The 70,723-nt window shown below is 43.3% G+C and overlaps 4 protein-coding genes across 6 annotated transcripts; 2 read left to right on the top strand and 2 right to left on the bottom strand.

Annotated features, from left to right (window-relative positions):
- Nucleotides 1–788: 788 nt before the first annotated feature.
- LOC142893258 (ras-related protein Rab-37-like) lies at nt 789–10,996 on the bottom strand. Of its 2 annotated transcripts, XR_012927681.1 has the most exons (10): nt 10,793–10,996; nt 5,447–5,557; nt 3,869–3,910; nt 3,613–3,679; nt 3,421–3,473; nt 3,185–3,250; nt 2,385–2,441; nt 2,220–2,296; nt 1,474–1,911; nt 789–1,290 (listed from the first exon to the last, which is right to left on the bottom strand). XR_012927681.1 is itself a non-coding variant. In XM_076033656.1 (9 exons), exons 1-9 carry the CDS (start codon nt 10,943–10,945, stop codon nt 1,806–1,808), a joined length of 732 nt encoding a protein of 243 aa, XP_075889771.1. In that variant the 5' UTR covers nt 10,946–10,996; the 3' UTR covers nt 789–1,805. The 2 variants fall into 2 exon arrangements, 1 of the variants encoding a protein (XP_075889771.1); XM_076033656.1 differs by having other exon boundaries at nt 789–1,911.
- A 1,119-nt stretch (nt 10,997–12,115) lies between these two features.
- On the top strand, nt 12,116–16,943 carry LOC142893259 (uncharacterized). The gene is made up of 5 exons (XM_076033658.1): nt 12,116–12,269; nt 12,816–12,919; nt 14,121–14,216; nt 14,303–14,467; nt 15,888–16,943. Exons 1-5 carry the CDS (start codon nt 12,215–12,217, stop codon nt 16,101–16,103), a joined length of 636 nt encoding a protein of 211 aa, XP_075889773.1. The 5' UTR covers nt 12,116–12,214; the 3' UTR covers nt 16,104–16,943.
- Nucleotides 16,944–19,564: 2,621 nt separating this feature from the next.
- mrpl27 (mitochondrial ribosomal protein L27) lies at nt 19,565–22,949 on the bottom strand. The gene is made up of 5 exons (XM_076033661.1): nt 22,860–22,949; nt 20,934–21,044; nt 20,398–20,526; nt 20,161–20,228; nt 19,565–20,072 (listed from the first exon to the last, which is right to left on the bottom strand). The coding sequence occupies exons 2-5, from the start codon at nt 20,971–20,973 to the stop codon at nt 19,866–19,868; spliced, it is 444 nt and encodes a 147-aa protein (XP_075889776.1). The 5' UTR covers nt 20,974–21,044; nt 22,860–22,949; the 3' UTR covers nt 19,565–19,865.
- eme1 (essential meiotic structure-specific endonuclease 1) lies at nt 21,212–28,931 on the top strand. 2 transcript variants are annotated; one of them, XM_076033659.1, is made up of 9 exons: nt 21,212–21,331; nt 21,844–22,530; nt 23,428–23,555; nt 24,259–24,348; nt 25,578–25,699; nt 26,845–26,983; nt 27,836–27,951; nt 28,050–28,239; nt 28,566–28,931. In XM_076033659.1, the coding sequence occupies exons 2-9, from the start codon at nt 21,870–21,872 to the stop codon at nt 28,740–28,742; spliced, it is 1,623 nt and encodes a 540-aa protein (XP_075889774.1). In that variant the 5' UTR covers nt 21,212–21,331; nt 21,844–21,869; the 3' UTR covers nt 28,743–28,931. The 2 variants fall into 2 exon arrangements, with proteins under 2 accessions (XP_075889774.1, XP_075889775.1); XM_076033660.1 differs by having other exon boundaries at nt 21,284–21,396.
- The last annotated feature ends 41,792 nt before the right edge of the window (nt 28,932–70,723 follow it).

Raw genomic sequence — 70,723 nt, forward strand, 5'->3', positions numbered from 1 at the left:
AAAGTTACTTTTAAAAGTTTAAATGACAATATTTTATGCAGATAAAAAACACTTCTCACACATCTTTTTTTTCCCCCTCACACAAATGTAACAAATTTCCAAATAAAGAATAGAACTTCCACTGTAGATCACCATTTAGCTCCAACTCTGCCTTTCAACTTCTCCTTTCTTCTTCTCTGTCTCTGTTTATGTCGACACAAAATTCAGGTGGCTGATCTGTCTGGCCATGCATCCATGACACAGTGTGTGGCCTTAACAGATCCACTACTTGATGGAACATATAGTATTAAGAATAAGGACTGCCCCCAAAACCATGCCTCCTACATAATGACTGAACAGCTCGGTTTCAATTAACCCACAACGTTTGTCTCATAACACAGGGGGTTAAAAAAGCCTCTCAACCAAGGCTGTACAGCAAAGCTTATACAAGACGGAATGAGTTGTAATTTTGATGGGACGTGTACAGCATTTGTTCCTCCTCATGTAAAACCATTCTTCATACTTTTTTGCAGTTGTCGCAACTTTAACGGCAAAGACAAGGAGTACGAATAGGGATCATAATATGGTGTCAGCAAACTTGACACTGGTTGAATTTCTACGCAATTCAGATGTGTTGAAAAACTATTTTGTGCATCAGCAGAAATCGTAGTGCAATGCAATTTTTGCAGAGACTCTCGGCTGTTGCAAAATACTTCAGATTTTTCTTTTTTGACAATCAGCCTTATCAGCAAGATGTACATTTAAAGACAAGAGTTCAACTGATAGAGCCTAAATGCAAACAAAGACTGTTTACCTTCAAGCTTTTCCAGTTGAACTGTTAGTCATGCATTGACTTTAGATCAGATTTTTGGACCAATATCAGTATACAAATAAAACAAAACAAAAGCACTTCTGTAAAACAATTAAAAAAAAAAAGAAAAAAAGAAGTGTAGCAGAGTAGCTAATGTTTGACTGCATCCCAACGGTTAGTTTAATAGATACACTCAACAGGTGTGTCTCCAAATAGCATACTTCCATTAGTATGTCTCAATGCAGAAGTTGTGGGTGCACTCAGCCGTTATGCACTTCAGAAGATCTAGTTCCTAAAATTGTTCGAAAGAAAAGATGACAATTTGTCCTCCATAAACCTAATGGGCTCCACAATGTTAATAACTGATTGAAATGTGCCCTCAACACTCGATAGCTTGCAGATGCTAATGTCAGCTAGCAAATCATCATATCAAAGTTCATGCCTTGGCCAGGTCCCTACGAATGGTGTTTTTGGATGTTTCTAGGGAACCAGCATTCCACCTTCAAGGTCTTTTGGACCACTTTGAGCGTGTGGATCATACTTGTGGAACACACAATTTCACACTTCTCTGTGCAAATGCAATTTGAGGCCAATATAATATGCATTTTAGTATAGAAGTATGCAATTCAGGACACACCAAACGACTGGCACTACACTTGTTTTCGTGGCAGTCTCACTATCACAAACAATTCTTCCTAGAACAAATTTAGAATAAATATATTCCCCTCTTTTCTTTACATTTTGCAAACAACTTTTTTTTAAATAAAATGTTCAGTTCCTCACTATGATGCAGTTTGTTCACTTACACAAACAGAAGTTTTTTTCTGAGTTTGTAGTCGAGTCCAACCTCCGCTCCTCCAACTCCATTGATCTACTTTTGGCTCTTCGTTGTGAATGAGCGACAGCGTCATATCCTGGATGCTGCAGGAACTTGACAGCGCGTCCTCCCACTCAGCTCAACTCCTGGTGAGTCTCTTGACAGTCCGTGGTGGGCGGACAAATCGGGGGAGGGGTTTTAGAAATAGCTGCAGCAGCCCGACTTCTCTTTCTGGGCCTCAATGTATTCATGAATCTTGAACGTGGGCTCATTGGGATGCTGGACGGCGCGATGCTTCAGGTCCCTGGAGGACAGAGCAGTTGTGGCACGGTTAACACAAAAAAGACACATGGATTTATTTAGTTTTCAAACAGGCCTGGCTGCAAAATAAATGGTTTTAATCTCAGCAGTGTTGAACTGTGTAACCGTAACTGTAATAGACAGATGCTGCATGAAACGTCCTGAGTATCGTACAAAAACAGGAAGGTCCCATTGGTTGAGATACTGTCGTGTCAGAGATGATTCAACAGGTTGAAGTAATTCCAAAACACCATTTGCATAGCGCATGAATAAAACGATAGCACCCCTAGTAGCAAACTGCTGGGGCCTCACTTTGCCACGGCGGTGAAGGCCAGCTCCACGTTGACTCCCGTCTTGGCGCTCGTCTCCATGAAGGGAACAGCGTACTCCTGAGGGGAGAGGGGTGAATTGCGGCGAGTGGCTGAGGGAAAAGAACACGGTGGCTGGATGCCGTGCGGCAGCGAAGCCATCACTCACCCTCGCCAGCCGCTCTCCCTCGTCTCTCCTGATCACTCTGTCGCTGCCCATGTCCGCCTGCGGCGCACACACGGGGAATAGCAGGACCCACGTTTAGACAAATACTTTAAACAAGCAGTGGGTAGTAACGGCAATAATAAACTAGAAAAGTGAATGATGAAAAATCTTAATTCACAATCAGCAATTTCCAGTGGAAATATGATGTTCAGTCTTTACTGGATACAGAATACTAATTCCTTGGTGTGGCATTGCTTTAAAGCACTCAAGTAAATTACGATGAAGTATTTGGAGGAGTATCTTTCTCCAAATCCAAATGACAGCCAATCGCACATTTTGATATTAGATGGGGTTTTTCCACGCTGATTCTGCTAAATGGCAAATTGCCTCTGGCATCAATATCAATACCTTAGTGAAAGCATTTTATTCAGAATTTTGAGTTGTATTCTTCTTTCATCTTCTTGTATGAAACATTCTGGTGCAAGGACGCACCAGAATGTTTCATGCACACACAAGAAGGCTTCTGCATCTGCAGTAGTGCAGGGCAATAGTCCGTCCACCTCTCTCCCAGCCTCATCGTAAAACCGCTTACAAGTCATAAAAATGCATGTGTCCCGTGCGCTGAAAATCTGTTGGATTTGAATATGATATGAGATGCCTTGCTGATTTTTATTCACCAGATCAAAACTGTGGCTTCTTATCAGCAATCACAGAATCCACATTTCAACCTCTTACTCAAGATCGCGTCTCTTTTGACTGCTCACACACACATTAAAAAAAGAAAAAAAAAATGTTCCCCTCACCTTGTTGCCCAGCAACATGATGACTACATCACTCTGAGCATACTCATGGATCTCTGTTAGCCATGCCTGAAACAACAGAAGCAGGCATTCAAATAAATTAACAGCCAGTCCAGCCAAACAGGAAGGAAGTGTGATTATATTTGACTTAGCCCCAAAATTCTATTTGTTCAACAATTCCCCCGTCCGTCCTGCCGAACCTCATTCTTCCCCAGGCCTGGGATGAGTCCCAGACTTACCCTAATGTTGTCAAACGAGGATTTGCTGGTGATGTCATAAAGGAGAAGCAAAGCTGAGGGGACAAAACACACACACACACACACACACACACAGAGGTCCTGTTAGCGTCACGAAACTGCCGCTGTGCATTTTTAGAGCAGCAGCGCTGAGGATCGTCTTAAGGAAGTGTCACATTGTGCAACGCGTCTTACCGTGTGCGTCTCTATAATAGGCGTGTGTCACACTTCGAAACCTCTCCTGCCCTGCCGTGTCCCAAATCTGTGACGGAAAAGGGAGGAAAAAAAAAAAAAAGGAGATGCACATGGTGACTCGGCCCGGTTCCACTTGGCCAGCTCTAATTTCCAGCGACAACACTGGCGGCCAAGAGGATGCAAGCCGGCGCACTAAAAATAGTTTGCCATTGTGTAAGCACATCAAGTTTTCACTGGAACAGATTTACTGACTAACCTGTAGCTTGACCTTGACGTCGTCCACAGTCACCACTTTATTCTGGGGGAAACAAACAAACAAAAAAAATAAACAACACAGCCCACACCCACATTCAATGTTAATGAACGAGTGAACGCACAAGTTTTCCATACCTGCACTGGGAAAAACTTCATACATGTTTCCTTTGTCCGACTACAAACACAGATCCCTGCCTCCTCCACCATATACAAAACTATATGTGGTTCAACAACAGCAACATAGTCAATATTTTATTGATTTCTCAATTATTAAATCAGCATATTTGTTGTATTGTTTTTTTTTTTTTTTTTAAGTCAGACCAACACATTTTTGGTACTTGGGGATAATCAGGATTGACCAGCGCCTGCACTTACAGTATATGGCAGAACAACAATAACGCACTTATTTAGCACTTTTCTAGCACCTTCACAGTTCCCCGATGCGCCTTACAAAGGCCTCTCATTCACCCATTCACACATATTTCTAGGTTTTCACCTCGTCTTCATGCTTTGCGAGCCATTTCTACAATTTGGTCCGTCTTAGGCTAACCAGGGTTCCTCTTTTTTTCTTCTTTGATCCACATCAGAGTTCAGTCCACCCCTGGGTTTGATGAACAGGGCTGGTTTGAATGCAGCTACTGTGTGGGCAATGACTCGTCTCCGGAGGTGACGCTCACAGTCCTCTTTCATGATGTATTTGAATTCTATCAAAGCCTTTAATATCTCACTCAAAACACTCTAAATCTTTCTACCAAAACCTCAATATTTAACAGGAGTAATCCCACAGTGGTGCAGTGCTTCGAACTGTCGCCTCAGAGGGTCTTTCTGTGTGGAGTTTGCTGGTTCCTCCTCCCACAGTCAAACATGCATGTGAGGTGAATTGGGAACTCTAGATTGTCTGTTGGCGTGTGTGTGTCTGTGTGTGTGTGTGTGTGTGTGTGAGTGTGAATGGTTGTGTGTCTTTCTGCGATGAACTGGCGACTTGTCCAGGGTGCGACCCTGCTTTTGCCTGAAGACATGTGGGAGAGACTGAAGCACTCAGGCAGGAGAAGCGGTCATAGAAAATGACTGGATGGATGGACGGACGGACGGACAGACGGATGGATGGACGGATGGATGGACGGATGGATGGATGGATGGATGGATGGATGGACGGATGGATGGACGGATGGATGGACGGACGGACAGACGGATGGATGGATGGACGGATGGACGGACAGATGGATGGATGGACGGACAGATGGATGGATGGACGGACAGATGGATGGATGGACCCTCTGATATGATAAAGCCAACATGTGGATTCACTGGATTAGCATTTTCCAGTCATCTTGTCCCACAGCACATTTCGTTGGTGGAGTTTGTTGGTTGAGTCAGAGCTCATCTGTGCCAACACTTTCCAATGTGTTTTGCCCTGTGGGTTGTAACAGTAACAGATGGACTCTGTGTTCTGAAAGAGCTGCTGATGTTCATATTTGATACGCCCTCATGACTGCGAGAGGGAGCTACAGTTAAGGGAAAAAACACACACACACACACACACACACACACACACACACACACACACACACATACACACCGTAAATCCAATGCCCACTGTCGCAGAGAAGGATCCGGGGATGAATTTTCCCTGATCAAACTGCACCAGCAGAGACGTCTTGCCCACTCCGCTGTCCCCGACCAGGATCGTCTGCAAAAGAAGAGAGAAATCACTCAGGTTAAACAAAAAAAAAGTACAGTTTTAGAATCAATCCCAAGTAAAAAAAAATCACATCTTTTCTAGTGAGTCACGATCTGCGTCAGAGTGGACAATTCTGTCTCCAAGCAGCGGGAGCTCTGTTAAAGGCGGTGACTCACGACTTGGAGGAGTTGACCTCCAAGACAATGAAAGGAACCCCGGCGAGCATTCTTTACGCGTTTCCAGTTCGTCATCAGCCAATTTTTTCAGCCTCAACGGGCCTGCCTTTCATTTGGATCGTCAGTCAGAGGAGTCACGCTGCGACTCTTGACGTCCCTCACGCACACAGTGGCCTCCAACTGTGGCTGTGACTGTCTGCAGCTTATCCAAGGAGCAGGAGTCTCGAGTTTGAAATGCCTGGAAGCTGAGCTCCTTTTTCGGATTTTGAAATAAATCCCTTCATTTTTCATCCTGAGAAGAATTTATATCAAGTTCAAAAATAGTTGGGCAAGGTACCCATGTTTATCCTGATGTTTAATTAAATGCCTTCATCTAACAAAAATAATGACAAAAACCTATCTGTGAAACCGGTTCACTTGCCTTCGGTTGCTTTGACGAATCGTGTAGTTTGTGATCTCTTGTCTCCTGCAGTGGTGAAATGTGTGACCTCCAGTCTTTACCATCATATTAAAATGTAGGAGGGTTAGTAAGTAGTCCTCAACTTCAGTGTCTCATTCTAAGCCTGCTGGGAACTCAGCATTCTTGTAAAGTAAACTTCGAACCATCCTGTTATAAACATGCAACTCAGCCGCACTTAAATTAAGAAAATAAATTGTCCCACCGTAATATTTTTCAAGGTTAATAAGCGAGTAATAAGCGAGTAATAAGAGTTCATGTGACTTGTGAGTGTATGTTTGTTGCTGCTAGAAGGGGTGAGGCATCAATATGGTCCCCTCAGTTCAATTTCAGTTTATGAAAAGACGTATTAAAGTCTGACCCCATTCTGTCACCGTCTTTGCGTCTCTTCGCTCCCAGTGTCATCATCAGCATGTTCACTCTTCGATGCTGTTGTTGAAATATGAAACCTTTATTAACTGCCGAGCGAACTGTCGAGGCAATAACCAACTGTAGTGCGTCTGCATCACGAACAGGATCAGAATGAATTCAGTTAACGTTTATTTCCATCCCCCCCCCCCCCCCCGACTGAAGATACATGCAAAAAGATCATTATGCCATGGAGGGTTGCTCATGTTTCCCCTTACCTCCGTCTAATTCTCTGTGATAAAGTCTAAGGAGTGGAGGAAGGCAGGAGGAGGCATGGATTAGCGCTCCGCTGCAGCGGCTTTTCCCACACTTTCAGCTTTTACATCCCTCTTTGATCCCTGCATTGAGAGGGATTTGGAAATAAATTAATAAATTCTCCACCACACTTTGCTTGTGGGTAACGAATGGATTCGGCATTCGCCATCTAATGAAACGCTTTTGTATCAGTGGTGCTCAAGCAGCAGGAAAGATGTCTCCTGTCTCCTCTGCTGGGCTGGTACGTCAGGCCAGCAATTTCAGGGATTATGTGCAAACTGACAGAGATAGTCTCATGGGAGGCGGCCACTAGCAGACGAGCAGCCCCGTGATGACAATACACTTTGAACTGGAAACCCATTTATACACACTGGCCAGTGAAAACAGTGGTTTTACAAACCGACGCCAAACAATAAGCAGTTATAGAGCATCTATGGTGCAGCTGCAAAATAAACATATAGGAAGATTATTTATATGTGAATAAAATGCATAGTGGCATTTTCCCAAGTTACCTTTGGTACACAGCACCCCTATTACATGCACATATGTACATACACCGTGTTGACAGTCAGATCTTTACCACCTTCAGTAGTCTGGCACAACTAAAATCCAATGTGACTTTCAACACAAATACAAAGCCTTGACTTGGAAAAGCAAGTTGACTTCTTTTTGTGAAAAGCTGAGAGAGAACACTGGCTAGCAATGCATTTACAGCTTAAGTGTTACGCTATTGCACACTGGGGAACACATGTAAAATGCACACAATTAAATAGTGGACAGACAATAATAGCAGAAGAAAGCACGGAGCCGAACATTGAGAGACCCAACACCTGGGGCACGGCACAAACAAGCAGCACTATTATTAGACAACGCGAGCCTCATCTGAACTAAAAGCATCTGCTTCCCGATTCCTGGACGTGCAACAGAATGCCTGCGAGCACATATGTGAGGACTAATCCAGTGGAGCGAAGCGGCCATGCAGTCACGGAATTACACGTGCACGAGTTACAAGTGACGACGGCGTGCGTCGCCGCTGTAGCGGAGGGGGAGGGGACGAGGATGGGATGCTGTTTCCGAGACAACCAAAGTAAACTGTTTCCCTAATGAAGACTCGCCAGAGGCAGCAAGCAATCAGCTGTCTGGGAATTAGATGGAGACGCTGTTGGGATGCTGGTGAAAGAGAAGAACTTGAGCTCACGGTTCCCCAGAGGTTCTGGGCAATGAGAGTAAATTTCCAAGGAGGAGAGAGGATTTAGTGGAGCAGAGGAAATGTATTGACATGCCAGTGAGATGATCTTGCCTGCTTGCATGAGCCTCAGATAATATCTATGTATCAATAATATACATGATATACATTATTATATTATATTACATTTATATATGAAATAGATTCCTCCCTGAGACACAGGCTGGGCTGTATTTAGTCAGTGATGAACAGGAGTGGATCACCAGAGCAGGGAGGTTGATAAAACATTTGTTCAAGGTTGGTCAGGCCAGCTTTGACAGTTTTTCCTGGCTCCAAATAAAATCCTTATCATGGAGCTTCTCATAAAGTGGGATTCAAACATTTCCAGAGGGCAGTGAGTAAGAAGGCCAAGGAAAGAGCATTACAAATTCCTCTTTACATGGACTCTTCAGGAGTGACTCATGTGGTCAGAGATGCACAACACAATGAAATGAAGATATTCTCCGTGGCCTCAACCTATTAGCCTGCGACGGACACATGGCCTGTCAGTGTCAGTGTTCTCTGTCTGCGCCTGCCCTAAAACCCAGAATAAAGCAAACCTCATATTACTATGATAATAACAGAGTGATGCAGAATAACTGCAGGAGAAGGACAGCACAAAAGATGTTTGGAAACAACAGAAGCCTTCGCTCTTCAGTTTCAGTTTAAGAGCATTAGACGGAGCTATTTCACTGCGTAAGCAGGATCTCCCAGGGGTAACTAGAAGAGGGGAACACCGCTAACGACGGCGATGGTCTGACTGGAGATAAGAGGTAAACAAAAAGAAAGGCAAAAAAAAATGAACGAGCGACCTTGTTTTTCTCTTTGCTAGAACAGTCGCTCAATTATATAAGGTGAGTAATTTTGCTCGCTGCAGCTGCTCCCTGGAAAAACCAAACAAAACAAACCCAAACAGAGCTCAGACACCTGTTCCCTGCGAGGTGATTACAAGCACCTGGATAAAGTGCATAATGACCACATTAGCGGCTAACACTGCGGGGGAAAGTCCAAGCTCTCACTGACCATTAGACTCTGGAGAACTAAATCACCTTTCTGATGAGTCATTTGGAGTGTAGTGACACAAATGAACACTGTGAGTGGAGCCTTGACGCAAAATGAAGGAAAAACACAACATACAGTGAAACAATCAGCCAGTTCATAACAGAACTAACAGCCAAAAAGAAGGGGGAAAAAAACAACGTTGACCAGCTGAGCCGTCCTGGAAACGGCCCGGTACACTGTTCCTGCCAGAGAGCATCACCAAAGATGACATTTCCCTGGAGCCCATTAAAAGTGCCCTTTTCCTCTCTGGTCCAGCCACAGTGAGGTCAAATGTCAACTCTCCTGACTGGAAGGCACTTAGTGGGTCACGGTTGTTCAGATTTGAGACTCTTGTTGGCCTCCAAACCTTAATATGCAAGATGCTGCAGCTATCAGATGAATGTAACAATGTGACCCAAGAAGCCCTCTTATACCAACTGGCCCCATTGTCATCTGGTCATCATGTCGGGAAATCCTTTTAGGACATCCTGGTCCTAAATTCTAACCTTTGACCTTTACCATTATAGTTCTCCCTTGGTCTCATCTTTCATCTCACTCACCGAACAAAGGTTACATTCCCCAGAGGACTATTCAAGGCAGATTCGACATCAGGGAGGGTTGCCTCTAGCCTCCAACATCAAATGTTCAAACAATTTCAGGTATAAAGACACAGGCACCATACTGACTGTCTTCTTTCTTCATTTTTTTTTTTTTTTTTTTTTTTTCCTGATTCATGTCCATTGTCTGTGTGGAGTGATGCTTGTTTTGTTCTGATGACAGTGCTGGAAAGCAATTGCACTTTGGAATTAAAAAAAAAGAAGAAGTTATTTTGTGTTTGACATTGTATAAAATTATATAATGACAAAACACCAAAAAGTTGCCCTTTGAACATTTTGTTATAGATCTAAAGTACTTTTTTATTCTTTCAGGATTTATTCTTGGATATTTTGATACTTGTTTTCAAGCCCACGTGCCTGGTCAAATAAGCGGATTTTGAGTCTGATGTTGAATAGGTTACATTACAAAACAAAACAAAAAGAATCACACTTCTACAGCGTACAAAAGCACTAAAATTAATGCATTCATTGAAAGCGCTGTTTTACAGCGACAATGGTTTTCAATAAAAAAAAAAAATTAAAAAAAAGGCCGATGTTGTGCCACCACTTCAAACACACTCTTCCCTTACTCATCAACATCACAGGGGAAGTTTGAATTAAAAGTAAAAAGTGTGTTAGCCTGTTGTGATCATGCAAAGGACATGTGCACACAGACTGGGCCGTTTCAGTGAGTCCAGAGTGTGACAGCAAAAAACATGTGATCCACCTCTGGAACAGGAAGCTGACAGGAGAAAAGGGGGTCGTGAAACAAGTGTGATTTATTTATTTATTTATTTATTTTATTTTTTTATTTTTTTATTTTTTTTATTTTCTTGAAGAGAGAGGGACCAATACACATGGCCGACTGAGGATCAGCACCATGGAGAGCGCAACAGCTGTCCGCCACGATTAGAACCCGGTTCCAAGACCAGGAACTATTTACAGTACTGGTCCAACATTTCAAATGATGAATTTCTGACAAACGTGTATTCAAAAATATATGGGCTTCAATGACTTTTTGTGAAGTTAATCGTCCAATAATTGCAGAAGTGAACAAAACAAAGCTGCATGTATTCCCGTCCCTACCTTGTGAACCAGTTCCTCGTCGTAAACGGGGACCGGAGTCTTGTCCATGCTGTCGGTGGTCTCTTTGGACTGGAAGCCGCTGTCGGGTTGGATCTCCGGGTAGGACGTGGTGTAGCGAGCCGTGATGGGCTCCATCGACTCCATCCGCTCCATCTTTGCCTTCGGTGCGAGTGCACGGGCGGCTGATGGAGAGAAGAAGTGACGGAACACGCACAACCCCCCCCCCCCCCACCCCACCCTTCTGCCGACCACCACCCCTCCTCCTCTTCCTCCTCCTCGACAAGCTCCTCCCTCCGAGAGAATCGTGCTCGCCAGCGTCCCTGAACGTCACGTGTGGTGCGTGGTGTCGTCGCGTTGACTCGCGGGGACGCGCGCCGCCGCCGCCGCGGCGGAAAGCAAACGATGTCGTTTGTTTCTTTGTCGATATTCAACGCGCTGTCACGACATTCAATCCTCAGGGTTTCATCATATTGAATTAAATAGGACAAACACGAGTCGCCCTCAGAAATGATATTTTTCTTCTTTTTCTTTCTTGGGTCAATGCGATCCGCAAAGTGCTGCTAAATCTGATCTTTGACTGGTGACTCGCCATTGTGACGGCCATTCCAATATTGACAAAGAAAGAAACAATATCATATTCGAACACGACTCCGACGTCTCGCTGCTGCCGAAGCGCGACAACGCTACAGCGGTGCGCGCTCCCGCGGCGTCCATACCAGTCTAGGCAGGCGTGCAGAACTCGGCATGACAGGGGCAGGCCGCGCTGTGTCGTGTTGTGACAGCAGGAAAGAAAAGTTGTAGGAGAGACACGGCCACACTGAGAGTGAGTTGGGAAGCACAGGTCAAAATCGTACGTCTGAATGGAGTTGTAATAAGGAGAGTTGTAGTAAGAAATAAGAGAAAAAAATTGTCTATAAATAAAATTTTGGGAATGTTATTGGAATAAAGGTAAAATGTTGCATTTTATATTAGATTAGATACCAATGCGTTGTTTGGAATGCTGACTAATTACTTGAAATGCTCAATAACAAACCGGTACCAGAGTTGTTGTTTTTTTGTTTTTTTTAAGGACGAAATGGATGTTGTCATACATTGTATCAATGAAACTCTTTAACCCAGAAGTCATGATTCATATTAGAGTACAGAATGATTCATGTCTGTAAAAATTCTAGGATTCGTGATGCGCCCCCCTCTACCTTCCAGCAGAGTACGCACAAGAGTCACCTTTGCGGCTCCGCGTTCTCATAGGCAGGTGTGAAAGATGAGCTGTTTGTGCAGGAAACCCCGCCGCTCTCATGACTCAGGGTTAATGTTTAGCTGCCAGCTCGTACTGCGGGATGTGGCGGGTTTTGTGTTGTTGAAGTGCAAGGACGTGATTTATTTGATCGTGTGAACACAGAGGACGAGAGAGAAACAACAGTCATGTCCTCCCAGAGCGACAGTCCTTTAATGGTACTAATTGCCATTGTGGCCCCAGGTGAGTCCTGCCCCTTAACATTCGCCTTCTGAAATTCATCTTTCATACTACAGCTGTGCACAGCACGTTTTCTTTCGTCTTGGAGTGTATTTCTACTGTTGTCCATTAGCTTCTTATTTATGATCTAATACAAGCTGGGATGCAGCCTATAACTGAAGTTACTCACTTGTGTTTACACGACAGCCAATCATCGCCAGTGTGGTTAGGGAGGATGACAAAATATTATTGGTAATTATTTTTAGAATAATGCAGCCTGTGAGAGTTTAAAAGGTACAACGTTGCCTTAGTTCTTAAATAATGGACCCAGTTAAAGCAGTAACTTTTATCTAGCATGAAAAGCTTGATCTTCGATTGATGGAGCAATGTGGCGCTCTTGACTTATTTAGAAATAATTTATGATAACACAGAACTACTTCATGCTTGAGTTTAACATCCCAGTTTGTGGACGTGCTTTGAGATGAGAGCGACCACCATTAGTTCTGCCCCGCTGCCCTATCTGAAGCAGTAACAGAGGTTTTTTTTTATACTCCCTTGTGTCCTGTTTAGCGGTATGTATATGTGTGGTGATCTTGGTGATGCTGGTGTTCGTCTACTACAGACAAGATGCTGTCTGCTGCTGCTTAAAACCACGCAGAACAGAACATTCTATGGTAAGAGCACAAATAATGTAAGTGGCTGTGAAGTCAAGCTAGTTTTTGTTTTTTTGCGTAATGGTTAAAGCAACAGTGACATTCACTGACCAGTAATGGGGAGAATGGCCCCAGCGCTGCCACCACTGACGCAGTGCCCAGAGCTGACCTGCTACAGAGCCATTTCACTTTGGTTTCACTTGGCTCTAAATACCTAACTTTTGATATCATTAATACTAGAAAATATAATAAATATAATAAAGGGGCTACATTTATGCCTTGTGATACTGAAAATGTACTCGTTAAATTCTACCTTTACTATTACCACTACTGCCGCTATCAATAAGTTAAGGACAAACAGTGTAAAGAAGTTACTCATGACTAGACACTGGGTATGGAGAAACAGGAAGCTTCAACAATTGAATATATTGATATGTATGTACTGATATGCATTCTTAAAGGTTAAGGGCCAGATCCACAAAGAATGTAGCGCAGCGGTAAACTGCCGCTTCTTGCGGCGAGTTTGCAGCTGTAATCTCTGCCACCTTTGCGTCGTATCCACAAAGGTTTTTTTTTTTATCGCTAATGATATGCAGGCGGCAAAAATTTATGCGCGCTCCGCTGATAGGACGCATTGTTTTTGGTGCTATTTGCACAGATTTTCTGGAGTCAACGGCAGGCGATTGCTTTGTGGATCTGGCCCTAAGTGTGTAATATTTGGAGATTTTGAAGAAGAAACAGCGACATCAAAAGGTTACATTTTAGATTACAGCATCTTTCACCCTCCTTTCCCCTCCTGAGCTTGCCAGTGAGCTACGGTGGCCTGCGCACCTAAATCTGGGTACTTCGTACACCTTCTTCTTCGTTGGTTTATTTGAAAACATGAGCAGTCACCCTAATTATGAAACGCACTGGTTAGGGGAGCAAGACCCTTGCTCGATGTATATTATCATATGTATATGAGAACCGTTCTAAGGGCAGGAAAACCAAATGACCTTTATTGTACTGCGATTATACACTTTTATTAATGTATTTATTGGAATTATATTAAGCTTTAACCAACATAAAAATCATAATTCAAGCCAAATATTAAACACTGGACCTTTAAATAAAGAGGCACTGGAAATGCAAAAGTTGAAAGTGATCTAAATTACTGTCACACATATAAAAGCAACTTTCCTTCCCCAAACCATAATCTTCCCAACCTGTGGCCAACGTGCAGGATGACTCCCCTCATTACCACAGCAGGCACTCTTTGATTGGCACCTCCTATAATGATCACAGAGCTGCCATGGCACAAGGAGCTGTTGACCCGCAGGTAAAACAAATGGGATTTTCACAGTCAACAAGGTCTCCCAGACTGTTTCTTAGCCGTCTTCCTCTTGGTGACTGTGTGTGACGTAGCTTCCTGGGAGGCTGTTTATCGTGGGAAAGCCAAACCACTACCATCTGAGTGCGGCTCTACCCAGACTGCCTTCCTACGACAGCGTTCGTAAGCAGGACCGGCAGAGGCAGGTTGATCACGCTATGATCTCACAGCGCTTCGGTCTCGGTGGAGGCCATGAAGAGGTGAGCGAACAGCACATTGCAAGTTTTCTTTCATGGTTTTTTCTTTTGCACAGCCAACAACGTATGAACTTTTAGGCTCAGCGTGTAGCATTTTATAGGGATTAATTGGAATGAAACGAAAAAAAAATACATACAGTATGAATATTTCATTTTTTTACATTAGAGGCTACCAAAGTTTGCACATTTGGCCTTTTGAATTAACTTCTCTAATAATAAGTCCAAAAAAGGGTTGAGAGATACTGAGTTTACTAAATCTACTGCATTCATGTTACATATCCACCAGGTAAAGAGACTAAAGATGTTCTGTCTTTTGTTTTTGCGTAAACTTGCTATAAGTATAGCAACATCTGAAGGTTGTAAGTGGCAACATCACATGGGCATCACTAATCATTAAAGTCAATCTCCTCGAAAGTGACAACAGTCCTTCCTGTTTTGAAGGTGACTGAAACAAAGTTGTTTGTTTTTAATAATATTTGCAGAAAACGGCACAGTAGCGAGCAAGCTCTCACATGTTACATGTGCAAACAGAAGTATAAAAAAATTGATTATAAAATTTCATGATAGTAATTTAATCATGCTGTACATGCTTGCAGAGGGCAATGATTTACTCGAGGTTTCCAATTTCCTGATTGCTACCCAGCTGTCCTGCTCGGTGTTGAAATTCTGTTTACATGAATCACTAGCATGATGTCACACTGTCAAGGATGTTTCAGGTGCTTCAACTCCAACTCCCCTTTAATGGCTCCAGAGAAAAACCCTCAGCAAAGTTAATTGAAAGAATTCTTTCATCACACGATGCTTACTGACTATTCCAACACACAAGGCCTTTTTTGATGGAACAAGGCAACTAACACAGGGAATCAGACAGAGGAAGATAATGGGAGACTGATGCCTTGAAGTGTTCGGAAGATGACTTACCAAGAAGGGAACCTTGCACCTGTCCTCAGTTAGTTTCCCACCAGTGCCTTGACACACTGAACTGTCCCACTGAACCTACTGAACTTTAGCGCCTAGTGCACTCAACTTCAAAACGTTTGAGGTGATTTCCCCAGAAAAGACAAAAGTCCAACTGTGACTTCTTCCGCTTTCTCCACTTTGCAGAAAGTGTAAGCTTAAACACAAAGCTCTAGAAATCAGCCCTTTGTGATGTCACATAGGCCATTGATGTTTCTCCCAGGTTAGTGATAACACCACCACCCCCCAGTCCCCCTGCATTTGTTCCGCCCCCTGAAACCCACTCAAAGTTGCTGCCTTTCACCATGTCTGGGCGACCTGTCAGGGTTTTGGCAAGTGAAACGTGAATAAAAATAAAGATCAGGCAATCATTACAGTTTGGGAAAATAAGTTGTCACTGTGACAATACCGGTCATATGTTGGAAACTTGCTCTAAAACAAGTTGTGTGTCGTGTTTCCCCTCCAGCCTCCACCACCAACGTATGATGAAACCATTCACCCGTCCCTCGACTTTTCCCATGTGCACCTGCCCTCTGTGGACGCTCACGTAGCAGCTCGAACCCAGGGTACAACCCAGTACTTTGGTGTAGACACACAGAACCAGCACCAGCCAAGCACAGGAAGCCCTAGACTGGTGTCTTCACATTGCCCAGCGCAGAGCTCCAGCTTTCTGTCCATCTGACATCAACAAGACAGATCTGTGTTGATACTCTGGGGCTGAAGTTTTGGGCCCTGTGACTAAAAATTGATTTGTGCCCCCCTCCCATCCACAGTGTATTCTGCATTACATGTGCATTTAATGTGCCTTCACTGAACAGTTTAGCCCAATTGTATTTATTATTATTCTTTTCTAGAACAGAAAAACAGCCCAGTGTGTACTGCTGTAAAGGAACCGAAACTTGCTCTGTGACGTGAGATTTAGGTCCTGACTCCACAATAATTTAAACTTTTAATTTTGAGTGTTCACTTTTTTTTTTTTTTTTTTTAATGTAAATGCACTATTCAGATGTCTTTGATCATTTCTTTTTCTGAATGTGGAGTGCAGCTAAGTCATGGTTAATTTTTGGCAGAAGGAAGGGATTAAATATTAACTGTGATTCAGTTCATTGCGGCGTCTCAAGACCAATTGGACCCTTTAAAACCATGTTGATTTGATAGGGCTAAAGAAAACCATTCAAGTACATGGCATTCTTCCTATGCTCCACAAAAACTGATTTTATGATGATCGGCCATGTAATTGTTTGTCTGTTATAAACTGTCGACTTCTCCAGGGTGGGTGTAATCCTGCATCTGCCTGAAGACAGCTGGTCTAAACAATGTGGGGGTTTACAAAAAAACAAAAACAAACACGTAATTGTGAATTTGTGTCAAAGACTCGGTGTCCAACATCTGACACTGGCTGTGTGTTAGTTATATTGTCATTTATTGGTTGCTACTTGTTATTGGTACAGATATTTGTTGTGGCTCCAAGCATTTGCAGTTTGTTTGTTTGTATTTGTTGTGTGATAAATGTTTTGCCAAAGGTTTGGTTGATCATTATTTATATATTCCTGCACTCAGGACTCGGGTATTGAAGCTGGAAACCTAGATGACAAAAATGTTGGCAAACTTTTACTGGGAACCTTAAAATGTTCAGGCCTCGTGTTCTAAAGTAACTCGAAGCAGAAGTTTAACTCTGTTGTTTTTCCCGAGCTGTCTTCTTTTCTGTTCTCAGTGGTACTAATGTTACCAGCAAGCTGCTACTTCTTTAAACACGACGTGTATTTATTTATTTATTTTCTTCTTCTTCTTCTTCTTCTTCTTCCGCATTCTCAGAGTAAACTTGCAGCGCCACACCAGGTCTAGCATAGGTACTACATCGTTTTCAGTCGTTTCCAGCGTCTACGTGTAAACGAGAATATTTTAGAAGACGGCTTTGTGTAAACACGTTTTTTCGAGGGCGTTTTTGAAAATTGACGTTTTTTTTTTTTTTAAATGCCGTCTCCTTGTCTTGTATGTCTGGTAGCACATAGTTGTGTGAACCACTGTTCTCTTTAATGAAAATAAACAAAACATCACACCAAACTCTTCTTACTGATGAACACCTTCACTCAACCCTGAGGATTTCCTCAGCTCAGAGCCTGACCCCAAACATTATGAACTTGTACACAAGTTGAGACACCAAGTGTATGCTCAGACAAGTGAGCATAATACAGCTGCAGACTGACCCATTTTCAAATTTTCATTTAGTTTCATTTCTTTATTTCTTGCTACTACAGACCATATGATTTTTCTTTTAATAGTTTTTTGGTTGTTGTTTGCCTGTAGATACCTTCTCAGTTGAATGGGCACTGGAAAAATTGCAGAGATAGAGCCGTAATAAATGGAACTGATTTTATTTATTTTCAACATTTATAAAAGCAGTGATTGGTGAGGATCCCAGAACAGCATACTGACAGATTTAATGCAGTTTTGAAAAGACAGGTTTGATTTTTCTTAGAAGAAAATGTTGTTGTTTTTCTTTTTTTTTTTTGCTGTTGTTTGCCTGTTAAAAATGTTTACTTTAAATTATTAATAGAGCCATAAGAAAATCATTCATCTTCCATACTCGCTTCTTCCCGAGTTCAGGGTCAGGGGGGTCTGCTGGAGCCTATCCCAGCTGTCATAGGGTGAAGGCAGGGTGACACCCTGGACAAGTGGCCACTTCATCGCTGGGCCACATAAAGGCAAACAAACAGAACCTTCTTGCAGTGAGGCGGCAGCGCTAACCACTGCGCCACCGTGTCGCCTCATTGGAAACTATTGCAACTTATTTTATTTGTTTATTTATTTAGTCAGCTTAATGATTCATATTTTGGCAACGCCATATAGCAACGTACTATACGCTGTGATAGGTCCAGATTCAATGTGTGCAATAATTTCAATACGTTTTCAATAAACGTTGAAACAGTCCAGCCCTCCACTTGCACCATTTTTTTTTTTTTAAATGGGCCCTCTGTGTATTTGAGTATGACACCACTGGTTTAAACAGTCACTCTGTTTGACCTGTGCTCATCACTTTTAGCTGCTGCTCTGAATTTCAGCCAAATGACTCTCCAGGACCAGGTTACTCTTTAATCCAGATCAAGCACTGCTGACCATGCGGAGAAGAATCCAAAACAAGCCATGCCTTTGATGAAAACTGCACCGATACTGACTCAGTTAATTTTAGAGAGAATGTGTAAATAGTTGTGGAGCCATTTAGTCACTCTTTGACTCAACAACAATCACTAAGAATCACATTTGAGGTGATTCCTCTTTTTTCCAATAAAAAAAATAAAATAAAAATAGAGTGCTGATTGAATCGCACAATGTATGGAGCTTTCTAAAATTTAAAATTCAAACTGCGTGCTGTGGGCACATGGTTCAGATCCATCACTGCCTCTGCTGCAGCGCTCCGGCAGCTGTGAAACGTACCAGGCGTTAGCGGCACTCCTTGTGCATTCCACGGGACCAAGAAATCCAGCAGTTTCTTCTTATCTCTGGAACCCTCTTGGAAGGTCTTTGGACATGTGTTGCCAACATTCCTCTCAATAAATGGATGACTTACAAAACATATTTGAGAGCCCACCAGACATAACTCACATGAAGTTATGGTGCAGGACCGCTCAGAGGAAATCAGCACTTTCTTTCATATGTTCATGTCTTTTTTTCTTTCATTTTTGTATATTTTCTCAATTCTTTCACATGATCTGGCACTTTCATTGCAGTGAAAGTGACTGGCGGCATCTGGTGGCCTTACACGAGATTGCAGCTCACGGGTGACCGAGCATAGGGCTTCAAATTGTAGCGTTTTTTGTACGACACCTTGTGGTCACATTCTGCTATTGAATTTTACACTCCTGGATGTGTGTATTTTCATACGCGGTCCTAATAATGCAAAAGGAGAAATGAGATACAGTGCATTCCCAAACTGGATTTGGGTGACTTTACCTTTTTGCTTTCACAACCTTTACTTATATACTGGATAACAGAAGCCAAACGCCAGTTTAATTTCTTGTAAAATTCTTTAAAGGTGAACTTGTTTTGCGTACTGTGAGTATATGACGTCTTTACAACATCTACCCTTCATGGTCTGGTTTGGGTTTTACCATAAAACGATAAAGGAAAACAAATCAGTAAATATAGACTTTTCTGTATAAAACTTTATTACATTAAATACTTCACACAGTCAGTATCATGACAACAGTTCCTCACCCCTTCACCAGGAGTCTAAGCTCCAAAAAGAGGTCATCTCTTCAGGCCAGGTGGTGAGATGAACTGACAATCAGGAGGCAGGTTGGGACGTTTTCCTCCGATTCCATGATTTTGTTTCCCACCAACTGAATAATGAGCTGCGCTCTGACGTCTGTCATGACCCATCAACTCAAATCCAGTTTTAACTTGAGAGGTGAAGATCATTCAGTCCAGTTCTGTCCAGGTGCTCTCAGACCATGTCCACCAGTTTAAACTTGCCCTCCTGCTTGACGGGCACCACGTTGACGAAGGTCTTGTAGAGCACGGCTCCCTTAGGCAGCTTGGTGATGACCTGGGTGGCCTCGGGGCTGCGTGGTGGTGGGACGTAGACCTCCTTGGTGAACCTGACGTGTCCGTCCTCCAGAGCAAAGAGCGTGTTGTTGGTTCCCATTCCGACCTGCAGTAGTGGGGAGAAGGACAGGGTGAGGGTGTGCACATATTCACTCTAATGAATGAATGTGTTGGGAATGCACGGCGCTGCCTACATGAGCTCCTGGGTGATACCTCATTGCCCTCTGGGTTGCAAGGATGTTGCCTGCATGGACAAAGTTACCTAGTGAAAAAACAGAAGACAGGTTAGATACGCATCACAGCGTTGGAATGTTTCTCTCAAACGTAACGAGACCGGTATTTGTCGCAATAAAATTAACATGCAAATGCAATAGCTACATTTCAAAATTTCCAACTTTTACATGAAGGGATTTAGAGCAATCCGAGTTTACCATCCTGTTTCTTGAAACCAAATCTGCGGCCAGCACTCTTTCCTCCCACGTTCTTGCTGCTGCCTCCGGCCTTCTTTGACGCAAACCTCACAGAGTCGAGGAGAAAGAGCTGACCTGGCATCAGCACACCTGAAACCAGCAGCAGTTGCAGGTCAACGACGAACATTCAAATTCCTAAACTTTATTAGGTAACAAGATGTACGTTAGCAGGTAAGAATATACCGAGTTGTGCTGTAGATTTACTCAGCTGTATATCAGGTGGAATACGCATCAAAACATATAACAGATTAAGATCCAACGACTTAATGTTTGCTTGTTTTATTTCTAAGATTTTTTTTCCCACTAGTGACAATTTCCACATTGTGAACCTGGCACAGCTATGTAAACTAGCATATAGCGTTTACTTTAATTACCAAAGATACGGTAACAACATTCCAGAGAGCGACTTAAAAGTGAGACAATCATTTACTTAGCAACACATTTCAGGAGGCTTAACAATAATCTTTAAAAAAAAAAAAAAAAAAAAAGGGTATTACCTGCTCTAGTCTTTAACATCAAGGACGCCAGCGCTGCCATGTTGAAAGATTGCTACGCATGCGCAAATCCCATAAGACGTCACTTCCGGATATGTTCATGACACCGAGGAACTGTAACAGAACATGCTAAATCTCTTTTAAATTTATACAATTCATATGGCAGACATTTTTGAAAAAAATGCAATAAGAACACACACGTGCATTTTCTAGCATCTGCTTTAAAAGAGTCCGTGCGCCACTTCCCAGGTTGTTTGGGAGAAACTTGATCCGCGAGCAGCGATATGATCGTGAAATGTTCTACGGTCTTGAACGCACCAGTATCTCTCGACCCGGGGAAATCAAACGCTTTCCCCGGGTAAACGCTGCCGTGGACACGAGAGCGTACTTATTACCATGGTGTAAGTCGATCTTTGATAAGCATTACAAAGAAATCGCCCTAGAATCAACTCGTAATCCAAACGTTGTAAGTGTTAATGAAACATCGGAATATATAGAAAAGTATCGGCGTTGTATCGTCACAGCTGTTGTGCTTAGATTTCAAATGTCACGTCTGTCTCATCGATTACTTCTGTTCTATTTTGCTCATTTATAACTCGAATCTCTGTAGCATTTAGGTTAATGGCAAGTTTGTCACGTAACTCAAATTGGTATCAGTAGCCAATTAAAACGTAAATAAACTGAGCTAAACGTATCTGTGTTAACAATATGGACGTTGACTGACCAGAGTCGAGCGTCTTTACTTTTTCGCTGTGCACTTCAGGTTGTGTCCTAGCGTCGCTATTGGCCGTGGCTAGAATCTCATTTACATTCACCGACTAATCTGCTGATAGAATTTATTGAGATATGTCCTCAGAATACCTTCATCTTCACACGTTGGCTTAACAAGTCTTCCCTCACATGTGGTTTGCAGTGTTTTCCGCTCAGATGTGAGATAAGATGGGGAGCTACGGCGACTCCACCAGCGATGTGGACGAGGATCTTCCCGTGTTTGACTTCCTCCAGCCAAAGCGCCACCTCTGCCAGGACTCCGAGAGCCCCGCAGAGCCGGCCACGACCTCCTCATCATCATCGCAGCCGGCGAGAACGGCGGACGTGATGACGATCAGCAGCGACTCTGACGACGATGACGCACCGTACGTCCCTCTGGCGCAAAGACTCCAACAGAGACTCGACTGTGAAAGCAGCATTGCCAATGGAAAACACGCTGAGGACGGTTCACCTTCCAGTTTGGCCGGCGCACAGCTTGGTCAGGTTAACGTCCCCCTCAGCATCAATCAGGTGCAAACCGTTGGCTCGGCTGAGGACGCGGCTCATCCCCTGTCGTGGTTGCCAAGGCCAAAGCCCATTCCTGGCACAGGGCTGGCCAGCGCGTGCCCTGCCAAGGGGAAAGCCGCCAAGCGAACTGCGGAGGGGATCCAGGCCTCCAGGGAGGAGGCGCTGAAGAGGAGGGAGGCCAGGGAGAGGCAGCAGAAGGACAAGGAAGCACTCAGGCAGGAACAAGAGAGGCAGAAGGCGGAGAGGAGAGCTCTGTCGGAGGCCGCCAAAGCCCTGAGACCCGAGGAGTGCATCAAGCACATGGTGGCGGCCGTGGATCCAGGTAACGAGGAGCGGCCGTGCGTTCGCGGCATCCAAGTTAGTCAGAGACACGTTGGAGAGACAGATTTAGATCAGTGGCTCTCAGCCGGTGGAGTCTGAGGAGCCACAGTTTTTCCTTATCATGAAGTCGTGACCCAAATTTATTCTACAGCCCTCAACTTTATTCCACAAAAATAAAAACGCGAGCTCATTTTTTATTATGTCTACTAAATACAATATTGAAATGATTGAATTGAATTGAATGTCCTGCAAAGTAAATGCCAAACATTTTCTCTATTTTAAAACCCCTCCCCTTTTTTTGTAGAAAGGGAAACTGAAAAAAAGACTCACAGCACTGCAGGACTCCTTGCAAAAGGCTTAAAACTAGACGTACGTTTCCAGCAGTGTGCTCTTCTTCAGACACTCAGGTGCTGTGAGCAGCCATCTTAAATGGGACTAATCACATGGTGCAATCAAGATCACATGACCGGTCAGCTTTAACATACAACATGACATAACTTTCAGATCTGATATTGGTCAAAATCATGCATAATACGGTGGAAAAGATTCTAATATATACATGCATACACGTGAAAAATAAACAGGTAGAGTCGTCTGTAGTCAAGTCAGTCAGTGAGTCATGTATAAACATCTGAAAGTATCTCTATATAGACACACAATACAGCAAGTTATGTCAAAATATAATTGAGACACATGTAATCCAATAAATACCAAGAGGCCACTAAAGGGAAACTGCCCACGAAGCCGCGACCCAATCAAAACAGCTCTGCGACCCAAAAGTGGGTCCACCCACCGGTTGGGAAACGCTGATTTCGATGACAAAAGAAGGTGCTCCTTTCTGTTGTTGGTGAATGGGGGTCGCACCTGTGGATCATGTGACTTTGGCGTATGTGAACAGCTCTCTTACAGCTGGAGGGAGGCGGGACTCTGCTGACATCACTGCAGGCTCTGGGCTGCAGCTGCGCCATCGAGAAACAAGCCATCCCACGCAGCGTCAGCTGGATGAGGCGCTCACCGTGTGCACAGGTAGACACTCACCTCTCTGTTGTTGCATTGTTGTCCATTTATCTGTCTTTCTTCTGGACAGCCCGACTCAAAGCCTTCACCCTAACCTCCACAATATGCCAAATCCGAACCTTGGCTTAACTTGACTTCTCTCTCAGCTTAAGGCATTACACCTTTACTGATAGAGTTGTCATGAAGAGCAGACACAATTTTCTACCCCCGTCAAAATAACCTCAGGTCCTCACAGTGCTGCGTTCATAGGTGCTCGCAGTGTTCTGTCAGTTAAACAGAGTTTAAACAGGCATCTTCTGCTGGGGAATAAAACTTTTCGACGCCCCAGGTACTTGCGATGTGTCGCACTAAGAATCACTTTTGAGTCTCCAAGTGCACTGCCTTATAGTGCAGTTACTCACATAAAGTTACATGCTCCCTTCTGCACGTACACTGTTTCACTACAGTGAATACTGGATGTTTGAGCCACACATCCAGGCAAAGTACATTACATTGCAATGCGTTGTTTTTCTTCTTGTTAACAATAACCCTCTGCAGTTGTTGGTATCTGTCTACGTGATGCAGCCACACTTTGTCAAACACAATAAAGATCCTCTTAAAATGCTTGCTGACACCTTATACATTGATGCGACTTGATGTGTTGTGTGTTTTTTTTTCTTAATCTAAAAATAAGATGAATAAAGACGGAACCATCTCGCTCTGTCTCTCTCAGTCAGGCGATGGATCGTGTGTCCCAGAGGCGAGTGTTGTGATGCACATGACTGTTGAGGACTTCGTCACACTAATTCACAATTACGTCCAGGTTTGTGCATTTGCAGAACATGAGTCAGAAATGCAACTGAATTGAATGGCTTCCTTTCTCTCTTGTGTCAGGAAGTTCTGAAAGGCAACATTGGAAATCTTGGAAATCAATCCACGTTGTAATATTACATTATCTACTATTGTGTTGGGGATCAACCACAAATGACTGCACGAGTCTGATGCAGCTAAATGAGCAAAGCGTCTGAGCAGATGGTATTTGTTCCAAGGTTGAGGAAGCAGTGTTCCACAATGGCAAAAATGTATCAACGTGTCATATCCATTAGTTAATAACGTTCCTCGTGTTTTACTGTGTAAGCAACAACATGCTGCGTATCCTCCCCACTTCCTAGCGCTGCAGCTAATTAGAGCTTCACAAAACGACAGTTTTTCCGGTGAGCAGCTGCTGACAGTAAGAGCAGACTGGGTGGGTGGGAGTGCCCATTGTTTTCCTCTGCAATTAAAGAGGTGATTAAAGAAACGATTCGGAAAGGGCGTAGCGGGTGCTGTTGCGTGTTCTCTCAGCGCCGGCTAATTCTGCGACTGAAGTTTCAAACCTTCAGCACGGAGCAGCTTCTCCTCTACACGTCCAGGTTACTGCTTGGTTTACTTCCTCCAATGTGAACGTGAACCCTTACCAGCCACATCACATGGATATTGACATTTTAAACTAAAAGGCACTTGACTGCGGTTTGAAGTGGAGAAAATGATTTTGGAGGCTGCGGTAACTCTTCGACTTGCACACATTTTAAAATCTAAATTTCGTGGAAAAGAAAGTGTGTGATTTAGAAAAGCAAATTGTTATGTGTGCATTATGTGTGCAGCCAGTCTATGTGTTTTTGGTCACAGTGTTTTCTCGCATCCAGATGATGATGAAATAAATAAGACTTTTGTTTGGCCACTTGAACTGTGTTACCGTGTTGTTTCCAAGGCTAAATAAACCAAACTGACCAGTCATTTATCATACAGCAACAATGAATTGCCTCATGTAAATCTCTTAGTATTTAACCTAATTGTAAGTTCAAGATTTATTGATTGTTTCAATGGCCGGCCTGTAATAATTTTGATTAAAAAAAAAAAAAAAAAAAAAAAAAAAAAGGTTTTACACTTTAGGCTTCGATTAAACCAGATCAGTAGCAGTCAGTAACACATTCCGTTTCAGTGCCTTCTTCAATTGCATTGTATTTAATAATCTCCAAAACATTTGCACACACGTCACACTCTCCCATGCAGGAGGAAAGACACGGCAGGGGCAACCCCGATCCCACCCTGACGTCCTGGGTGCAGGACCAGCAGCGGCGAAACCCTGGCAAGATCCTCAGCCTGGTGGTCGTCGACCTGGAGAAATATTTCAGGTAGAAAAAAAACACACAAGATGTTTTGAAATAAATGTTTTTTTTTTTGTTGATAAAATTCTTTTTAGAAGAACCTTCTACCTGGATAAATGAGCCTACACAGACAAATTTCAGGTAGAAGTAGAGAGAGAGAGAGAGAAAAAACACTATATTCTTGTATTTTCGAGACAAGAAACGCTCAGATTTCAAGAGAGGGGAGAGAGATAAAGGAACGGATATTGGCCTTGTACCTTAAGCCGGCATTAAAGGGCTCGTTCACCCAAAAAGGTATATTTCACCTTTTGCCTCTTTTAGATGAACTGTTATCCAAGCGTTCAGTTGTGTTTAATTCAGTTTTTGAGAAAGAAGTGGTTGCAGTAGGGGAAAGCCAGATGGAGGCAGATGATTGGCTGTGGCCATCTTTGGAGAGAACAGATGTCTTCGTCTTTCACCAGAGAAATAACAGGGGAAAAAAAAAAAGTTTTTCAACTTGGAGCAAGTCTTGGAGCATTTTTGAGGCATTTGACAGGTTTACTGTCATGTCACCAACCTAACAGTGCAAGACCAAACGCACAGTCGGCAGCAACCAGACAGAAAAATGCAATGCTTGCTTTCTACCAGTTCTCCTCATTATACAAAGCAGCAACAACAAAGAAACAAGCTTAAACTGATGTCATTGGTGAGACATGGTGCCTCCGTCCAGACACAAACGTCACCTTGCAGTAAACAAAGTTGCCGTCACGTGGCAGTGACAGTGGCTTCAGGGGTGGCAAATAAAATAATACTCACTACTCGATAAACCCTTCAGTAGAGTGCTCCATCCCTGAGTGGCGGCACTCACACAGTGCCAGCGTGAGGTGTTGCGCATGGAGGTGTCGAGTAAACAACAGTTGACACGCACAGCAGACGCCATGAGAGCTAAATGCATTGTCAAAAATGCCAGCCATCACTGTCAGCACAGTTCTGTGTGTGTGTTGTGTGTGTGTGTGTGTGTTGTATGTGTTGTGTGTGCGCGTGTGTGTGTGTGTGTGTGTGTGTGTGTGTGTGTGTGTGTGTGTGTGTGTGTGTGTGTGTGAGAAGAGTGCAAAATGCAAACTCGGGCCAGCTCCAGGGTCACCAATAAAAATTTAAGAACTTAAAAAAAACAATGCTTTATTTTCCTGCAGGTGCCAGAAGTCAAAGAGCCAGAAGAGGTTGCGGGAGGCGGTCGCAGGTGAGGAGCAAGTGGAGGGGAAGGCGAAGAAGAGGAAGAAGAATAATGGGGGCGAGGTGCAACCTGAGGTGACCCGCGTTGAAGTGGAGGAGGTGAGTGGATGTCACCTCGCACGGGGCAGAGAGGACAGTAAATGTGAGGAAAGTCTCTTTCTGTTTTTCCCACATTTAGGATTAACTCCAGAATAGAGCGTCGCATAATTTGTTATTTTACAAAGAACAATTTTACCATCTGACTACAGAGCAGTTTGCCAACTGCAATTATGAATTATCTAGGTCATATACATTCATGCACAAAATCTATTGTGTGGTGAGGGAAGGAATTTATCAGACACTAAGATGGATAGATGGATAGATAGATGGATGGATAGATGGACAGATGGATAAATAGAAACATAGATAGATAGATAGTTAGATAGATAGATAGAAAGAAACATAGATAGATAGATAGTTAGATAGATAGATAGAAAGAAACATAGATAGATATATAGATAGAAACATAGATAGATAGAAACATAGATAGATATATAGATAGATAGAAACATAGATAGATAGACACTTTATTGTCTGTCTGTCTGTCCCAAATGGTGACAGAAATTCTTCTCGCGTTGCTCACAAACCCCACTCATACAATTCCCAGCAAGACACAAGGCACATTGACATTAAGAACACTCTAAAAAAAATACATTGAAACACACAGGGCTAGTGCATGCGAGGGGGAGGGTTAAAAAGTGCAGTATTCATTTCAGCTCACGTGGCAATTATGGCAAAAGAAATTTATTTTGAAAAGAAACAGAATGGCCCCTTTCCACCAGTTCCAGGTCGTCCATGTGAAAGCCAGGCTTCTGGATGTATCGCCTCACATCTGGTGCTCACTGAAAGTGTTTTGCTGCTCGCTAACTTCTCGGCACTTCTCTCCTGCCTCTGTTTCTGTTTCCGTGTCAGGCGTTGGCGCATCTGCAGCTCCACACCGGCGTCTCCGTCCGCTTCCTGTCCACCTGGAAGGACTTCTGCGACCACGTCGCCATGACGACCAAGGCGGTTGCGGAGGCACCCTTCAAGTGAGCGAGTTGTCGCGAGTGGCTTCGGAGTGGCTCACTCAAAGCCCAGCGGAGCGTTGACCTTCTCCTCTTTCTCTGTACGTGTGCGTGCGCACCAGGCGGGAGAGGGAGCAGACGGGCTTCTCCTTCCACCTGGAGAGTGAGTGGGCGGGGGGGCAGCGCGTGGACAGAGGCGGGAAGGGCCTCCTGCAGGTGTGGAGGAGACAGATCCAGCAGCTGAACAGGGTCAGTCCAGACATGGCCTCGGCCATCCTGGCAGCGTTCCCCTCACCACAGCTGCTCCACAAGGTACACACACACACACACACACACACCACACACACACACACACCTGTGGGTCTCCTGATGTCTCCATTTCTCTTACACGTTGGACAAGTTTTGATGGGACACATGTTCACTTTTGCATGTTTTTTTTAAATCAGTTTTTCCAGTTTATGAAAAAGCAATTCAAAAGCAGCGCCTCTGTAGTCTGTCCCTCCAGAGAGCAACTGTAGTCTGTCCCTCCAGAGAGCAACTGTAGTCTGTCCCTCCAGAGAGCAACTGTAGTCTCTCCCTCCAGAGAGCAACTGTAGTCTGTCCCTACAGAGAGCAACTAGCTGTGTCTTCAATTTCAGGCTTACAAAGCATGCAAGACGAGCGGTGAGAGGACCTCCCTGCTCTCCGACCTGCTGATCCGTCGAGGGGAGGGCATCACGTCCACCACCCGCAGGGTCGGCCCCGAGCTCTCCAAACGCCTCCACCTCGTCATGAACTGCGGTGACCCCGAGCAGACCCTGGACTCCACCGTCTGACCCCAGGGCTGTTCGACGGCTGCAAAAACGCTGGATGAGGATGAGTCGTATTTTTCTTATGTGACATGAGAAACACCCTTTTTAAACATTTTTATTGACCAACAGTTTGTAATTTACAATGGATTTAAAGTGTTTACTTTTTATTTGTATTTTTTGCAGTCACTCTGGATAAATAAAACTTAAACCTTTGACAGTTTTTTTTTTTTTTTTTATTATTCTTTAGGAATCTTTACAGGACGCAGCTTCTTGCAAGGTTAAAGGTGATAAATGCAGTGTTCACCTGGCCTGTTTAAAGAACAGTGCTAGAGCGTGGATGACTTGTATTTGTGACTAGTCTTATGTTGCGGTTTATTGATTCTGGAAGTAAATACATTTTTGTATGGCAACAACAGGCGCGGTAAATTATTGCCTGCATTTTGTTCCCGGGTAAAAAGCCAGTTTGCATCACGTTCAGGTGCTGTGAGCCCTGTTTGATTTCTGCAGACTCATGGTGAATATCTAATCACCACACGTCTTGACCAAGGCTGTAACTGCAAATATGAAATATGTGAGTAGCGGCTCAGCACTCACAAGCTGAAGACCACTGAGCAAGTTTGTTTGTAAGCAAGTTTTATTTTTCACCTTTCAATGTAGTACTTTTACCGCCAGTCTGTATGTGTGGAAGAATACATTTCTCTCTGCCTGTTGTGCAGCACATCACATCACCTTACCCAGAGTGATTGAACCGCTGCGTGTCCCTCCGTGCCTCTTCTCGCTCTCCACAGACTCTGTGTTCAGCGGCGTCGTCGAGCTCAGCTTTGGCCCGGCCTTGTTTGTGCTCTCATGCAGGGCTGTGCAGAAATGTCGGCGCAAATCCGCTGCCATCGCGCTTTGCGGTGCCCACGTCTCATTTCCGCAGCATTAGCAAAAAATGGAACCCGACCAAGAAGAGTGGTGTCTGAGACGGAGGGGAATAAAGAGGGGGCAGAAGAGGCGGGTGGGTAACGAGCTGTTAAATGGGCTTAAGAGATGAGCAACATGTCTCACCTCAGGTCGTGCACACGGAGACGTGAAGGGGCCCAACCGAGCGTGTTAACGCAGCAGAATCAGAGAGGGTTAGCGTAGGATAAAATAAATAAATAGGGGGCTGATTGAAAACTCTGTGTTTTTCACAGACAACATAAAAGTCTCACTTCTGGCCTTTGTCCAGAACAGAGTTCAACAATCACTTTCACTCACTTTGTAAAGTTGTAAAGGCTTTAGAACAATAGTTTCTCTGCACAGAGGAGAATGATAGCTAGCTAGCTAGCTAGCTAGACAGATACTTTATTGATCTCCAGCACATGGCCCCTGTGTGTTGTACTCTTGCTCTCTGTTTGCAGGCGACAAGGCTTTGTAGCTGCAGGTTTATCTTGTATACAACTCTGCCTGCCCTGCTAACTGTTGGCCCCTTTCTGCCTCTGACTTTGAGGCATTAGATAACAACTGGACATTGCTCGATGCCAACATTAGCATAGCATAATTTAAAAATAAACACTACAGACAGAATTGTCAACAGGGACATCCTGTTGACTATAGTCCACAAAATGGTGATAGTAGGACTTTACATTTGTCATATCCTCTGTTCACTTGCTGTACAATGGAATGCTAAGAATGTGCATATAGCTGGTTTGTTTCTGTGTCCATGTAGTGAGATCCATTATCATACTTTTGATTTCACTTGCAAGATTAGAGACACCTTGCACAGAATGTTACGGTACTTGCACTGAAATGCATAAATGCGAAAGTTGCATTTGTTTATTGACGCTGGAACCGAAGTGAGTTGTCCAGAAATATATTTCATGTAAAAACAAAAATTGATTGCACAACTTTCACAATTAAAGCGGTGTTTGATCTGAGGTTGGCAGATTGAACGCAGGTGTTGCACAGCGTATTTTTAGTGGTCCCCTCTGTGCCATCAAGGTGATCATGGAGAGGCGTTCACCCTCCTACCTGCCGAAACTCAGCTCGCTACCACCTGGGCGCCGAGCCCACTTTGCATCCTGCAACGACTGTCTAATCACTTCTCAAGTCTGTGATGCCAAAAACATTATTTTACCGCTTCAAAACAAGTTGGAGCCCTGCCGATCTTGAAACTGCGGAGGAAGTCCATTGTCAAAGTCCAGAAATAGTCAGAGCGAATGAGCAGAGCGGGAGGCGTCGGTAATCCAGATGGTGCATACTTTTTACACTTGTTCCTTTGACATTGCAGGGTTTTTTTTCTTTTCTTTTTTAATGGGGCAACAGAACGGAACACAGCCACTATCTTTTTTTTTCTCGTGCCAAATCATTCACCTTCTTGCCCTGAACACCACCAAAGCATGAAATTGTTCCTAAATTAGGATCAAGGATGTTCTTGTTTAAAAGACACAGTTTTTGCGCAGCAATAAAGCTGCTAAATGAGGCTTGTACAGCGTTTGCAGGGTTTCAGATGAGCTCTTGAAAGCAGCCTTCTGACACATAACACCTTCTGTTTCTCAGCAGCAGCATCATTATCATGTATACCCACTCACTGGCCTCTTTCTTAGCTGTAACATTTATTTTGCTCTTTTAACACAAATAGGTAATCAGCCAATTGCCTTTATACAGTACATGGCGGGCATGGTTCACAACTGCTGATCGACTGGGATTGGACTGTCTCCAGGGTTTACAGAGAAAGTTTCCTAAAAGAGAAAATATCCACTGATCGGTCACTTGTGCCACTGTGAGTGTCTGTGTGTGTCTAGGTGTAAGAGTGACCACAGTTCATCTTTATATTCTCCCTGAATGATGTGTGTGTCTGTCTAAAATCAATACTCTCCTCCTATACGTTGTGAAGCATCTTTTCATTGTACTCAAACCATGAGTAATGTTTGTACAGCACACAGGCACCAGCCTCTACTTTGAAGGATCTCAAAGTTCTACTATCCACTCAGAGAATAATTCACCAAGATTTTAAATAATCTAAATACTAAAGCTTTAGCCTTAAGGCAGCACCCCCCCCCCCCCCCCTCCCCACCCCCCAAATCGATTGCCTTTAAGCCACCCCTTTGTGAGAACGCGACTCACTTCATGGCCATGCTTCACACACACTGACATAAATTAGATATGATAAGCGGGCTAGCCTCACTGCTTTGTATGTTTACCATGACGAAGACATCAAAGACACCGAAGAACGAGGCGACTGGAGGGAAGAGACAGTTTAATTTATGAACTGTTTCTTGCAAACAGGGCTGCCTGGCAACTCCAGCCGACTTTGATCAGCAGCACGAGCTCGGCGGATGATGATCTACTCGCGACATTAATATTCGTCGAGGTGTTAGGAGCCACTTTGCTGACGCAGTTTATGAGCCGTTTCACTGGGCCCAGTTGGCACCTCGAGCATCACAACAGACTCCACGGCGGGAGTGGGCGGCGGCGGCGGCGGCACTCCCTTTTGCGCGTCCCTCGGCGTCAATTTTTCTCTGGCGTCTTCGCCGCCACTATTCATAAAAGCCAGTTTGTTCCCGGAGAAACCCATTTGCCATCCTTTAATTGACGATGCAAGAGTGCAGAGTGGCCTTTCAGAACACTATAAACTTTTTAGAGTCCTGCTGCTGGCTTTAACCTTCATCTTGGTTTACAGCCATTTATGCAGCTGTAATAGTTATAATCCACTTGGGACCGGCGCGGCGCTACATTCACCGCCAACATGCGTGTTCGCCGCGCCTTCGCCCGCAGAAACAGAGGCTAATAAGCAGGCATGTCACGGCCTCGTGGAAATGTTGCAGCTTGCGCTGACATACGCCCTTAAGCCCACCGTGATTCCAAACATATGATTTGTCAAAGACGGAGGAGTTTTCCATTAATACAGAATAGGGCTCACGTTCTCTCATCCACAAACCCCACCTCTGTCTTCATTAGGCCCCCTGACAAGCTCTAACAACACCACAAAGTGGGCCATTAATGCTTCTCGAGGCACCACAGGGCTGCACAGGAGGGCAGTAATCGCTGTCTGCGAGAGCTCCCCAGCATCACACTCCACTAGAAACCAGGAGGTGAGTGGAGGGTTTTCAGTGCGCGAGCTGCCGCGTGAACGCCTATTGCATCCGCGCGCCAGCTCCTCCCCATCCCACTCTAAGGCCCTGTTTGCCGTTTTTTGCCGATCGGAATACGAAAAACGCATGAAATGACCAAGTGCAAACACTCCAAATCCGTTTTGACATCCGAATAACATCGCATAGAAACGCATTCGTCACGGACGTGCGAACAGAACGCGACTTCAGTCCACATTAACGACCGCCTACTCCACTCACCTCTCCCGTGTACGTACTTGGTCAGCGCCCCCAAACTTCCGCCGTCGTCATTATAAAGTTACAAACAAGAAGCGAAAACAAATCATTTTTGTCAGACTCGTTTATTAGCATGCTAATAAATTTCATTCCGGATTAGCGTATTTTGTCAGCGGAGCAGCGGTCGCAGTTTCCCCACATATGAGATTAAATGTGCGACGTTGCATCCGAAAATTTGCCAGCCACTGTTGATCCGAAAATAAAGTCGTCACCACTCTGTCCCACCAGTCGTTACTCCTCGTTCGGATCCATACGAGCAGCAGTAGAGTTAAAACGAGTGACTTGATATAGTCCGCAAACAGGAAGTTGATTCTTATTCGCTGTCATGTAAAACTCGCCGTGGTTTTGCGCTTTACTGCCCCCAGTCGTTAGAAACGGAAGTGACGCATGTTGCATTTGCATAGGTTCGAGGAGGGGTTGGGGGGGGGGGGGGGGGGGGGGGGTGCGATCACAAATGGCACGCTCGAGACGCATGTTAATGGCTCAGTGCGAACAGATGCTGCGAGATCCGTTCTCGTGATCCAATCACCCAAAACAGTTACAAGTGACCAAGTGACAACAGGGCCTAATTGCGTTGGATGCCACCCGACACTGGCAGTGCACGCTGGCCACTGGGCATCTTTTCAGACACAGAGTGAGAGGAAGAACGGAGAGCCATAAAAAATAATGGTGTGCTGTGGTTCCACTCAGTCAGATCGCGAAGCAGCAGGGCTGAAGTTGTTTAGACTGACTTGTACAACCTGATAGTAATGTTCATGTTCCGTCACAGAGCTTGGTAGTTACTTTTTCATGCCTTAGTATAATGATGTTTCTTTTTCATTACGTCGTGTTCATTTATTTTGTGTAATATTAAACAACAACTAATGACACAGCTCAAAATCAGCAAAGAAGTTTAAGTCTAAGTTTGACTGCAACTGAAAAGCAGGAGAAAACAAATTTCCCTTGGGATAAATTATTGCTTGTCTTATCTCTGGCTTTGTTTGGTTTCAGATACATATGTTGCATTTTTAGTCATAATGAAAAATGTCAACAAATACAAAACAAGCTGTGGTCTTCAGCCCGGCATGAATAGCAATTAATGGCAATATTGTGCCCTTAAAAATGAATAAATGCTATTTGATTTGCTGAACATATCAATCTGGAAAAGAGAAAGTAGTAAAAACCTGAAAAGTGATTGGACAAACCCCCTTCCACTCGTGTATATATCTAGACATGGTTTCCTGGGGTTTGAGAGATGATACTTGATGTGTGTCGCCACTGGCAGGGTTTAAGTCTATTTTAAGTTGGTAAGAAATAGAGAAAAGCTTTGAGTGCCATGTGCTCGTCTTGTAATTAAGCAATGTTATTTGGTTCTGAAATCTGAAATCTTCTCATTCTTTTGTCTGAATCCCACATGAATGTAGCACCCACGCGTTTGCTGATCGCTTACAAGCGAGCAGAGGCTTCCTATTCTTGTCAAAAAAAAAGAAAAAGAAAAGAAGAAATCCTTAAAGGACACAGTCGATGAATGTTTGCTCAGGTTAGAATGCTACAGAGCTCCACAAGATGAGAATTCTGGTTTGAAATCTCAAGACGAGGGAGCTTTTCAAGGAACTCTGGGACTAAATTGAATTTTGGAAGATGAATATTTGGAGGTAGGAAAAAAGGGCCACTCTAAATCTAAACTCCTAAATTCCTAAAATCCTGGGATGATTCTTTTTTCACCACACATGAAACTTTCAATGCAGGGGTAATCTGGAACTGACCAGTTCTTGGTTTTCACTTGAGATTGAGTCTGGTGTCAATATACATGTTTCATTACAGGGGACATTACCAGGAGACAAAGACCAAACTGCCAGTGCACACCAATGGGCAGATATTCAACCAATTAAAGCAACAAAAATACAAACAATAAAATGAATATTTTAAATTCTTAAACAACTAAACAGAAAAACAGTAAAAGAAAAGTCCTTAAGTGACAATCATGTGTTTAAAACAATCATCAGACAGAGTGAGAGAGAAAAAGAAGAAGAAAAAACAATCTGTCATTAAATTAAATGCCTTTTAAATTTTGATTTTATTAAAAACACAATGAAAATGGAAAACATAACAACCCCTTGATCAACCCAAACTTTGATACATTTTTTATACTGCTGGATAAAAGCGAGTAGCACCAAAATGAAAGAGAATGACACAGAGCACCTGAATTAATGAACAAGTATAAGAATCTAATCAGTGGGGATTATACAAAAGCTCTGCAACGGTCGGACTGAACCTAACTGAAGGAAGTCTGCTGAAAAGGTGGCCACATGTGGAGACTTTTACCCAAGAGCGTTGACATGGATCATAAGTAATTGGACGAAACCGCGATAAAGAAAATTCCATCGGGTTGGGGGAGGTGTTTTTTTTTTTTTTTTCAATTTTGATTAAAATCATTCCGAATGAGGATTTCATGTCAACTTTTTACATGTGTAGAGTCAGTTTCTCCAAGCAGGTTTAACAAACTCTGGGTCTATAAGCCTGATCTCTGAGTTGAAGTAGATGCGAGACAGGAAACTCTTGAGTTTTCAGTTCCAGAACAGCTTATTGGAGTTAGTTTGATCAACTACGAGTAGTTTCACCTGTAGTTAAGCACGTGTGCCACAACGATACAAAGACAGCAATCAATGGATTTGACGAGTCACAATTTCAACGGGGAATGTTTTCAAAAAGAAGTGGTGGGTCAATGCGTAAGTTTAAGTTAAGTACTTTGTAATCGTGATAATATTACAGTAGAAAATGCTTCAGTGGTAGCCGTTTTATTTCATTCAGGTTCAATCAGTGGGGAAAAACGCACTTGGCAGCAGCTGAAGATGGAAAAAAAAGTACAGAGGTAGGACCACAGTATAATACAATGGGAGTATCAATGTTTTACATTGTAAAGTAAAGAATAAGTGGCTGTTTGAATGTGCAGTTGTTTTATCTCCAACATGATGCCGCCTTCCCAGAGGAATCCAGAAATGCCCATGGACACCTGAGGTGACGGTCATGTCCACCTGAGCTCTCGTCCTGCAGTGAGACCGGTTGAAGTTCTGTTGGGGGCCCGGTTCAGGGTCACGGTAAGGGGTCAGTAGCCTAGGTTGGCCAGCAGAAGGCCATCAAACTCTCCTGTGAAACTGTACCGCTCATAAAGACACATGTCTTGAAATGCCAGAACATCAACCAGAACATCAACCCTCTCCCGACAAAGGTTTAACATTCTGCGCACTAATGCTGCGCCTTCATCTACGGGATCGCTGATGAAGGGAGCGTGCCATGTTCGCGAAAAAACTTTCCCCCTACCTATGAATGCACATCTAATATAGGCCTGACGGCAGTCGGCTCTGAGTGGCCACTCCCAGAACAGCTGATTCAAATTAGTTCAATCAATCTGAGTATGTTCACCATGGCAATCGTCAACGAGAGGAGGCGAACGTACTTCAGGCCGTTGGAACAAGACGGTTTCATCCGCTCATACGGGGAATTGGAACATATTGTTAAAAATATGAACAAAATTCTAAAAACTCTGCTGTAAGAAAAGAGAAAAGTGTCATGAGAGAAAACTGCTTTCAACGTTCTTATTTAACGAGACATATACTAAGCTGAAAACCATTGGACCTGGGAGCTGAACACAACAGTGTACTTCAATTAAGTAGTTACTTGTGAAACTAATAATTTCACAGTGACTCTGTAGCTGTTGTCAAGAAACAGTCGTCTCCTTGCTACAGATGCCTTCGCAAGAGGACGCGGCACGTCCGCTACAATCAAACCAGCCTTCGTGTGTTCCGATGGAGGGCGACACTCGCCTGCAGAACGCATGAAGTGTGGCACTGATTGGATGGCGTTTGGTCCTGACCAGGTTAGGCTCATGGAGTTACCATGGTAACTGACCGAGAGCTGAAGTTACCTCTCTCTCTGTCCAGTTACCCCTCTGTCTTTGGTTTGAGTTACCTCCCTTTGTGAACACATTCAGAGTTTTCACCAGACCTGCTTTGTGAAACGGACCCGTGATTGATGCCCATCTGGTGTTTACATGTGTCACTGCATTTATTCAGAAAGTGTGTTTTTTTATATTTATTTATTTATTTATTTTTTTTTACAGCCGTGTGACATGCAAATATTGATCAAAACATCACATGACTGTTCAGAGATGGAGCTCCATCGTCTCATCAGCACAGTACCTGTCGTTGTTTTCAGTGTTGTCCATCTGTTTTTCATTTGGTCAAAGTTTTGGTTTATTTGGTCAATGTTTCGGAATTTCGTCAATAGTTCACTATGTTGAGTTTTGGTCTTAGTACATTATACAGTCAAAGTCTTTGAGTGTTTTATTCAAAAGGAAAAAACAAACAAAAAACATCTCTGCTGTCCTGAAAGTCCTGCTCTAATTTAGACTAAGTGTTCCATCAGTGACGCATCAACCCACACTGGCCTCTTTCGTCATGTGTTCTTTTGTGGTACATGAAGTGACCTCTCTCTGCTCCTCAGTGTAACACTACAGTATAAGGACAGCGACTTAAAAAAAGACCTCTTCAAAAGCAAAAGTTGTCTTCACCACACGCTATTGGCCACTTTCTGTCGCTGCGCATCTACAGGTGGACTGGCAGATTCATTACAGCACGGAGTGAAAGGTCTTGATTTAAATGAGATCTGCCCGTTGGTAAATGTTGTTTTTTTTGTGTCCTGATGTGACAGATTGATCACCCCTGGAACACTAATCTGTCTCTTCTGTCCAGTCAATCAGACGGCTGCTTCTCTGTGACAGAGTCATCAGAGCTGGGGTCAGTGTGGGTGTGAATTTAAAAATCACCTGCCCGCCCGTTATTTCTCCCATGCAGCTTGTGATGCAGAATGCTAATATTGGAAAAGAATTCAACCACATCTTTTCGAACCAGGACAAACGTGATCTCCAGTTAGGAAAGAAAGTTCTACCAAGCAAAGACACACACGTGCGCACACACATGCACGCACACACACATGCACACGCACACGCACACGCACACGCACACACACACCCCCACACCCACACTTTGTAATATGAAATTATATGGTAATTTATTTATGTTTTTTCTTAGATAAGGAAATAAAAATACAGTATTGTGCAATATACATACTGCTGCGCAATATTCATTATTCCTCTGTCTGGGCAACAGTCCTGTGTTTTTTTTTTCATATTCTACACCATATTTTTTTCTGGGTTTTATAAATTCGCTGTTGTTTTTATTGCCTTATTTTTAACTTATAGTTGTTGTTTTTGCTGCTGTCTCTCTCTCTTTTTTTTTTTTAAAACTTCTTAACTTAAAGTGTTGCACTTTAACTGCAGTGGATTTGAGAGCTGCTACCTCACTTTCGCTGTACCTGTGCAATGACCTTGAAGAGATTTTGATTGTGATTCTCATAATGCTAAAACACCAACTTTTCTTGCCCAAATACACTTCTTAGAAGTTAACGTTGAAGCAGCTGAAACTGGAATCCCGCGGGAGAAGACGCCCGCGCTGACGTGACCATAACGTTGAGAATCCAGCTTATATACCTGGAAAATCCCTCCGTATCAGGCTTCCTACGCTTTCTGTATAAATAAGTAAACAGAAGGTCATGGGATGTTGAGAATAGTATGGCGTATAATATGAGGGAAGCAGAGAATAAGCTATAAGGGTACCTTGTTATTATGTTGCAGCCGGTGAGGCAGTCGCCTCATTAGTTAGTGGAGGAACGTCCTCATACAGTAGCGAGCAGGTGATGATACACAACAGCGGTGGGCCGTCAAGGCCAGCAAAGCCTTTTCTGCTGGCCCGAACATACCCAGAAAAGTAAATACAGTATTCTTTTCCTATAAATACGTATATGGAATTGCCCTCCACAGTCTCCTGTGGTCTCTTCATGTTATATTATGTCCACTTTGTTTTGCAATTGTGCGGACGCGTTCTTGCGTTGAACTGGACATGTACACGTCCTGTGATGTGCAATCAGCACTTGTGAGAGGATGAACAATATCTAAACAGAACCCGCAGATCCGTTTGCTACATTCTGATCAAGTCTGGTCACTTAAGTCACAGCCAATTGTTTTGAATGTTGCACATTCTCAAAAACAAATGCAAATAATCTCTTTACTTTTATTTTCAATGAGTAGTTTGTTTTGTTAATGTCTCGCTGGTGTCTCGTACGATAAAGTGACAATGTGCAGTTTGTTGGAAAAAAAGCTCACATAACATACTTTTGCTGGACTCATTAAAACTTTGTTGATCACTTAACATCACCTTTTATTTGCGAGTTTTGACAGTATCCGTGTTCTTAGTTTCTTACTATTAACTGTGAATCCGAGTTTATTGATTGGAAATGCTCCAGTAATGAAGTGTTGGCCGACGAGCCTACATGAAGGTGATGTAATGTGTAAGTGTGATTCTGCATGGATTCTCGAGCTGCGGTGTCATATCGATAGCGTTATGAGGAGTATTCACTTAAGCAGGGTGTCACTGAAGGCTGAGCTGTGAAATGCATACACTGATACACACCAACTGTGAGCCACTGGCACCGACGAGCAGGGCCCTGCATGATCACAGGGAGAATAAAATAAGTGTGCAAAAAAAAGAAAAGAAAAAAAGAAGGGGAGGGGGTAGTTAGTATTCGAGGCAGCCTCTGTCCTTGTAACGGCGTGGAATTTTGGTTTTATCTCATCGGAGGATCTCATCCATTATTTAGAGATGCAGGCGCCATCCGACACGTGTCTCTCAATAATTCTGGGCGAAGCTTTGCAAACTCCGAAGCTGCTGCTGCTGCTGCTGTTGTTCTTCTACTCCTCTTTCACACTTTTCTTGTCACCTCCTCCCACTCTTCTTGTCCCCCCGCCCCCCGCCGTCTGCTCCTTGATACTCTGCAAAATCCGCGCTTCTCTTCGCCCAGGGCCGGCTCTGGCAGAGGCCGCATTGGTGCGGCGACATGCGAAGCCTTGAGAGGTGCAAAAAGGAAAAAGTCAGAGTGAAGACGTCTTAGATGAATGTATTATGGAGGAAGCTCGAGCGGCGTCCCCCGTCGTTGGCTAATTTCCTGTCAGGTTGCTCTATTATTCATGCAGGTACTCGTGTAATGTGTGATGTTTGCGTGCAGCTGCGCAACAAAAAAAGAAAAGGAAAAAAAAAAAAGAAGAAGAGGGACCAATATGGAACAATTGGCTTGACCACCCGCCTCCCCACAGTGATTTACAAGCGTGCACCAGCCTCCCGCGAGAGCCCGTCCGTTTCTCACAGTTGCACCCAAATGAAAACTGTCATGAAAAACATTTTCATCACAAGCGTTACAGGGAATAAGGCTGTCATTTTAAGATATGCAACTTAGCCATTGCATCCACGTGTCGCGTTATTGATGTTTTTTAAATAATAAATGCCAGCGCTGTGCTACTGTAATTGCATTATTGGACAACAGGTGGCAGTGTTGGTCTGGAAAGGGATCGTGTGCGCACCGAAACGTTTCTGTCTTTTTTATTTATTTATTTATTTATTTATCCCCCCCCCCCCCCCCCCCCCCCTCGCGTTTGCTGTCTGAAGACAATCCAAAGACTGATCAACGGCGACAGGGTGTTTGATCAAGCCAACCGAGGCGTCCAACAGGCTTCAGTTCAGAGGTAAAAAGCTGAGCGGCGCCATCTGAACCTTGTGTCCCGGTGTCGTTCGAAGTGAGCTGTGTCGCGGCATTGTGAGGGGGAAATGATCCGGCGCATTCTCATCGGACACGCTCCGTTTAGTCGTCTTTAGCCCATTGATTAGAGCCTCTTTTCACCCGGAACAATTAGCGAAGGCAGCCGACAGTGATATGAGGCGCCGCATGTAGCTCCGTATGTCGAGGAAGGGAGGTGTCTCGATGTTTGCCCGCCTTTTTTTTTTTTTTTTTTTTTTTTTTTTTAAAATAATAAGAATTATTATTTTTATTTTTACGAGAGTGTTCAGTGAGCGCTGTCTCGCAAGTCAAGGACTTTATGAAAAGGTGCCCGGCTAGTTGTGTACCTTTGCCAGAGCTTTCAGTGGTGCTCAGGTGCGCTCTGAGATCCACGGGCGCAGCGAAGGTCACGTAAAAGTCTTTCCGCAAACTTGATTTAGAGACTTATTTCTCCACTCAGCCTTCGTGTGATGGGAGCACCGCGGGGTGACGCCTGACATGACCGCGCACACAGGCAATTTCATTTCTGTCAGTTGAACACACATTACACGTGTGCAGAATGAAATCTGCACTGGATCTGTGAATTTGAACGCAAACCATTTAGTCACACCCAGAGTTCTTGAGCGCCTTTTGCAACTTTCCAATTATTGTTCGTGGCCTTGTGGTGGAGTTTCTGCCCTGTGACTGAAACCCTGGCATGTGGCCTGGGTTTGGGGGGGGGAAATACAAACAAACAAAAAGCTGACTGCTTATGGAACAATCAGAGATTTTAACGCCATCTCTCTATTTGAAGTTTGCAAAAAGGATGAACTGGATTCCAGAAAACAAGCTGCCGTGCAGTTGTTGCTATCAGCAGGCATCTTGATGTAGACAAAACATAAATGTGAATTTCCCAAATGGACTGATAAAGTATTCTGATTAATCTCATATCAAAAGACAAGCAGATAGAGCTGAATGGGAATTATGTTGGAGCAGAGAGTCAGCTCGCTCTCCACATGGTGACATGCTCTGGCTTAGAAAGGGTTTGCAGGTGAGTGCCGATTAAAAGGAGTTGGGCATGTGGCAGAGGTCAATACGATTAGATGGCAAAGCTGTTTCCAATGTCCTACCAGTCAGATGTCAACCAGGAGCATGGTAGGCAGGGCTGTGAGGACTGGCAACACCACAGGGCTGCGAGGGGATCACTCATCTAGTTAAGGTCACACCTCCAGGAGTAATTAAGGCTGCACTCACAGCAAGGCCAGTTATTCCGGAACGTGCTGAAGCACCAGCTCCCTACCCCAAACCCCAACCATACTTAAGCATGTTTGCTTGCGCTATGTTCATATCTCACGCATGAAATTAAATGTCTATCATTCAATCAATCTATCTATCTATCTATCTATCTATCTATCTATCTATCTATCTATCTATCTATCTATCTACCTACCTATCTATCTTACCTCCTCCAAGAGTACCGAGAAATGGAAGTACAACATGCTTGCGCTTGGGTCGGTATTAGTGTTGCAGCGTGGCTGAAATGGAGAACAACAGTGTAGAAGAGGCAGAGGTAAATAGCTATCTTATACAACCTGGCATGTCAATATCAGGGTTGGGGTTAATGGTATAAACATCTCCGTGGGAAACCCTGGGCTATTTGTGTTTCCCACTATAGAATTGCCTCCACCTGCCTCCACCCTTGTCTTCCTGTATTAACTACTCCACTGCCAAGCTTATCTAATAGTGTTCGCCTGCTATTTGGTGTGAGCAGGTAGTGTGGAACTTCCTCTCTCCACTAATGGCTTTCTTGGCTAGAAACAGCTGCTGGGAGCTGTTAGTTAAGGTTTTTGTGCAAGGAAAAAAAAAACAAACCACTCAAGAACCACTAAAGAAGCACCTGTTGAACTGAGCGCAAGTACAGTCTCCAAGGTTGCTATCACAATGTGCTTCTTTTGTTATATACATTTTCAGGACTTAAAAGAGAATAGAAGGTTGATGAATGATTTTTATGACTCCTAATTAGAGGCTACGTGCTGGCTCAGAAGATACTACATTCGCTTTGATGCCCTTTTGAAACTTTGCAATATGAAGATGAAAACACAGTCAGCTGTATTTCACGTCATCCCTCTGTTGCACTCATTCATTCAACAAGAGTGATTATTATGTCCTCTCATTCTTTTTATTGGGCTGAGCCCGATTTTATTTTAGTGAAGCTGTAAACTATGGGCAGTGGGTCCCAGTTCCAGATCATTCCTGAACACACCACTACATGTTGCCCTCCGCAGTCTCTAAAACCAGGATGCATCCAAGTGGCCATGATTTTTGCAGTGCTTCACATTATTGTGAATGGCAAAACAATTTAGATGGAAAAAGTGTCCCTGATACTAAATCTCTCGTTTGTGACGGCCAGAAACGATGCTCAAATCCTCATAAACTGATTTTCTGTCGATCGGTTCTTCTGATAAAAAGTACCATAGTAGTTGCATCTATTCCGATCATTCCTGCTCAGTGAGTAAGACACAAATCTAGCATGGGGTTCAGACTGACCCAGGGGCTTTGTGTTTAAAATAATGCCAACATGGAGGGATGGGGGGTGTCACACTGTCATGCATGAGACCTGCTATTGTGGGAGATTAAGGCGGCTGATCTACAGCAACCAGCAACAAGTGTTTGCTACAAAGATGACAGGAGAGCTTTTCAGGGACGGTGAATATTGGAGGAAAATCAGAGTCTTGAGTGCCAGCTTGCTGCGGGTAATCACATTGTGGCCCCTCAATATGCCGGCTCTGTTTGCCAAGTGTGGAAGGTGAAAGCGAAAGCAGAGGCAGCCCACTGGGTGACCTCTGTGGCAGCAGTGAGATAGGACCTCAGTGTATAAACAACTTTAGTCAGTTTTGTGGTCTGTATTTAAGGGTTCCCCTTCCTCTCTACTTCTTATTCTCGGACAGTAACTTCTCTCTGAGTAACCCTGAGCCTAAAACTTCGCCCTGGAGTTTCTCTGTTTTCTTGTTTATCGTAGCTTTCAGGCCATGTGGATGTAGCGGTGTGCCGCTAATAACCTCAAGTTGAAAGCGCCAACCTTTGTCTTGTGTTTGTAAACTATTTCATTCAGCACTGTGTTTGGGAAGATGTGAAAGCTCATTGGATAGGGCTGCGTGCCCATGGCGCCATTGAAAACAAGGTTCTAAACCCTGATACTTTGTGGTGTGAAAGCAAAGCTGACCACGTTATGGACCAAAATGTGAGGATGGAGCGAAGCACTGAGAACTGCAGGTAAAGAAAGCAAGAAAAAAAAACAACAACATGCCAGGCAGGCTCAAGTTGGTGTAAACAAACCACTCTATTGGATTTGTGGTCAGGTAATAAATGATCTCAGTTAGTGATAAATGAATCAACATGGATGTTTTGGATGTCTTGGTGCAGCTTTTTTCTTTGCTTTTTATTGATACATTACCTCTGCTCCAGACTGTGTGATGTTTCTCAAAGCGCTTCATTTGATTTGAAAAAAAATAAAATAAAAAAAAATGCAATGACATAGCGAAGCAAAGTAAAGCAACTAAAGGAGAAGCAATATCACAAATTCACCCCTACAACAAAACCATGGTCCCCTAGACTGTTATGTGTGGAAAACCAGACAAATTGTCTAGTTTATTTTGTTTTATGCCTTCTTTAAGAATCACTTTTCTCCATCACATTCACAGTTGAGTAAATGAATTGCAGAATGATTTCCACTTGTTTTTGACTGGTTCTCAAGCAAATCTATTGTGGTGGGAGAATCAAAGCGGTCATAATTTGTTGAAGGGGAGACTAAGGAAGTTCAGTTATTATTAGTATTACCAGCAAGAACAAAGATGCGAGACTAAAGAGAATTCTCCAAGGAGAGCAAACAGAGGCAAGCGGGGAGCACAAGCACTGTTGGATTTAAAAGAAGGATTTTTTTTTTTTTTTTTACACATACAAGCACATAATCATTGCATTTTTTTATACCGACATATTTGAATTTCCTTTTCGAGTGCATGTTTTCATCTAAAATACAAGCCTCCTCATTATGTAATTGATTTATCTTCATCATTGTTCACTTTCATCAACAAAACATTATCTGTCTCAGAGAACAACTGGCTCACCAGATGCCTGCTGATGCAAACCATGAGAAAAATTCGAATTAGTTTTTAGGTGTGCAGCAATATCAAATTTACACAGTAAGATTGCACCCTAACCCAAGGTATCACATTCATTATTTAGTTAAAAGAAAGGAGGACGAATAACAACTTTGTGAAATGAAAATATAAATCAAATTCAGTAAAAATCTGTTAATTCCTACTTTTTCAAAGAGTCTATTTCCAAAGCAGCTTGTAGCTTTGCTGCACTTTCTGACAGGTAAAAAAAAACAAAAACCTTTTGCTCTGCCTTACGGCTCTTCCTCTTTTTCTTTTCTTTAGACCCAAAATTAAGAGGAAATAACCTTCCTTATTGGGACCGCAAAACCCAACAGCGACGGCAATGTATATTGTTATGTGTGTGTGTTATTTTTTGGCAGCGCTGCTGGCATAGCTGTGGATCTCAGCGCTCTGTTTTAGATGCTGTCATGAATAAGTGATAGCATGATAACACAGGAGACTACTCCTTGGGACTTGGCGGGATTACAACGCAATAAAAGAAAACCAGGTCAGGCCTCTGATGCCTCTCTTGAGTTACACTGCAGGTCACAGCGAAGCAAAGAGAAAACGGGTGAAGCGCACGCGTCAACTTAAACAAACTAACCAAACTTCTCAATGCTTTTTAGATCAAACATAAAGGCCCCTGTCTTACCTTTATCTTCTTAGTTTTAAGTCCTGAAAGAAAGTGTACAAGTGGCAATTACAAAATGTTTTTCAGAAGTATTATACCAATATCTCGAGCTTGTCAGTGAACAGCTCAGAAATGAGATAAGTCCAGCCAAGGGAAGTTCTCCCTTAATTAACAGGACCCATAGTGTGCCCAGTCGCTGGGAGACATGATTGGCAGGGGAGGCATGATTAGGATCACAGTGGCTGGTCTCAAGTTCAGTCGACACCCGCTGTCGCTCAGCCAGAGATGTTTTAGCCAATTTAGTGTGAACGCAGTCTAATAGTTGGTTTTCGAATCAATGATCATCAGTCTGTTCCAGTTGCGCAACTACTTGTCCTAGCACAGGCAAATATATTGTTCAAAAATAAACAAAAAAATATGTATTTCTTCTTTACATCTATCATGTTTCATTATGTATGTTAAGCTTGTGTTAAGTCTCAACCAGTAGCATTGGAGTTCTTACTTAGTCCAATGTGTGTGTCTTTGGACTGTGGGAAGGAGGCCAGAGTACCTGGACATAACTCTTACAGACAAGACAGAAAGGACCCAGATTGAAAAGGAATCTGTGGCTAGACATAAGTTTAAGAAAATAAGCCACAAAATCAGTCATGCTGCTGTTATCTCCCATGGTCAGATGATAATGTAGGCTATTCTTTTCCTTCTACTCAGTGGATTATCTTATGGAGTTGTATAGAGCTGGCCCAGGCTCACATAGGCCAAACACTGGCTCTGTGGTTGCTGTCAACAAGTCCAAAGTTGAGATTGCAGAACTTCTGCATGTTAACAGGACCATGCTCGAGGTTGACCTTTGCTTTCTAGTCTACGAACACAGCACACCACTGGTGATGTTCAGTACAATACCGCTTAGCACACTGTCCGTACCTTGAATGTATTCAAGATACACGTGAAGGTACGCCAGTTACACGCTTAAAGCCACATCAATTCCCCATGTTTTTGTAAGCATGACACACAGAAGACGTCTGAAATGAAATCCGTTGGGGTGTAAAATGGGTAACGGGCAGATGTATGATTGACAGATACATACGATCGCATTAGACACAACCCAAGATGAGTGTAGCGCAAACAAGACATTGCCTGCAAAAAAAAGAAGGAAAAGCCAATTAAATGAGAAAGAGAAGGCACGGACACAGAGAAACGGGTGAGAGATGGGAGATTGAAAGTTGAGCACCGTGACACGGCTTCAGTGTTGTATGGGGCTGCAGAATAGAAAAGGCAGTGGCGGTGCCTGGAGCGAAGCAAAAGCTTTGGGGCAACCAGAAAAAATGGGAGAGGGAGACAAAGACAAAAAGGGGGAGCCTGTGTGGGCAATGACAAGAGGAAGTGCAGTGGCAGTGAACAGCTGGATAGCCCCAACGACTCACCCAATGTAGCAGGAGGACGGTTGGGGAGCACACAATAACCTGAAGCAGATTGAAGATCTTTGATAACCACTCAGAAGAGCAACTCGGGAGTGGAACTGATGTGCTCGGCCTTGAGCGCCTTTGATACCCAAAGGAAATATCTATGCTAGTAATTACTGTTACCTTGTTGTTTTGGAGAGAGGGCGAGAAGATTTGAATATACTGAGCTTCTGAGTGCTCTCAGGCTGGAGCTTGGTCCAATGGTTGGCCCAGAGCGGAGTGAGAATTCCAGACGTCCAACTCAAAACAGCAGAAAAATAGGATACATGTCCTTGTGAGAGTCGATTCAAGGCCAGCATCCCTCCGAACATCTCAGACAAATTGAGGATCATCCGAGGTCCGTTGGCCATCACACAGATAAAAAAAAAGAAAAGTGAGGTAAAGTGTTCAGAAAAAAAACAACCTTAACACTCAGAGATACATAGAGCACATTAGTGTGCATAGCAAGTCGTTTTTGACAATGTGTTAATGGTATGAAATAAGGAGACTATAATCGCTTCTCAATTATCCGGCTGAGATTCACAGTGTGTCTCCGTTCAGCGTTCTCTCATTCGGCAGCCTATCAGCGAGGAGACTCTGCAGGATTAATCTGCTACCAGGATGAGACCGTAACAGCTGATCCCCAGCCTCATCCCCCATTTTGCCTCTCTTCCTCAATCTTCATCCGTGCTTTCCCCCGCTCTTTGTCTCGTCATATATCCGATTTCATGCCAAAACGGCCTGGCAGGCAATTAGTTGAGGATTTGACCAATTAAGGGGATAAAAGACGGGGTTAAATCCCGGTGTGCTTTGCTCGGTGTGTTTTGTCTTTTCGGGCGCATTCACACCACGCTGTTTGTTTTGCACCATGCTGAAAGACGAGTGTACCTCCTCTCGAGGGCTTTGCCCGCACTCGACCTGGACTTGTATGTCATTACATGATACGCAAATTGCTTTTTCTCACATAGTTGCTGAGAGAAACGACCACATTGGCTGTAAATTGTGTCCATCTTGCATTGCGTGAACACACACATGGGTGACTCACCGTGCAAGAGTGCACTGGGGCTGAGGAAACCGTACTGTGCCCATGGATGGTGCATGTTTGCCTGGTTCTGGTACAGATTGCCTGGTGACAGTGCACTCTTAGGCCCTGTTCACACCGAGACAGATTTAGCTGCGAACAGTGAAATTCTTCATTGTTTCGGTTTTGCGTTCACATGAAGCTGGTGTTTTCAGAAACCAAAACAACAATTTTTTAAAACGGGCTCCAGAGTGGGAAAGTTTGGAAATGCAGCAAAAGCCTGTCTGGCTGTGTGTGAATGACAAAAAGGCCAAAAACAATGTTTTTTGGAGACAACGTCATGGGTCTGCTCCTGCCTCACAAGTGAAAATGTGATTTGCAAACCTCTTCTTTTCCTTTTGTATGTTTTTTTTCTGGATAGGCTGAAAACTTAATGTCGGAAATGTCAGCGGACTTTGACTTCCACGACTCACTGTCACGCTTCTCATGGAGCTTCAAGGCTTTGTATTCTAAAGTAACTCGAAGCAGGAGTTCAACACTGTCCTCTTTCCTCACCATCTTTTCACGTATGATCTTCGCCATCCTTGTGATGCTATGTTAGCGAGCTGCTACTTCCATAAATACATTGTGCGAGGTTAAGTGTAAGCTTTGGGTCTTCTTCTCTGTTTCAGGGCGTAAACTCACAGCGCCCCGCAAGGTCTGGCGTAAGCACTGCAGCGTTTTCAGTGGTTTTCAGCGATTCCATCTAAATGCTAACATTTTAGAAAATGGTTGTAAAATTGGTGGGATTACTGTCTTCATGTAAACGGGGCCTTAGTCACGGGGAGAAATGGCAAATGCAACAAGTGTCTGGGTTGATGCAGGCCCTTTCACAGGTACTCCTACTCACTACAATCCATTAATCCTTAATGCAGTCCATAATGACTCCAGCCAATAACTGACAAGAGACACTAAAGTCTGATCGGTTTGATTAATGAACCGTGACTGGGATTTGATCCAGAGGAGATTACGTTTACCTGCAGAGCTTCTTTGTCATTCCTGCCTCGACCTCGCTTACTGGCCTGTGTGTAAGTATATATTCAGAGGCTAAATGTAATTTCATTGTGTGCAATTCAATGAGGACAATGACAAAACAGAGCTTTGCCACATTTCCATGAGATTTTAAAGCATAAACTGGACCGCAAAATGTTCGCAAAACGGCTCTCATCCATCTTGCTTTGCATCAGTCGGGAGCTTCATCAGCTGGTCTTAGAGTGTGATTAGTGGTTTCCTTCCTTTTAATTGAGACAGAAAACAAATATTTCATGACAACATTATTGCATGACGTGTCCTCACCCTCACAAAAATTCTCTGTGCACTAAAAATAGACCAAAAAACAAAACAAAACAAAACATTGACCATATAAAGGTCAGGCTGATGTACCAGATTTTTTTTCCCGGCATCAGCCATGATAAGAGATGCTTTTATTACGGACTAAAACGTTTCATTAATATTCAACTTTTATTTACTTTTACTTTAACGCTGGAGCATTCAGACCAAAACAAACAAGGTTACGCCATCAGCTAGTGTCCTTGGGCAAGACACTGAACCCTACATTGCTCCCAATGGGGCTGGCAACGCCTTGCATGGCAGGGGCCACCCATTGGTGTATGAGAACAATTGTAAAGTGCTTTGGGGTACCGTGAAGGTGCTGCAAAGCGCTATATAAGTGCAGTCCATTTACCATTTTTACCATCTCAAAAAAGAAGCATTAAAAATTCAAAGCCACCTCTTGCAGCATGTTTTTAAATTTGAAGTTGTGATCTGCACTACAAATGAAGTCCATGTCCCAGTATGACCTCATATATTTTAAAAGCAAAGCAGTCATCCTCATTCGCTAAACCTGTCAAATTACTCAATTATGATTTATTTTTTTTAACAAGCGTGTTCTCTTCCTGAAAATGACGAGCACACTTGATCTGAAAACATTCCTTCTGCATTTTGTATCCAAACTAAGATGTAAAATCCTTAGTTTGCCGTTACCTAAATCCAAGTCCTTTACAAATTTTTTATTTATTTTTTATTTTTTTACAAAATGTCATACTTCAGAACAGCGAGTCACCCACTCATTTAGATACAATAGTGTGTACAGCTGTCAGTGCGCTCCTTCCAAGGAACAGGAACCATCTCGAGCCCAGATTAGAGAGCACACACTGTTCCTTCGACTCTCTCCTTAAACACCGTCCTGTCAGCCTTTCTGTAAACTCTTGTGTTTGAGACATACACACACACACACACACGTACATTCGCTCCACTGACAACGGCATCAGGACACCTGTGTCCTTGTTGGCTTCTCTGAAGCTGGTTACCTGTGTGTGTGTGTCTGTGTGTGTGTGTTAGTTTGTGTGTGTGTGCGTGTGTGTGCGTGTATGCGTGCATGTGTGTGTGTGCCTGATTGACAGGCAGATATGCTAAGACCTGTTGCTATGAGCCCTGTGCAGAACTCCCCAGTGAGAGCTGTCAGTGGCAAAATACCACAGGGATGCCGATGCGCAGGGTGGTTCTGAAGAGGTAATGAGACGAAGACCTCCCTGGGTCACAGCTCGGACAATCGCACGTCTAATTTTCACACACTCGATTGCATGTCCATGTTTTAAACGCATGTGTGATTTTTTTTTTTTTTTCTCCTGCCGAAGCACTCCAACGCTCACAACAACGGCGCCGTCCTCATGCATAATGAATGTTATAGGGTGAGGTTTTTGCGATGCCACTGCATAAATAGTTAGTGTGCATACAGTTGATTCTGCGTCTGTCTCTGATTGGCAACGTTAATGAATGTGTTGTGTGGTATAGGGTGTTTTTGTTCAGCTGCATAACCTCCCCAGAGCAGCAAAATAGAGGGCTGTGAGGAGAATCTTACCAAACTGACATGATGTAAATCACGCACGTGTCGTAAGTACAACACACACAACACTTCGCCCTCCCAAACCAATAAGGAAAGAGAAATTAACAAGTCAGTAACAAAACAAAAGAGAAGAGTTGCCCTCTGCGACTCCATTAATGTTCCACAGTCATGTGAGTTTCAGCCAAACTAATGTCTCTGCCTTTAAGCACTGCAGGTCTCCATGTTTAGGCTCAATTTGTCACCTAAATCCAGTCTTTTTCACTGCCTGCTTCAATTTGATATGAAAGTGACCCGTATTCAATATCTGCATTACACCTGCTGCAACTTTGCATTTGGCTGAAACAGCATGCATGTGTTTATGCATGGGCCGGCCTGGAAAAAGAAACCAAAAGAAAAAGTATGGCTAAGATTTTGCGTATTAAATTCAAGTCTCGTCAAATCAAATACAGTCACTGGAAAGAAAGGCACCAAGACTATATAATTCAAGCACAAATTGTCCTCTTCTCAAACTGAAAACCATCAACTGACATCAGGAATGTTTTTCTTTCTTGTCATTTTACAATCAAGGATAAAATAAGATGTCAACGCAGGTTAATCTTTTCTTTTCTTTTTCATCTATAGGATATTAGCACTGTTACAAGTCAAAAACAGCAAAACTTTATTTCTATAGTACATTTACAAACTATTGAGAAAGATAAAGTTCTGTACATTAATAGAGATACAAATGCAATCAGTAAATCATCTAAACACGACTGGATCTGCATCTTCAATGATGTCAGACTCAAACTGTACATCTTAAGGGAGGAGATATTGGAATCATGTCTTACAAATCTTCACATATGAAGCATATCTGAATCCAATCTGACATTATCAACATTCATGTGACTTTCCTGCTTACATCTCTAAACAACAATCCAGTCTGTGCCTCTTGGGATGAAATAAAGAATAATCACAATAAGGTCACTTGCACCATGAAGTGTAAAATCAGCCCGTGATGTGTTGATGTAATCAACTGCAGGTGAAAACTCTTGTCTGTTTCCTCAGATTTTCTGTGACAAATTTCTCTAATTTTAAAACCTTTCTGATCTTGATTCTGTTTTGGTATTCTCCAAAGGCATCACCAGAGTTGTGTCTAATATCTAGCTCACATGGTGATCCTTGGGTATTCTCTGTGGTCCAAGTCCATATTAAAGTCCTTGATGATGAGACAATGGACAAGGAGATTAGAGGCAATCAAACTGCACTTTCAAACTTAAGTATACATCACACTGATTTCATATCTAAATCTATCACTAATAATGCTGTGTACTCATGGTTAATAGGAAAATCTGTTTTCCATAATGCCTGACATAACCCGAGATAAAAGCAAGGTTAGACCATTTTGTTGCAGGGCCACATGGAATTGACAAACAACCATTCACGCTTGCACTCACTCCTACGACCGGTACCCAGTTCGCCTGACCAACATGTCTTTGGACTGTGGAAGGAAGCCAGAGTACCCAGAGACAATCCAAGCAGACACAGAGAGAACATGAATATCCACGCAGAAAGGACCCTGGGCTGGGGATCGAACCCACAATCTTGTTGCTGTGAATTGACAGTGCTAACCACTGCATCTAAACCAGCCCTATGGGAAGTCTACAGTCCATGTGGGGTCTTTATCATTGGATTCAGCTCACTTAATGTATGTCATAGGCAAGTACCCTTATTGCGCTTCTTCATTACACACTTTCAGCACTACTTGCCTTGACCCGACTCAACTACTTCATTTGGCTGTTTTCCATAACAGTTGATTACCAGCTCAACATGGGAGGATGATCAAGGTGGCCCGAAAGTCCATTGACATTGTCCATTGTCGCGGTACCATATTTGTAGTATGTAATTGTAATCGCTTTACACATTTTTAAACTCTGTAGGTACCTGATAGACCTTCTCGTGGTGGGTCACTCCCTGTGGTTAACTGAGTTTTTTTTTCATGAACCATCAAACGCAGATCTGTTCTCGCCTTGTTACTTGACCGCGGCACTGGTTAGCTAGCAATATTCATTGTCTACTTCACTCAAAGTAAAAATGCACAGTATCTGTTGCTGGTTGGTAGTTTTGTGAAGCAGTTGCTTTTAAATATCATCCTGTGTCGTTGCTCCCTGTTCAATCAGTGGCCTGCGCTCTGTTGACGTGACATTTTCAGCTCAACTTGGCTGTTTGTAGCCCCGGCTGAGTAGGAACTAAAATATTAGCCGGGACTAAGTCTAGATTCTACCACTTTGAGGGAAAAAAAGGCCCATTGCTTGTAGGGTATCTTGAACAGCTTTGCAAGGAAGCACTGATGCGACTGAGCTGAACTGAACCGTACAGTTCAGCCGTACCTTGAGGGAACAACTTGTCTTGGCAACTGCTGCCTACAACTCGATGAATGTGGCTTTGGTAGATTTCTTCCTAGCTGAAAGATCCCACATGGTCCTGGTGAATCCCGGTATAACATGGGGATTCTAAATGAATGAATTTCATAGTACCCATCTGATTTAACATGCCACCTTAAACCAAAACTAAGCTTTTAATTGACTGTTGCACAGTTGACGAAGAAGGGCAGCAAGCGGCATCTTTTCAAAATGGATAATATGGAAGTTCGAGAGGAAAAAAAAACGAGACATTCCTCTATATATTCACAGCCGGGGCTCCTTTCTTTCTAAATTATTAAAAGGCGGTGGCTTCCGGGTATGATCTCCATGCAAGCAGCAGCCCGCGCATCGCACATGACACTTTCTAATGCAAAATTCTAATGAGGTGCAGGTATTTAGAATACATCAACCACACAGTGCCATCAGTCATTCCACTGGCCTCGGTAAAGGGAGCGCGGTAGGATCGGGAAACAATTTTAACTGTGTAATATTAAATCATGGGAATCAACATCCAAACATTTTTAATGGCGCTCGTCCTTTTTCCACACACATGAATAATTCACAGCTTTCTATGCGTAGCCGACTGAATATTTCTTTTCAGCAACATGCCACACACTTTCAAGAGGCTCATTTAAATGACTGCCTTTTCTTTTCTTTTTTTCCCCCTTTCCTCCCTCAATTACATTGCTGAGTTTTCCCCGTGCACTTTCACGTCTTTTCGCTGCTGGGGCATTTTTTGAGCATTAACCACCTCCTCTCACAACACATTAGTAGTATATTTAGAGACCGGCACATTTTGTTTGTCTCCTATTCTGCTTCCTGGAATATGACCCTTTATTCTACACCATGCTCATCACCGCATCCTTTGGAAAAAAAGAAACAAAACAATTGCCTCAGGCAGAATTTCTATCCCTCTCTCTCACTCTCTCTCTCTTTATATATATATATGTATGTATGTATATATATATATATATATGTATATATATGTATATATATATATATATATATATATATATATATATAAATGTGTGTGTGTCTGTGTGTGCGCAAGGTTTTTTGATCTTTTTTGTGTATAATATTTCAGAAACTAAGCTTGTTGTTTACAGCACACACGACATGCTGTGAGGAATACGATCTGGCTTATTTTTCTGCCGCTCTTATGCGAAGTTCAGACACCAGCTCCATCAAAATTCCATCAAATATCCTGCTGACAGACGCTCCCGTCAATCTGGAAACATAATCCATCACCGCACAGTCTGGGGCGTTATTTTTCTTAAGGGAAATTGCTTGTTCCTACCAAGACATCGCAGTAATATTGCCGCGGCAACTCTGTGAGACTCAGGACTGAGACTGATTTGCATATGAACTAATGGCTGCAAACTTTTAGGTTTTTCTCTTTTTGTTTTATTTTCTATCTTCTAGTAACGAGGGTCTTGCTGAACTGCAGAGCCGATATTTGGTAGCATTTAATCAACTTTAAATCAAGGCTGAATTTTTGCCTGATGTGATTTAAATACTTCCCAACCTCTGAATAAATGGCTATTAACCTTTATCCAATTATGTTTGTTTGTAGTGTCAAAGGGACAGCGATAGTTTAATGATGTTTACAATTAGATCCACTTTCAAAGAGAAAAAAAGTCAAATGCGTATTAATTAAGCATCTCAAATGTCAGCACTTGGTACCCAGAAGGTGACATTCAATTGATTTAATGTGATGTGTGGATATCGACAGATTCTGTGTCATCCATTTGTGTCACTAGTAGCCAGTATCAGCCAGGTTGAATTTAGCCTTATATCAGTGGTGAGTTGTGCATTTCAGGCCTTGGCCTTCAGTGACATCATACTTATTCCTACCTAAATTAATACATCTCATCAATCCCATCAATATCACACTACGGCACGAGAATCCATACAGAATCACACTTAACTGTAACCGTCACCTTAAAATGGGCTAGTCGCACAACACTTTCTAAGTACTTAAAATCAAACTGTAAAGTTCAAAAATAAAAGGATTAGTCAACAAAGATTAGTCAACAAAGTTTTAAAAAGTCCACCAAAAGTATGCTACTTGAGCTGAACAAGTTTGTCCAATAAACTGCATTGTTGCCATTTCTTATGAAACACCAATGAGACGAAAACGAAACCAACTACTCATTATAAATAAAAGGAAAATGATTAACAATTACAACCAAAACAATTGAACATGTTGCTGCAGCAGCTGTGTCAATGTGCCACATTATTTACATTATAAACTGCAGATCATTCTGCAACTTTATAGTGGGTTTGTCGTAGTCACTAGCGGAACTCTGGGTTTAGTTGGGTTTTTCATGCTCTTCTGAGCCAATCGCAGACTGACAATCAGACAATCACAACAGACTGCGGCCCCTTCAATTACAGTGCACAGGAGCCTGTGAAATGTTGATTCTGAAAGCTTGAAGAAGATTTCATAGAACAAACTCAAGCTAGCTGAAATGCGATTGGATAAAAAGTTTACCGAAATATACACTGGAAGCAACACAACTAAGTGGATCCCACATGGCGAGAACAGACTATGGAGAGTAACTTTATTTGCATATTTACAGGGAAAATGTACTTTTCGGAGTGTCAAGGCTAGCGGAGACGGCCTTGCTGGCCCTGATGGCCGACCGTGGCAGGGAACACAGCCGCAGATGTGTCCCATCATTATGACTAATATGTAGAAATATGGCTGGGAATCTGCGTAGAATCTAATTAAAACAAACCATTGTCCTAATTGTCTCTAATGGAATAGATAGCTCTCATTTGTGTTGAAGTATCTTTCTTGTGTGTGTGTGTGTGTGTGTGTGTGTGTGTGTGTGTGTGTGTGTGTGTGTGTGTGTGTGTGTTTATGTGTGTTTGAGAAACAAACAGGGAACGAAGCATAGAAAGGCCCATAAATTACATTTTCCAATTAAGTCTTCATGTTGTTGACTGTCAGGGACTCACTACTTTCACAGATGATTACATGGCTAAACGTCTCTGCCAGAACTAGAAATGCCTTTAGTAGAACATAGATGTACATTTGACTTAGGCAGTTGTACTTTTGTAAACCTTTTTTTCCATCTTAATGGAAAGGAAAAATTGAGAGGGAAGAAAAAGAGGGAATTGTGAGTGCAATTCCATCAAATGGTTGGACTGGCATGTGGTGGCATGTACCAAAGTTTTAGTTTTCTTAAACGTCAATTTTCATCTAATCAGCACCTATGCGGTCAAAAACGTTGTAGTAAAAGACAAACTGAAACAGTGACATGTACGAGGTGTGTAAAATGAATATGGCTGTTTATGTATCACACGTTTCACACACTTCATGATTTAAGCTTATAAAATGTGACTTGCTTTCAATAAAATTACCAGTAAACCAATAAAACAATTATTATGGTATTTGTATAAAATAGATTAAGTAGGTATGATACGTACTACGCCAGGTCCCAGATTGTGACTGATAATCACTGATCCAGATCTTGTAAGAATCTGTCACCAAGCAACATTTAGAGCACTCAAAAACTGATGAGCCAACAGGGACACACTGCTTAAAAAGGCAAGACCTGCAGTTGAAAAATTCCTTCCATTCACTAGCAAAGCAAAGGTAAAGTTTAAGCGAAAATGAATAATATCAAAAAGCAAAGTTTCACATCACAGCACAAATATGGTTTGTTATTTTTGCTTTAATCTCTTTCATTTGATATTTTTGGTTTATATTCTTTTTTCTTCAGGTTCCGCACAGGAACCTGAAGTTGTGCCGCCTGTCTGCTAATGCTTAAAAAACATCAACTGACATTTCCCCTGATTATTGGGTCAAACAAGTGGTCTAGTCAAGGTCGCATAACATTAACCCTGGATACAAAAACCTGCTCTTCCCTGTTTGAATGTGTACATTTCTTTTAGCTTCACCAGGATGTGCTTCACCAGCTCCTGCTACTCCCAAAGTCAACACTGGTGATTGGTCGGGGGTTTAAACAGGCCCCCGAGCAATTTGTTACCAAGGGGAGATTAATCCAACAAATTGTCTTGAGTCAATTAGGTGAAAAAGGTTACCATTTGTTGCCTTTTTTCCCCCATTTGGTATGGCGTGTCAAGTGCTCACCTTTATCAGACGGTACTATTAAGACTCCAATCCCACTGCCCTGAGGGGAGGCAGGGAATAAATAAAACTTGGCTATTTGTCTCGTACTCCAACTGTGGTTTTATTGCTGCGCACCAATGAGTGCGGTGCGGTGATGGATGATAACAGGCGTAAATCCAGAGGTGAGAACTGCGGGATGACGCTGGTTGATGGCGAGATGGTTGCAATCAGACGGGCGGAGCGGCGGTCGTTAACGGATGACGATCGCAAAAACCCTCCACGATCCACAGGCATCCATACACGCACACACACACACACGCGCACGCACGCACAAACACAATAATTTGCATGTGGCCTCAGAAGCAAAGGACGATATGTTGCTCAGGTGGTGCAGATCTTGGATGGCCAGGATGGTGCATCTATTCATGTCAATCAATCAATCAATCAACCTTTATCTTTAAATCGCCTAATCACAACCAAAGGCGTCTCAAAGTACTTTGCACAATCAGGAGAAAACCAACTGAACCCTGCAGAGCGAGCAAGGTGTGACAGTGGCCAGGAAAAAATACCTTGTAGGAAGAAACTCGTAGCAAAGGGCGCTCATCTGCTTTGACCGGTTGGGGTGAAAAGGAAATGCAAAGAGTGAGAAGAAATAAATACAGAGATAGAAGCGGTCAGAGTAGCAGACAGGCCAGAGTGAATTGCAGGGTGAACAACCAAATACTTAGAAAGCTCTTGGCATGTAGTAGTTTAACCAACAGTGAGTTGGTTCTAACTGTACGCTTTATGGAAAAGGAAGGTCTTGTGTCGAGAGATAGTCCCAATGTAAAGGAACCAAAAAAAACTAAAGTTACCTACTGTAGAGTCCTGCATCCTCAGAGCGAAGGGCTCTCGGAGGATGATAAGGTTCCACGAGCTCTTCAATGTAGCAAGAAGCCTGTACTGGTGTACTGGTGTGCTATCTCCTCCCAGTTAGAGTTAGTATACGTGTAGCAACATTTTGAATGAGTTGTAGGGTCCCAAAAGAAGATTTGCAGTTAAAGAAATCTAATCTAGAAGTCACAAAGGCATGAAAAATATTTTCTGCATCTTTAAAAGACAATTCATTTCTAGTTTTAGCAGTGTTTCTTAAAAGGATCCAAGATGTAACTGCTACGTTCTTAATATGGAAATCGGAGCACAGGTCTGATCAAAAAGGACTTACAGCATTATTGGAGGCAGAATTAGTATTAAACTAATCTGACCATTGGATAATTTGTCTCTGCTATCAGCCCACAATAATGACCTTAGTTTTATTAGTATTAAAGCATCAAGAACTTTTGCGTCATCCAGGTGACGCAAACAGGTCTGTCTGTCTCGAACTGGCTCTAATTTACATTCACTCTGAGCCACCATCGAGACTTCTACCGTACCAGGATCACACGGATGAAGGAGAGGGGAACCTTCAGTGGACGAGTATCAGCCCCGACGTGCAGCTCAGACGGTTGGATTGGCTTGATGAGGGCAGATTAAGTGTGCCATCCTCCATTTATCCATCCCTGAACAAGAAAGGCTGGTCCTCCACCATTCATGTCCCCTCCTACACTCCCCAAATCGGAGAACATGCAAATGCATTCGAGTCGTTAAGTGGTTTAACGGTGCCATGTGGCTGTCTGAAGTCTCGTCGCCACTCAGCCACCGGTTCTGGCAAGCTCACGCACATGACGGGGGACATCTGGAGGGCATGCGGCAGGAGATCAGAGTGGAGGAGGATCTGTGCAGCGTCTCCTCTTGCATCAAGAGGAAGGACAAAAAAAGGAAACAGGGTCAGAATCAGAAGAGCCGCTCGCTGAGGGTGCAGCCAAGCTATTCTACAGAAGGTCAGCCTAACATGTTTGTTTAGTTTGTTTTGTCTTGAGCGTGTGATATCAGTGAATATACAGTATGCTTGTACTTTTGTCTCAGTAAGCACCTACAGGATGAGTAGAACAAAATTAGACTGAGATGACGGTTCAGAAGCTGCTGGATGCTGTGATGTTCAAACACCATTTAGTTCAAGAGCAGTCTCATTGGCATCTTTTACAGGAGAATGAGACTGATGGGTCCATCCATAGTTTCAACTTATTGCACAGGGGAAGCGATGAAAGAAGACCGATGGATCAATGGATGGATGAATGGATGACGGTGGTCAGCCCACAACATAACAGGAACCCTCAAAATCCTCCATATTCTCCTAATTCTTTTCAAATCTTCTTCATTCAAAATTCCAGAGTAGCAGCCTCACACAATCAGTCATTAAAGACCAACATCACATTTAGCCCTCTGTTTGCAGCCTCAGTTTTAGCATCCTGCTACAACTAATTTCCTACTAGACCATATACATCAGTGTTTTTCAAAGTGTGAGATGCGCCTCCCTTAGGGGGCACCAGAGTGCGTTATCTGCAAGGAGGCGCTAGCTAACGACAGTCTGCGACCATGTAAACTCCGGCGTCACATTGAAACTAAGCACCAAAGTTTAAAGACCAAGCCCGGGGAGGTCTTTTGAAGGAAGCTCAATGAACTGCGGTCACAGAAGAAAGTCATCGGGGCGTTTGCTCCTGGAAATGCCAAGGCGGGTTTTCTCCATTGACTCTGATTAAAAGCAGGGTCTGGTTGGACTGCGGGTAGAGGACGATCTGCATTTACAGCATTCCTTTCCACAGTGTATCCCCACATCAACTACCAGTGTTCGTCAAAGGCCCTGTTTGCACTTGGTCATTTCATGCATTTTTTGCTGATCAGATTACGAAAAACGCATGAAATGACCAAGTGCAAACAGTCCAAATCCGTTTTGTCATCTGAACGGGAGGTGGTTTTGGTGATCGCATCGCATGCGAACAGAATGCGACTTGAGTCCACATTAACGACCGCCTACTCCACTCACCTCTCCCGTGTACGTACTTGGTCGGCGCCCCAACTTCCGCCGTCGTCATTATAAAGTTACAAACAAGAAGCGAAAACAAATCATTTTTGTCAGACTCGTTTATTAGCATGCTAATAAATTTCATTCCGGATTAGCGTATTTTGTCAGCGGAGCAGCGGTCGCAGTTTCCCCACATATGAGATTAAATGTGCGACGTTGCATCCGAAAATTTGCCAGCCACTGTTGATCCGAAAATAAAGTCGTCACCACTCTGTCCCACCAGTCGTTACTCCTCGTTCGGATCCATACGAGCTGCAGTAGAGTTAAAACGAGTGACTTGATATAGTCCGCAAACAGGAAGTTGATTCTTATTCGCTGTCATGTAAAACTCGCCGTGGTTTCGCGCTTTACTGCCCCCAGTCGTTAGAAACGGAAATGACGCATGTTGCATTTGCATACGTTCGAGGGGGGGGGGTGCGATCACAAATGGCACGCTCGAGACGCATGTTAATGGCTCAGTGCGAACAGATGCTGCGAGATCCGTTCTCGTGATCCAATCACCCAAAACAGTTACAAGTGACCAAGTGAAAACAGGGCCAAAGACACACAGCTTCTGGTGAGTGGAAAAAGAAAGAATGAAAGAAAGAAAGAAAGAAAGAAAGAAAATAAATCTGTTAGTGGCATAACTTTGGTATTTTCTGTGTCCCCAGCGACAGACAAAAACACAACACTTATTTGAGATTGTTCACTGGTTATTCGCAACATGTGGCAGGTCTAAAAGGCAAGTGGATGAGGGTGCTCTGTCAAAAGTCCCTGGCTGCAGCGGTATGTCGGGATCAGCCTCTGTCCCGGTGAGAGAGAGTCGGCAGCCGGCTCTATGTCAGGAATCCCAGTTGCGGCGGCCGCCAGGAAGCGGCTGTGGCTGCGCTGACGGCAGCTGCCGGTGCGGCAGCGTGTCTCAGCAGTCTGCTGCTGCTGCTGCGCCGACGGGGGCCTGCTTTCAGAGAGAGAGAGATGAGCAGTTGATAAGGCAGCAGCCGAGAGACGGAGGAGAGGAGGTGGAAGGGGGTGGGAGGGAGTTGCAGGTTATGAGGGTGATGAATAGGCCGGGCAACTGCCGAGATTTGAAGAAGACGGGTATGAATGCACACTTGTGCATGTTTGTATATATGTTTATGTGTATAATGTTTCAGACACACAGCGGAGGGACAGACTGACCCTGCCTTATCTGACAGACGGATGAAACCAGTGGCAGCTTGGAATGAATTCTTAAATACACTTGAGGTACAGATGATGCAATCATGACTAATCTACAGCAGTGGAAAAAAGACATTTGGACATTCAATGCAGGTGTGATATAATACATTCAAAATCACCCTCAAGACTCAAAGTTCACTTTCTTCTGGTACAGTCGCCCACGACCCACTTGCTGCCTTAGGGTTATGTGTCAGCCAGATGATACCTGTTGGCCATCAAGGGCTGCTTATATTTTCCAGGTAATACATTCGCTTGTGTGTCTGACACAGCTACGTCTTTTTGAAACGTCAATATAAAGTCACCGGGAGGTGCAGAGTGAGAGGCAGAGGCAGAAGAACCTTGCATGCCAGGAATCAGTAAGATCATATTTCCACCAGATCTTGGTGGGACTGACCATCTATGGCAACATCATGCAACCAACAAATGCAACAAACACAATTGGCGCAATTGTTGTTGGCCTACAAAAACCAGGCAGTTGTTAGATGGTTTCACCTGGCTGGGGGTGTTTTCACTTTTGTGATTGCGTGTTTAGCCTTCTGCTAAAGCTGACATGTTGCTGAAGGTGTGGCTCTCAGGGAGCGTCAGAGGGTGAAACTCAGTCGATGACACCACAAAGGGACAAATTATAGTTGTTGTGTGCACATTCTGAAAAGTGGAGCAAGTTCTAGAAGTCTGACGAAAGATGAACTTTTCTCATTTTGGCATTTTACAAGGCATTTTAAAGTCAATCGAGGCACCGTAGGACCAACCTCAAATAAAGACACAGACTCTCTTTTGTTTCGTTTCGTCGCCTCTGAAAGTAGGACCTAATTGAGTGGGATTCAGTTCTAGTTTGTGACTGTCAGCAGCAGCTCCTGGCAGCCTGAGGAAGAGATTCTCCTCCAACTGGGATGACTGACAGCAGACATTTACTGAAGCCAAATATTTCTCATGTCAGCTCGGCGGGAGAAAATCAAGACTGCCTGTGATACCGATCCATTGATTTTATGTCCCAGCCCACCACGGTGACTGAGCGGAAACCGCTGCTCACAGACAGACCCATCAATCAGCGTGAATAGGCTCGTCTTTGGCAAAATCAGACACAAATAGATGAATATTTTCAGTGTGTCCAGTCAGTGCATATATTTTAAAGCCCGCTATACGCCACTCAGGGTGTCTTATTGAATGTGAAAGGGTTTGAATAAGATATTGCATTTTACTCAAACATTGTGGAGGGAAGGATTTAAACAACAAAAACACAACTTGAAGCCCTTTGGTGTCAATGCTCAGACCTCCTTAGAAGAGGCACGTTCTCATCGGCAGACCTCCTGCTTGCCATCTTTCTCTATAAGCTGTCAGATCTCTCCTATCTGGTGTAAGTGTATTTCAGGAAGCAGGTAACAATGTTTGCTTCAAATCTGATTTTGAGAATGGAAAAACGAAAAAAAAAAAGCCCTATAAATAAAACAGGTTGAGGGTGCTCTACATGATGAAGGGATATTGGAAAAAAATGTCAACTTATGTTTTGATAAAGAGAATGATTTCCCACTGTGTTTATCTTTCTAACCGTGTGCGCGCGTGTGTTCTCCCAGGGTGAGTAATAATGACACTATTATAAGAAGAACAGGGACTAAACCTGGCTCTGAATCATACAGTCAACAATTGTGATTTATTTATTTATTTTTTGGTTGCTTTCAGGCACAGGCCACAGCATGCCTTTGGGGTTAAGTTTTCCACTTTCATAAGAATGGTGAGAAATTCAATTTTGAGTGTGCGTGTGAGCACTGGGAGTGGAGAGAGGTTATTGTCGGTGGTGTGTGACATGCGGTCAATACTCAGCCTGTGGAGGCCAAAGGTCACGCTTCAGAGGAATACCCAACTTGGATACGGGCCGCTGGAGCTGGAGCTGGAGCTGGAGCTGGGCCCGGCGTCTAAGCTGCATTGATTGCCGACACTATTTTTTCTCAGCGAAGCATTTTCTTAATGTCACATAAAGTGGACCGAACGAAATTAACGTTTACATTAAGGAAAGGAAAAAAAAAAAATCTTTCAAGCTGCACTCATCTGCCCTGTTTTCTTGCAGGGCATCACTGAAGCGTTAAAAGCTTCTGCAGCTAATACGCAAACTCACTTATGTTTACTGAACCATTAAAGCTGTTTGAAATACAGTAGTTCCATAAAGAGTCTTGATAATGTTTCTTTGCATGTGGATTAACCTGAAATGAACTTGAACGTGAGGTCAACACAACAACAGGTTGAGCATGTAGTTTTCACTGGTTTATCCCTGTATGACTGTTGTGTGACTGCGTGTATCACATGGCACTCGCACCACCATGAACAGACCTCTTAGCGACTCTGAGCAATGTGTGTTGCATTTCCTTGCTCTAGGTTGTTTGTTCGAAAATTCTGGTTCCTTTAGGGAGGTGCGAATGTACAATTAAACTCTTACTCTAAGTCTAAAAATACAGGTCTCGGTCGGCTTCTTGTGAACAGATTGCAAGAAGTGGACTAAAAAAACTGCAGGCATTGTATGTGAACACAGCAAATCAAACGTATGCGGAAGTTGTCCTGCATTAACAGGTGAGAGATGGATTTTGTCTTCCTCCTTCTCCTTTTAGATTTTTGAACACAAAAGTAACAAGCATGTTTTTTCCAATTTAAGGAGTAGAAGGTACAGATATTTGTGTATAAATGTACGGAGCGAATGCAAAAAGTAGTCCGAAAAAAAAAAAAAAAAAGAAACAGCGATATCAAGTGGTTACATTTATTTTTTATACTTATTTATTTTTTATACTATAATTACAACAGATTATGGCGTCTTTCACTTATGTCCCCTTAGGGACTCCATACCCTCCCTCTCCCGAGCTTGCCAGTGAACTCCAGTGGCCTGTAAAGACAAACCTGGATACCTCGTCCACCTTCTTTTTCATTGGTTTATTTGAGGACGCAAGTATGAACTGCGCTGTCAGGCAGGCTGGATTGTCCAACCTGTATTAGAAATATGTCGGTGCAATATGGCAGCTAACTGGGAGCAAGACTCTTTCCCTATGTACTGTATATTCATGCATACATATAAGAACCGTTCTTAGGGAAGGAAAACCAAATTACTTTTATTGTAGTGTAGGTATACACTTTTATTTATGTGTTTATGGGCTGTATTTTAAGCTTTTACCAATATAAAAAATCATGAATTAAGGCAAATTTTACACACTGGACCTTTACAGTAACAAAGTATTTGTATTTTGTTACTTCCCACCTTTGACAGTTCTCGGCTCGGGCAGATTTGTGGTGAGTTGCCTCCTTCGTTCAATCTCTTAACTCCAGTTCACATGGACAGCGCAGGTTTTATGAGCAATAATAACATCCTTGGCACTTGTGGAACAACCCCCTCTCCGCCACTACCACCATCCCCCATCTCCTCCCAGCTCACTCTACTACTTTATGATCTAAAATTGATGCCAAAGCCCCAGTGGGTGCTCTGGTGGATGCTGGGAGACTTTGAAGTAGGAGAAGTTTGACAAACGGCCCGAGGCGAGCGTTTCAAGGGGGGCTGTGGGGAGGCCGTTTCCCCTGCGCAGCTTTCGCGCCAAGGGGGCACGGGGAAAGATTTCCTGAGGTCACGCGTGTGCCGTTAACAACGCCTTTGAGTTTTTTTTTTTGCTGACCTGTTTGGCTGTCGTTCAAAACAAAATCATGGCGTAGGACATAATGCCATCTGGTGTTCAACCTGCGGTCCGAGCTAATTTAATCGTCAAAGCGGCAGCTCCGAGGAGGCGTTCCGCTCTCCCCTGCCGTCGCTGGAACGTCTTATTCCCACTAAACGCGCCACTTCGTCAAAATCCAGGCAGGGTTGTGTGGCGGGGAGCTTCGTGGTCGTGTGTGATCACTGCGAGTCGACATCAGGGGGAAAAAAAAAAAAAGTGAAAGTGGAGCTGTCCTAAAAATCAGCATGTGGCTTTGGGCGGACGACTGCATCAGACAGGTCATGATATTCAGCACAGCAGCACAATCCTAGCGATACATGTAGGTCAGAGAGAGGATCTTTAAACAGCAGTGTGGACCCCTTGCCTGAAGTATGCCGAAAGGCTTCAGCGTGTGAGAAGGGAACTGTCAACAGCTCACGCATCACCAACGCACATTGTGTATCGGTAGCAGTTGTTTTTTTTTATACAGATATTTTCACTGAGGTATATCTTAATTGGATACACATTCAAGTTAATTAAAGTTAAGGTAATAAAGTAATATTTTGTAGCAAGGTAATGAGAATGATTTGAAAAGTCTGACTATGTACAGCGCCTTAAGCAATGGAGGTAGGCGTATTGATGCATAGTTCGGTGACAAAGGGGAGAAGCAGCGACTCAACGAAAAGCAATGCAGAAGAAGTCAAGGAAGAAAAGCAATGAGCTGCACACAAAGGCTGCGGCTAAAGAGATGAGCGCGGTTGCAATGATGGCAGCAGCCTCATCAGAAGTGGATTTTTGACATTAAAAGAATGCGGATAGTGTGAGCACGAGTAGGAAGCTACTAAGGACTGCCTGAATGTGACAGACAGAGCTAGCCTATCCTAACTTATCGCCTTCCACTTAAAAAAAAAAAACAAACAAAAAAAAACAAGCTTTCTTTTTCATCTACCGGGTGACTACTCGAGATAAATCCAAACGATGTCCGGAGCTTTTTTCATTTGACATTTCAGATCATTTAAATTTAGGTTGTAAAGGAAGATTGCAACAAAACAAAGAAAAGTTTTGACCTTCTAGATTTGTTTTCTGGAAACTGGTAGCAGCACACTTAGCACTAGCGAAGTAGCGAAGGGAGTGAGAAAACCCCAACAAGACGATGAAACAGGCATCCATCTATTTTATATACTCGCTTCTTCCTGCACCATGTAAGTTCCATTTAAAACGAACAACGTAAGGTTCTAATTGTCCGCTCGCCTTGGTTTACCTCAACTGCACCACTGTCCCGGCTAACCCTTTATCCCTCCTCCTTTAGCGGATGGTTTTCCTGAGTGGGAAAAGTTTGCAAAGACGCTGTTTTTATTGCTTTCAGGGGGGATTTTACCGAAAGAAAGACATTTCCTGTGCAGATGTGCAATAGGCGAGACAATTCCCTGTGATGTGAATCAAAAATTAAGTCGGAACGGAATAAAAACTAAATCCAGCAGCCTGAAGGTGTGGAGACCTTGACTTAGCAGGTAAAAAAGTCTAATTTTTCCAACTGCACACAAACAAATAATATCATCCCCCGTCCCCTCCACACACACTTGTCTCTTTGTGTCTGAAATAATAAGCCACTCAGATAAGATAGGAGCTCATGTGAATCTGCACAACAGAGTTTTAGTCAATGAATCTCAGCCAGAGTTCTATGAATGCTTTCTGTGGGCAGATCCGTCCATTTGAAAGAGACAAAACAAAACATCACAGGGACGTCTCGCTGGTGGCACACGATCGTATTGCTTTTCATATTATATTGTCGTTTTGCAAACAGAAGCCAAGAAGACAGAGAAGATAATGCTCTCTGTTTGAAAACAATGAAGTTTAGAAAATGGAGTTCTACAGCTTTTTCACTCTGAGTGTGATCTTTTATTCTTTTGTTGCTTTTACAAACAAAACACTCTAAGATGTGAAGTTTCTCCTTCCACATTATTACAGTGGAAGGTAAATCCACTGAAGCTGCAACCTTGCATTTGGCCGTTGAATTCTTCAACTCTCGTTCTCATGGCAATTGAGGAGAATAGATTTTCAGTTGGCTCTGTCCCTGGAAGATTCAACGGGGCTGTGAGTGAAACGGAACTTGCTGATTTCCTGATTGGAACAAGCAAGAGATTCATTTTGACAGGTTAGAGTCACATAGAAAACATTGACATGGGATCTTACATTAATTAACAGACTTCAAGACATAGTTGATGTGATCAAGAAGCGACTCAATCCTCAAGTGAGAATGGGAGTCTTTGCTCCAAGTTTTGTTTTCCCCAAAAGGCCCGCTGGGTCTTTGTGTATCTGTCTATGTTTTGTACCATTTTGTTACATGATAGATGAGGTCAGCTGGGGGCTGCAGCACAGATCCAGCTGATGCGTGGCAGGCGGGAGGTGAGCAGGCGGAGCAGAGGTGAGGGAGAGGAGGAAGTGTCCGTTCCGCCTGGCTTGCTGCTGTGGCAGCTTCCACTGGAGAAAGCCTGTAGGAGGCCACTAACCGTCGCCTCGTCATCGCAGGTGTTAGCGTGCAGCTGTCCCGCTGGTCCACTGATGGACATCATGAGCAATTATAATAATAAAAAAAAGATTCTTAGGGCCAGATTCACAAAGAATGGAGTGCAGCGGTAATTTGCTTTTCGCGGCGACTTAACGGCCGTAATGTCCGCCACCTTTGCGACGTATACACAAGGGCATTTGCACTAATCATACACAGGTGCAGAAATGCCCAGAAAAGCAGCACCTGAGGAATCACAAGCACAAATTGTGCTCTGGTAACCTGGCCGCGATTTGCACCCTTGATCGTTTGATCTTGTATGTTTGCACAAACCTCAATCACCAGATGTTGAATTTCAAAAAGAGAAACTCTGGCATGCTCCTGTGTGCTCCGGCAGTCAAGGCACATTAGTATATCTATATATATATATTTATATGATGCTATATATTTGGCAGTTACCACCACCTGAGTGCGATTTGTAGCTGTTAACTCCAGATTTCAAGCGTAAGTGGTAAAACTTATTAATGCATTGCATTCTTAGAAAAATAAATCACATATATCTGTGGATTTTCTATATTGCACTTTCCCTACAAAATTCCTACATTTTTTTTTTCTACAAAATAATGTAACACAAAGTGCTTTACAATAAGAAGACAAAAGAGGAGAAACTCAAACAACCATTTAAAGAAGGAAACCCCCCCCGCCCCCAACCATTCACATCCACTCGCACACATTCATTTACAGTAGGTATAATCCACACAGCCCGGGCCTGGGCCCTTTCTGTGTGGAGTTTGCATGTTCTCCCTGTGTCTGCGTGGGTTCTCTCCGGGTTCTCCGGCTTCCTCCCACACTCCAAAAACATGCATGTGAGGTCAATTGAACATTCTAAATTGTCCGTAGGTGTGCATGTGAGTATGAATGGTTGTCTGTTTCTATGTGGCCCTGCGATGAACTGGCGACTTGTCCAGGGTGTCACCCTGCCTTCGCCCTAAGACAGCTGGGATAGGCTCCAGCAGACCCCCGTGACCCTGAATAGGAATACGCGGGTATAGAAGATGAATGAATGAATGAATGAATGAATGAATGAATAATCCACACATTCATACACTCCAGATGCCACTCATCCATTCGTACACAGCCTCCACGACATGCATTCACACGCACTCAAGATTAAAAGTAAAAACAAACCTAACGTTGAGCTGATTTGGTATGTTAGGCTTTGTTTGTCAGTTTTAGCTGGAGCTGTTGGCAAAGACCCAGTAAGTGACGCTGTAGTATAGTGTGTATCGTGTCCTTGCTCAATCTAGACACTTCATTGGTTGGGTTTATATGGTGAGGATATATGCAGGGCTCATGTAAATTGAGCGTAAAAAAATATTTTCCCCTTTATAATCATAAGACAAAGGGCAGGTAGGCCGAGACAAAAGAGTCCAGGCCAGTAGCTCTGCGTCCATGGGGTGAAGCACAGAGAGACATCAGACTGATTTTTGCTAATGCTGATTATTAAACTCATAACTTGTTTTCTCACTCTGCCAATTGCATCGCGGGTTTCCGCAGACAGCGATCACGCGGCGGTTAGCGGGCTTCACCGAGACCGTGATGGACTTTTGAAATGACTCTAATCTAATAATGGGTCAGTTGGCGCAACAGTTAATTTTCTTTTTAATCTGCGTCACCGGTCAAATGAGAACAGAGATTGGAGATGAATGAACAGCACCCAGTGGACAACAAACAAATTGAAAGTGAGTTCAATTTGCTCTCGCACCCTGGGACACAATTTACGACGACAACAAGAGGAGGTATAATTGACGGGGCAGAATTTTAGGAGGCAACCTCAGGGCGAGACGGTGGGGCAGCCAACATGAAACGCGACGTGGTTGCAGTATTGAGGACGATGCAACACTGAGGCTCTTTTCCGTTTCATCATCGCACTATCTGAAAGACTGGCGCCATGTTTCTCCGTGTGTGTTTACGCATGCAACCTCTTGTACATTTCGTGTTTTCACGTGGCCTGTTTCCTCATCGCGTATTCTCTGTGTGCACCGACGCTGTCCTCCACTTCCTCTTCATCTCTGACGCCTCCCGCATAGACATTATTAAATCCGTGGTTGACTGTGTGCTGCACGAAAAAACGTGCGCTCTTCAGACCTTGAAGCCAGGCTTTGTTTTGTGTTCCTTCCGCCGCGACTAAGTGGCGCGAGCTCATTTTGCACGGGGCTGTTTCATGTCCCGAGGCTGTCGGCGGCGTTGGAAGCGCTTTCCAAAAGGGGGGTTCAGCTGCATCTCGAGCAGCAAAGGAAGAAAATGCCAATTAACCTGCAGAACAAGTTTTTGGTTGGTTTCTTCTCAAGCCTGGTCAAGCTGTGCAGACAATAAACAGGTGCAAACAAATAAATAAATAAAAAAAAAACAGACAAATGTCAGACGTCCGCACTTGCAGCACAACTTCATCTAATAGTATTTTAACAGCAAAAATACAAAATGGCATTTTATCATACATAAAGCAACAGTACAAGTTAATGTCAAACTGGAACGTGCAAGCTGTAGCTAGAAGCACGTTGCTGCTGGCTTCCAGATATTAACGTTAGCTAGCATACTAAGTACACCCCTTTTTAATACTGTTTTTTTATACTTCTGTGTGGCTGCACATCGTACACTCCAAATATTATGTATGTCACACATAACATATGCTATATGAGACAGCTCATTAAAACCCTGCCATTATTTTATGAATATAATTACCAGAACACATAAAACATATCGGACAATTTAGAACAGGAATTACAGCCAAATGACTGCAATTTGTTTACCGGTCATAATGAATCACTCACTGCAGAGCGCTGTCATTTCACCTGGAACCAAATGTAAAGGTCTGTTAGTGAGGTAATGTAACTTCTAGTTGTGTGATGAGGTGGTAGGGTTTTCTCACTCCCTCCACAAAAAAGAAATACAATCTTAGATTCTGTTGGAGGGATCAGATGATAAATAATTTCTCTGGGACCATCTTTTTCTCTGTTTGATTAATTCAGGACACTTTGAGCTACACAGTTCAGGGAGAAGACTGAAATTCTGTTGGTTTGGTTTGAACAGCCGAATATTTTCGGTAAATTTG

This window comes from Nelusetta ayraudi, unplaced genomic scaffold (assembly GCF_046127955.1).
Source record: "Nelusetta ayraudi isolate G7.1 ecotype Tasmania unplaced genomic scaffold, CSIRO-AGI_Nayr_v1 ptg000042l, whole genome shotgun sequence".
Lineage (NCBI taxonomy): Eukaryota > Metazoa > Chordata > Actinopteri > Tetraodontiformes > Monacanthidae > Nelusetta > Nelusetta ayraudi.

What these genes read in the sequence shown, in the direction of transcription:
- LOC142893258 (XM_076033656.1), bottom strand. Translation starts at nt 10,945, where the DNA reads ATGGAGCGGATGGAGTCGATGGAGCCCATCACGGCTCGCTACACCACG. An exon ending in CAGTGGGCATTGGATTTACG is followed by an intron (nt 3,911 to 5,446) that starts GTGTGTATGTGT and finishes TGTTTCCCCCAG; the next exon opens with AATAAAGTGGTGACTGTGGA. An exon ending in AGGGAGAGCGGCTGGCGAGG is followed by an intron (nt 2,297 to 2,384) that starts GTGAGTGATGGC and finishes CTCTCCCCTCAG; the next exon opens with GAGTACGCTGTTCCCTTCAT.
- LOC142893259 (XM_076033658.1), top strand. Translation starts at nt 12,215, where the DNA reads ATGTCCTCCCAGAGCGACAGTCCTTTAATGGTACTAATTGCCATTGTG. An exon ending in AATTGCCATTGTGGCCCCAG is followed by an intron (nt 12,270 to 12,815) that starts GTGAGTCCTGCC and finishes TGTCCTGTTTAG; the next exon opens with CGGTATGTATATGTGTGGTG. An exon ending in TCGGTGGAGGCCATGAAGAG is followed by an intron (nt 14,468 to 15,887) that starts GTGAGCGAACAG and finishes TTTCCCCTCCAG; the next exon opens with CCTCCACCACCAACGTATGA.
- mrpl27 (XM_076033661.1), bottom strand. Translation starts at nt 20,973, where the DNA reads ATGGCAGCGCTGGCGTCCTTGATGTTAAAGACTAGAGCAG. An exon ending in GATGTTAAAGACTAGAGCAG is followed by an intron (nt 20,527 to 20,933) that starts GTAATACCCTTT and finishes TGCTGGTTTCAG; the next exon opens with GTGTGCTGATGCCAGGTCAG. An exon ending in TGGTTTCAAGAAACAGGATG is followed by an intron (nt 20,229 to 20,397) that starts GTAAACTCGGAT and finishes TTTTTTCACTAG; the next exon opens with GTAACTTTGTCCATGCAGGC.
- eme1 (XM_076033659.1), top strand. Translation starts at nt 21,870, where the DNA reads ATGGGGAGCTACGGCGACTCCACCAGCGATGTGGACGAGGATCTTCCC. An exon ending in GGTGGCGGCCGTGGATCCAG is followed by an intron (nt 22,531 to 23,427) that starts GTAACGAGGAGC and finishes GTATGTGAACAG; the next exon opens with CTCTCTTACAGCTGGAGGGA. An exon ending in GGCGCTCACCGTGTGCACAG is followed by an intron (nt 23,556 to 24,258) that starts GTAGACACTCAC and finishes TGTCTCTCTCAG; the next exon opens with TCAGGCGATGGATCGTGTGT.